Source organism: Amphiura filiformis, chromosome 15, assembly GCF_039555335.1.
Source record: "Amphiura filiformis chromosome 15, Afil_fr2py, whole genome shotgun sequence".
Taxonomy (NCBI): domain Eukaryota; kingdom Metazoa; phylum Echinodermata; class Ophiuroidea; order Amphilepidida; family Amphiuridae; genus Amphiura; species Amphiura filiformis.
This window is the reverse complement of record NC_092642.1, coordinates 20,270,293-20,327,961: the sequence shown is the minus strand read 5'-3', so window position 1 is coordinate 20,327,961 and position 57,669 is coordinate 20,270,293. Positions and strand designations below refer to the sequence as shown.

The following is a 57,669-nucleotide window of genomic DNA, read 5'->3' as shown; positions in this document are numbered from 1 at the left end:
GTATGGCTATTTATAAATGTTAATTCGCACATAAGCATAGAAGGAAACAGTTTAAAAAATAATAATAAGCTTATAATGTCGGCAATAAAATAAGGTTAGACTCTCATTGATCACACACGATGTCAACGTGAAGGTCACAAACTGTTCAAGCATTCAGTGATTTGCAAACTCTGTACCGACTAAGGTCAAGTTAGCTTTGTCTCTGAAAGGCAACAAAGCAACAGAAAGAAATAACCCAAATTATTTTACAGTTCAGTTACTTTATGTCGATCAGTGCTATAATATCGTCATAACACAATAATGGTGGCAATAACGTAGGCAATTACCATTAGTTGGTTAGAAATTAATTTGGAAACATTTTTGACGCAACTTTGAAGACTACACCATGAGTTCGAAGGGTTGTTGGGAATCGCAGGTAATGTATGACTATTATATCATTTGTACAATTTACTTTAAAACACGAAGAACTGCATGTTATATATCATCGTCCATTATTTATTCTTAGTTTAATGCTATCAGGATAATGAGACCAAATCGACCAATTATACCAAACGCAACTTTTTGACGTAAGCAGATGTTAAGCAACTAAGATTTTCAGATATTTTTTTACTATACACTGCCAAATGTATGTCTAGCCTGAAGACATGTCTTTAGTAGGTAGAAGTGTATTAACGCAAGTCATTTGATATAACTTCATGTTTTTGATTAGTCATGACTTCGTGTCTAGTTTAGAGACATGGAATTGCGTTAAGACACTTGCTAAAAGTCACTACGTCAACCATGTGTATTTAATTAAGACATGAAGTAAGCCATGTCCTATTAAGGCTACATATCCTTAAAAAAATGTTGTCTTGTTTGTAGACGCGTCTTTTACGTCCAAGACATTACTTGTATATGGACATTGCTCAAAGACAGCGAAACTGTTTGCAAAGTAGATTTAGATTAGTTTAGATAAAAAATAAGACTTCTATAACATAATAGAGAAATAACATAGAGAAAAAAACATAGAGTGATCAACTTTAAAATATTAAACAATAAGAAGCCAATTCCCACAAAATCAAAAAATACATAAATAAGTTTATCCATTAAAACTATATTTCATACTCATAATTTACTATCAATTATAACTAGTTTTTTACTCGCACTATGCTAGCTACTATAAAAGTCATGAGTTTATTCTCAACCCCTATTATCTACTGTAGATAGTTTTATATTCACACTATGCTATCTACTGAAGATCATGAGTTTATACTTAACTCCTGCTATCTTCTGTACATAGTTTTATACTCACACTATGCTATCTACTGAAGATCATGAGTTTATACTCAACCCCTGCTATCGTTTGTAGCTACTCCATGTAATTTAATACTATACTATGCTTTTCATCACTGACGTTGTTTTATACACACAAGTTGCTATAATATACTGTAAATAGTTTATATATACATACTCTGAGTAGTTTTATACGCACCTCCTGTTATACTGTAGATAGTTTTAATACTCACACGTTGCTATCTACTGTAGATAGACACCTTGATTTTTTGGGGGGGAGTATCTTGACTCTGTCCTGAAACCTAAATTCGAATATATCACGAATATCAACAAACACACCATGAATCCTGGTTGAATTCCCTATTTTCACAAAAAAACAAAAACAAAAAACAAGTAAAAACAGCAGAATAAGATAAGATAAAACGAAATAAATTAAAATTGAATAAAATAAAGTAATATAACATAATATAATATAAAATGACAGGAAATATTAAAAAACATAAAATGAAAGTGAAATGGCATGTATAAATAAAATGTATTTCAAAAGCATTGTATACACTGCTTTTTTTAGATCCAATTATTGTAACAAAATACAATTGTTAACTTGTGTTTCATATGTTTTATTATAGTTATTCTGTTGGTGTGGACGTAGCTCGTTGGCATGTTACTGTATCCCAAAGAGCCGGGAATCCACTATCACTCGGATTCTGTACGTTCTGATGTTTGTATTGGGCGTAGCGTTTGCCAGTGTAATGGTTTCAGAAACAATTGCCCAGACGTTACTCCCACAGGTGAGTAATGCTATGATACCACTGTAATGAGGAAGTTGATTATCTGTTTAAAAGTATTGTTATCGTGGTAGGGTGTTTTCCCTAACATTCTTATCCACACTTTTTGAACTTTGAACTAATTGATAAATTAATTCAATTATTAATCAATCAGTTAATTAATTAATTTATTTTTTTATTTTTTATTTTTTTTTTTTATTTATTTATTTATTTATTTATTTATTTATTTATTTATTTTTTATTTATTTATTTATTTATTTATTTATTTATTTATTTATTTATTTATTTATTTATTTATTCATTTATTTATTTTCAATTAATTAATTAATTTATTTATTTATTTATCTATTCATCATATATTTATTAACTTATTTATTATTAATTAATTAATTAATTAATTTGTTTATTTATTTATTTATTTATTTATTTATTTATTTATTTATATATTTATTTATTTATTTATGTATTTATTTATTTTCAATTAATCAATCAATTAATTAATTAAATAATTTATCTATTTATCATATATTTATTTACTTATTTAATTAATTAATTAATTAATTTGTTTATTTATTTATTTATTTATTTATTAAACTTTGTCAATAATATGAATTGAAGTTGAATTAATTAATCAATTAATTAATTAAATTCGTCATATTCAGTTGGCATCCCTTTAATATAGTAGCCCTTAGCAGTACTGCTGGGGTGCTGTTGTAACTTACTTTATTTATTTATTTATTTATTTATTTATTTATTTATTTATTTATTTATTTATTTATTTATCTGTTTGTGTGTTTATATATTTATTGCACTTTGTCACAGGCACATCTATACTAATAAAATAATGAGCTCTGTGTGTCTGTCTGTCTGTCCGGCAATGCATTTCGCCGCGCTTCAACGCATTGATCCAATATTTCGGATATAGATAGATATCGGGCATTCCACGTTTATGGGGTGGTTTGAAAGGTCATCGGAGGTCAAGGTCAAAGGTCAAAATTTCAACTTTGTCCGATCGGGCCCAAACTTGGTAGGTGGAATCCTTGATACGAGGGGAATATATGCCCGAAATAAAATTGAGGTCAACCGAGGTCAAAGGTCATTACGAAGGGGTCAAATTTCAAACTTTTTCCGATCGGGCTCAAACTTGGTGGGTGGAATCCTTGATGCGAGGGGAATATATGCCCAAAATGAAATTGAGGTCAACCGAGGTCAAAGGTCATTATGGAGGGGTTAAATTTCAAACTTTGTCTGGTCGGGCTCAAACTTGGTGGGTGGAATCCTTGCTACGAGGGGAATATCTGCGCAAAATACCATTGAGGTCAACCGAGGTCAAAGGTCATTATGGAGGGGGTCAAATTTCAAACTTTGTCCGATCGGGCACAGACTTTGGAATCCTTGATACGAGGGCTTAAACATGGTATAACGAATTCTCAATATGATAGGAACAGGAAGATTTCACCACTCCCTGTGAGGACTGCAATGTCTTCCCAGCATTCATAGCTGAAAATGATTTCTAAATTTCAAACGGATGTATCAAATAAAACTGAGGTCATCAAAGGTCAAAGGGGATCAAGCCAAGGTCATCTAGGGTCAGCGGTCATCTGGGGTCATTGGGGGTCAAACAGCATCACTATCTGATGCTGGTGGTGCTCTCACGTACAGCTACAGTCGGGGCTACAGTGCCGTCACAGCTGCAGGTACTCTAGTATTAATATAAAAGTACATACATGATAAATATATCGAGATATCACCAGACCATGGCGGCAAAAGAAACACATACAAAAAGAGATCAAAACAATAAAATAAAACTAAAATGTGTAATGCTTTAGATATTTTTGGTTTCTTTGATTTTTCTTAACTTTATTTCCTTGTTTATTTCTTCCATTGTTTTCCAGGCTAAACAACTTTTAACTTTCTGCGAGTCTTTGGGAACAGGGAGCAACTGTGAAGAGTTCTATGGTTATATTGCCGTCTATCGAATATGCTCTAGTATGGCTGTATTCTTCTTCGTTTTAATGTTGCTAACAATCCGTATCAAACATAGCAAACAATACGTGCTGGAATACATAATGGGTAAGACAAACTGTTCTTGTAAACAGAAATGAGATAACATAAAAAAATATCTCATTATAAAACTGAGGACAGTGTCACGTGACTACTAAGCTTGCCATGCGCAGACAAAATGTCACTCGAGATTCAGCCAATCAGATTCAATGCCGTAAAAAGGCGAGATAAGATTCCACCAATCAGTATACTGGGATTCAGTATTCAATATAGGGCTATATTGTCTCTTCGCATTTCAAGGTTATGTACGTAGATTTGAGCGATACAGTAGCGTAGCCAGATGGAGCCAGTGGGCAAAGGGGTGGGGTTTAGGTAACTTTGAGGGGGGACAATATTTTGACGAGAATTGTCGAAAAAGGCCTAAAATGGAAAAAGGTTCGGCTTTCAACATAACACTGAGCCAAGAAGGGCCAAGATGGTCCAGAGGGCAGCTGCTCCCTTCCTCCCACATCCATGACATCACAAAACTGTTTTAAGACATAGATATACCAACCAAAATCGATGCAAAGGTACCACAAACGGCAGCACATAGTACACCTTCAACCAGGAAGACACCTCCCCCCGTTGTATTAAGGGTGCTAACATGTGAAACATGTTCCACTTCAAACCACCCACAGTTTGTTATGAATATAAAATCAATTTGCAAGTTTCATGAATGTCACCAACATTGGATTTGAATTTCAATCAAGCAATTTCCAAATAATATGTCTCGAGGTACGAACAATCATTATTAGCTATTATTACATATTTGTTTTTCTTCTTCTCCTATAGGTTCTGGGCTTTCAAACTTCTATTCCTAATCGGACTGATTACAGCAGCATTCTTTGTTCCACCAGAGTGGGTCAGATTGGCGCAGTATGTTGGTTTCTTTGGTGCAGTTATATTTATATTGTTGCAGCTCTGGGTGCTTATAGACTTAGCTTCTTCATGGAACCGCTCATGGTAAGAATACCAGGATTCCCACACGCACACACCCAACTGGAGCTATTTTGTGGCATGAAATTGATTTTAATCATAAATCATAGTAACTGTTGTTTTTCTAGTTGTTCTAATATTTTTATTTTTTCTAATATTTAACATTAACAGGTCAAAAAAGATCAATAACGGTTCAAGCCTATGGTATTGTGGTAAGTACAGCCAACTACAAGCATACCATACTTGCTTTCATGTGACAAGTTTCACTCCAATAAGACATAATACATTAACATTACTTTGGTGTTTATTTTTCTCATGCATGCATTTTCAAAAAGGACGGGCATTGAAAAAATCGGTGCTATGATTCGTATCATTAGTAGATTTCAAAGATTACTTTGCAGCTGCGTCGGCTTCATAATTTTTCAGATATTATATGAGTTTATGCTTCGTGTACGGGATTACCTGGTACAGAAGTTATCTTTTGAATGATTAATATACAGTTTTATTCCTCAATGGAGATTTTACACTGGTCTAACTCATGAATATCTTACACCAAGGATACAACCAAATATAGCTAAATATGGCATACACAGAATACAAAACAAACCAAAAACCGCTTAAATATCCAAGTTGTTAAAAATATGTTTGCAGTGTAGCTAATTGTGAAATAACACTATTTAAACCGTGATAGTATTAATAATGAAATACCAATGGCCTTATTTTTGACAGTGCTGACAATCATCATTCTGTTCATGTACATTGTGTCTGGTATTATGGTGCTATTCATGGTTGCTTTGTTCAAACGTAATGGGGATTGTTATGTGAATAGCGTTTACATTGGAGTCAGCAGTGGACTCTGCCTCATCCTTACGTTTGCATCTATGGCGCCATGTTTTCCAAAAGGTAAGAGACAAACAGAAAACAAACAATCAAGAACAAATATTAATAATTTGACGCTTTTTCAATGCAATGCCGGTACAGTAGGTTGATTCAAGTCTGTAATATACAATTTGTAACTCGCAGATAAAAAGAATCAGACCTTTTCGTAACGTTTTATAGTCTCGCAAGTTAAAAAGTAAAGTAACAGTGGCAGATTTGAATCGCGCGCGCTAACCTACTCTCGCGGGGCGTACATACGATAGAAGGGCTATTCATATCAATTTGTAAGGCTCTTTAGCAAAGTCATAGTACATTGAATTTACAACCGTATGACAAAACAGGCGAAAATAGTAACTTTTTGCCCAAGATTTGCAATTTAAAGAGAATTGGCCATTGCTCATTCTAGTGACGCTAGTATATGGACAATATAAGTGTGCTTTTTCATTTAATGACATGAAATTTGACAGATATTGTAAGGAACACTTGAGGTTTTGACTTTTAAAACCTACATTTTGGTCAAAAATGTGCTTGGATAGGTAGTTTTTAACAGATGTTCCACATTCGCCTTGCTATAACATTGAAATGCGTTATCTGTTGACCTAGTGGCGAAAAGTGTTTTTAGGGGGACGTGTTAGCTTTCGTTTGATATAAAACCAATTCTGAAGGGAACACTTGAGGTTTCGACAAAAACCAATCAAAGAGGCATATTTTTCAGTTAGAAGCTCCACAACTCTTACATTGCTATGCACTCAACTGTGTAGTGTAATCAAAGACTGTGCGGAGACAATTCACTGCTTGATTGAGAGCTCTTGGACGAAAATTTGTGCTCAGATGTATCGTTTTTTGTATAGAAACCTTTCCATATGTGTCCGTACTCTAGCTAGCGACGCATCCGCCGCGTAAACGTACTGATTTGAATCTGCCACTGCAAAATCCAACATGGCGTTACTCTCAACTTGAGATGAGACATACTATAATAGTCTGTTGTAATTCGATTCTGATACTAGTCATTTCTAGTAGCACCGGCACAAGATTTTGGAGGTTATGTGAAAAACTCCAGGCTATTGTTTGAAGTGGGTCTCTAACAATTTTGACTGAATTAGTAAATCGACAGCAACAAGGATGAATGTTGACGAAATTTACGGAAGTGTTTTCCAAGACGATCCAAAAGGGTCGATCAGGTCTTACGTAAGCTGCAAAGCACATTCTACGGAATAATAAAAACTAAACGAATACTAAACGAACATTAAACGAAAACTTAATCAAGAACTTGAACTAAACTATTACTAAGTAAAGTAAATGAAAGGCTTGTCAAAATATCTAAGGTCAAAATGTAACTTATATATTTGCATTGTTAAAGAGAATATATTATTGCTACATCAGGATGACCCTTATTCAAAGTATATTACAACATGCATACATAAAACGTTAACACGAAGTCATCTGTATTACAATCGCAAGCTGTCGGCTGTGCGACTGTGATTTTAAAAAATGTTACTTTTACAGACGATTTTTTTTCCATGTTTTGCACTTTTTTTATCGCAGCCTACTCCAAAGGTGGTGTTCTTCAATCGTCAGTAGCTACTGCATATATCATGTTCCTTACCGCTTCAGCTCTGTTAATTCAACCTCCCATAGGAAGTAAGTGAAACGCTCTTATATTGTACACCCCCCCCCCCCCCCCCACACACACACACACCCACCCCTCCACCGCACTTCATCAACACTCATATAACAACACAACATCAGGCGGACAAGCAAGTAAAGCGCAAAAAAACCACAAAATATAAAATAAGCGTGTCACATATAATTCGTCGTGGCCATCGCATACCGATGACTAACAACTACAAACCAGTCTTTTTGGTTTGTAATGACTATAGAGGGCGCCTTTATTGGTCTTGCAAAGCGTACCATTGCCGCTCACCGCACACATGGCGTTTCACGTCTCATAAAGGGATGTAGCCGCTAGTCCTATGGTTCGCTATGGTTTGCTAATCCGAAAATAAGGTTCACTAGTCCCAAAAAGTTCTCTAGTCCGAACATAAAACATGTAAAAAGCTGAGCATACTGCAGTTACTGTCCGTTTTCCTATACACAATACACAGTGCTCTCACCATTGACGCGTGACCTCTACAAATGATGTACGTTGGAAGAATGGGCACTTGCCTAGTTAACATCACTGCGTGAAAAATAACCAGCCAATATTTTAGCTATTCTCCAAACTTCTAGCAAATATATTTCTCTAACATGACCTAAAATTACAGCTAGGTTAGATGTTCAGAAATAGTCGCACTTTTGTAAAATATGAGTGAGGGCAAGGCATAGCTAGCCAACTCCCCGTGTTAATTGAATGGAGATTTGACCGAAAATATTGGTATCGGACCGCTCACTTCTGAAGGATGCCACACAAAAAAACGGTACAAGCTACATTTTAACTATTCTAAATAGGTTCTAGAAAATATAGTTTTGTAACATGTCCTAAATTTTTAGCTACTTTAGATGTTTGGAGAGGGTCGCACTTTTGTGTTTTAGGAAGGATAATGTAAACGACAGATAACACCAAAAATATGAAGAAATTATTTCCAAACCGTGTTAAGTCAACAATCATTATGTTGCTCATTTTGAAGAATGCTGGTTAACAAAAAGCAGGTCTTTGTCTCATTTCGTGAACAAAGGTACACATACCATTGTTTCCTTTCGTTTCCTTTATAATCGGTTACCCAACTGAAGCTATAATACCAGCTTTATTGCGATGTCGCACATTGAAAACAGACACTTGTGCACAACCAGAGAAGATCTGATTTAATCAGTTGAGCTGCTTCAATGAGTGTTATCTTGGTTTAATAGCTTTTAATGGGATTTAAGTCCTGCAAAGGTCGAGATGAATTCTACTGTAGACATGACTGCATCATGGACTAATAGAAAAGGGTTCGCTGGTACAAAATTTAGCGTTAAGGGTTAGGGTTAGAATTATGATAATATTAGGGTTATGGTTGGGTCAGGATATTGGCAAACGTTTTGGATTAGCGAACCTTAGGACTGGCGGAGGTAGGCCCATAGAGGGTCGGTTAATAGTAAATAATGCTCCTGGTATTGTTTTTATAGTTCCAATTGATGAACTCAAAACATCAGACATGGTAAATTACACATCAAATGCGACTATTGTGACGTTGTCAACTGGTGTTGTAGAGATCTTACCACCCAATGCTACTACATATTACCGCGACTGTAAACCAGATGCATTTAGTACGGTGTCAGTGTTTTATGACGTCACGATAGGTGATCTGGTAAATGGAGGAGTGTCTGCCTTGCTTATGTTGGGAACTGTTTTATATGCATGGTAGGTGTGGTCAATTGTTATATTTTTTGTTTCATGGAACTTTGACGGTTTATAACTTTACACCTAAAATGAACAAGATACATACTTAGAACGCCAGTAGGCGATAGCAGCCTACACAGCTCTTTTCAGCGCCACTATACAGAAGGAGAAGTGTACAGAGCAATCATCACCATTATTATTATTATTATTATTATTATTAGTGTTATTATTATTATTATTATTATTATTATTATTATTATTATTATTATTATTATTATTATTATTATTATTCCATCACAGTCTGAAGACATTTGAAGACATCACAAACAAAACAAATCGTACAGAAGACTTCGAAGAACATGTGAGTGAAACTATCAGTTCATCAATTTATTGCACTTATTTTTAGAAGGGCGTTGTCTGAAGCATGTTTGAGGATAACATGTATGCATATTAGCAGGGGAAAGCTATTACCGCGATTTTGTGTTATTTTGGATTATATTTTATGTTGTGCGAGACCAAAGTCCCCCCCCCCCACACACACACACCGACATCGCCTGCTAATAATTACAGCCATGGTACAGCAGAGATACTAAAATCAATACCCGGGATCGATACACGTGAATGTGCTATGCACGATTTGATATTCAGACGATAAATCTTTGGATACCGTCCAAAGACGGGCGTTCAGCCCCAACATACACTGTTGTATCAATGTACCTGTTATACAATTTACAAGAATCAAACCACTAATAACGTATTACTAATATTTGAACTATAATGTGAACAACTGGACTTACTTTTTATGAGTAGCTTATTTTCAAATCCAATCCTGGATGCACCTTAAGGCCTACTGATCTTCGGGCGGCCAAAGTTCATTGATCTGTGAAACGGATGTTATTGTATCACTGGTCACAGTTGACTTCAAGTCTTCAACCTGAGAGGTATCTTCTTGATCGCTGACATGGCCACTTCCCCTATCGTTGAACTCAACTGTGACCTGTGATACAATAACACCCGTTTCACAGGTCAAAGAACATTTGCCGCCAAAATATCAATACGACTGGTGATGCATCCAGGATTGGATGTGAAACTTTGCCACCATAAACAGTAAGTACTGTTTTTGTACCGGCCAGGAACTGGCCGGTACTTATTAATTGGCTCAAGTTTGTTGTTGTTTCTAACTTTCTATAGATAGTGTATGAACAAAACAGAAAATATTGTCAAAAAATGATCGAGTTGTCAAGGCAAATAGAAATACCAAAATTGGTGTGTGAAGACAACAGATGTTTTGTGTTGATTTTGCAATATTAAGGTAAAATCAGTATAATATTTTAGGAACTTTCTTTCTAAATTGAAAATTTGGCAAATTCGCTGGTCCTCTTACCATGCACATTGACCTTATTAGAGTATAAAGCACAGGGACAATATAATACTCAGTACAAGTTCCAATATCTGTGGTGTCAGTGTGTGGTCAATGGTCATAGTGCTTTTCAAGCAGGGTCAAGGTTATCTAGCAGCAATCTTGCTTTAAGTTTATGAAACTGTTTTGATGTCATTACACATCTATTCCAGAAAACTTACACATGAAAATTAATTGGCAATTGGTGGGAGAGAATAATTGGCAGGACAATTGGTTCTACATTTAGGAGTTTCACAGGATAATAATTAGATGTTAGGATAGAAGAGGGTGTAATGTTATGCCCTTAATCAAAAGTCTGCTGCAAAAGTTATTTGCACTCACACATGATAAACAATTATCTTCTTTTGGATAAGTTGATTAACTTCATATATTTTGGTATAATAATGATGACATAAATCAGAAAAATGGAGCTCTAGTGCAGATGTAACGAATTATGTTCCTACGTATATCACTAGTCTTTAACCATGCTAACAAAATTAATACAATAGCTTTGGGTTTCAGTATGTGTAGGCCTATAATATATTTGTTGTTTATATAGTCCCAAAAAATTATTCTTGATATAGTGTTTAATATTCTGTGTGTTTAAATTTTCAAAACCAGATTGTTATGAATTAATCTATACTAAAAGATGCGAATGTTGTTTGCTTTTACAAATTTCATTTGTGCAATCACAATTATACTCATAGACAGTTTTGACGTAAGTATAGTGTGAAAGAAGAATACAAAACAGGGTGTAACATAAACTATTGGGAAAATCGCTAATGAATTAGCTTCTGAAATTCGTAAGGATGTAGAAGGGATCACATCACATTTGGTGCCAAATGATCACATTTCGGGTGCCAAATGTTTGGAATTTTCAAATGTATCTAACAACGTAAAGACTGATTTTGAGAGAATAGCAACAAATGGAATTTGGCTCAAAATACAACCATAATCTTTACACTTAAAAATTATTTTTACTGTATATTTATATTTTAAAACGAAATCTTATGTTACTCATTGTAATTCATCCTTTTGCCGGTACATCCCTTTTTAAAGGGAATTTTATTCAGATTAGAGTTCAAATGTTAATATTACCTACTACCTGGATGAATGCTAAATATTACATGTACATCATTTCTGACCTTCGTTAAAACAACTTTCGTAATATTTTTTCCAGGTCGGGTTTTGTAACTGCTGGGTTGATCAGATTGGTCCAAGTAAGTTGTGCTTTGATCAAACATCTATGAATTGTCATTTCAATGTTGTCAATCATCATTACAATAAAAGGCAGAGACAGAGAAACTAGTCTGACGATCCTGTCAATCAAACACACTACACCATATGATTGGTTAGTTGCGCGTAAAAGGGAGGTTGTTTCACCTGGTGCCTTCATCGGATAAAATGAATCGCAGATAATGGCGGCCGATGTCGATACTCATAATACAAGACAAAAGGTAACTTTCTAGGCATTTTTGACATGGTGCTTTAGAAGAGAAAGTTTCTTATTACTAAAACCTAACTTTTGAAACTGTATGTTTGAAGGTGAAAACTAACCACAGCGCACGCTGTTTTATTGCAGCGTTCAGAAATTTCAATCATACTTGCAAACTTGTTCCCAGGTTTGATTGACAGACGTCAGACGCGAGCTAGCTTCGATATCCCCAACTTTTATAATACCGTAACAATTCAAGGGGTTGGTGCAAGATCTGTAATAACTGTCCTATTCGCCCTTTGCAAGGATCCATCATCTTGCTACCAAAACGAGGTTCTCCCTGCACACGAATGCGCAAAATATACATTTTTGATTCTGTTTATTATTTTCGTGTAAAAGGTAAAAGCAACATGTCCTCGTGGTAGATCTGAGGTGGTTGTAGGATTTCTAATGTGTTTTATAGTTTATGTGTGTTTTGTTGTAAAAGGTTTTTTGACCTTGAATCATTTACGACTCGTAACATACCTTAGTCTAGAGATCCTGTAAATGGCAAATATATGTAGCTTAATATTAGACGGCTGCAGTTTAACTGTTGGACTTTGTTAGGAGTATGGAGGAAAAGAAAAGGGTAAACGGATCCCTCCGTCGGACCTGAGCGTATTTTTGCCTCCATCACTTTTATGACATTTTCTTGGTGTCTTGGTGCCTAGAAATAAGGGCAGTAATTTCAGAAGATCGTGGATACAATTGAATATATGAATACAAAAGCCACCTAAGTCCATACTTTGGCCAAATTCAGTTAAGCATGGGAAAGTGTTGCTATACATAGGCCTGTTATATGTATGAAATAACAACTCAAATTCATCATCTGTGTCTATTGAGCATGTGAAAAATAGCATGTATGAAAGAATCAACCCAAGTCCATGATTTGAGTCTTGTAACACATTGATTGAAATCCAGTATGTATAAAAGTCCAATTGTAACACATTCATTGCTGGAGAGTGACTTTTGGGAAAAAAAATGGGTTTAATCAAGGAAAGTGTGCGGTTTATATTACATGGCAGAATGCTTATCAACATTATTCATAACCACCCAAGTCCAGAATTTAAAATGAACCCCACAAAGTCCCTGAAATGCTAATCGTCATACCTAATACAGTTTAACCCACCCATTTGCACGTACAACTTACCATATTGACCAGGTAAATCTAACTGAAGGAATTAAAATGATACACAGGTTTTTTTTCTCAAAATCACTTCCCATGGACTTGGTGGGTTTTTGATTCATGTATTCAATTATTGCAAAGTAATATTGCTGTAGCAACTAGCAACACTATTTCAATATTACAATATACCGTATTTGATTTTGGTAGTATTTATGCTGGTGTAAATGATACCTTACCACTACTAACTTACCGACTATGTTCATATTTCCTTCAAATTTAAGCTGAGCGTGAAGATCGACATGAACTTCGTCGCCAAAGCTGGGGTCTAGTACGCAATGAAAGAGATGGTACAATATACAGCTATTCGCTCTTCCACCTTACTTTTGTATTAGCATCATTCTTCATCATGATGACTCTAACTAATTGGTTTAAGTAAGTCATTTTCATTATGTAATTTCCACCTAAATTTGTTAAGTGTCTTGACAAACAAAATGCAATAAAATGGGATCGGTCATGGAGATTTGAATTTTTTAAGTAGCTCGTTGGTTTTGATACAGAAGGTACACTCTCATAAATAAGGGGAACAGCGTGGCATACTGATCTTTCGCATCTAAACGTTGTGTTACCATGGTTACATGGTAGAATCTTGATCTTGGATCATTTGGAGCAACCATCAATTTAACTTATGGTTATAAGATGTATTGTTGGTCGAAGCAGCAACAAAAAAAATGTAGTTCACAGCATCTTGCGAAAGGTAGTGAGCTTTTGCAGAAATTGCATTGCTCAATTCATAGCGAGCGTGTAGAAGAATTCAAATATCACAGATATACTTGTCCTGTGGTTCTTGAGTTATGTTGTAAAGGGGACTGAAACAACAACACTTTTGTAAAACGTACATAACTCATTAACAACAATAAATTAAGCAACTTTTTAAAGTATATGATTTGTAGAATGAACTTTTGCAAAACACCAAAGTGTTATTTTTCAATAATATATTAATTCAGATAATGAAAATTATTGTGTACTTCTTTTCAAATTTTCTTATCTTTTAGACCCGAATTAGCCACTTTGGAATTATTGAATAGAACACCTCCGCCATTCTGGGTAAAACTTTCCTCCGCCTGGGCATGCGGTCTGCTGTATTTGCTACAGTTAATCTACTTGGCTTGTCATAATCCTCGTGAAGAAACAGTGGAAGAAACAGACATTGGCCAAGCGGCTGAGGAAGTGTCAGATTCAGAGAGCACACAAAATAGGGCGCCAACAAAGTCAACCAAGTCAGTGAGGCAAAAATCACAGTCCAAAAGATCGAGTGCTTCAGGTGCTGAAGCTAGTTCAAGCAGGTCTGAGTCCGAATCGAGGAATAATAGAGACTCTGTTTCACAAGGTGCAAATAAATCGGATGCTAAAAGGAAACAAAACGAGGTGTCCAAAAAGTCGGCAAAGTCAGAGAGGCGAAAATCCCAGTCCAAAAGACTGAGTACATCAGAAAATGAACCTAGTTCAAGCAGGACTGAGTCTGAATCAAGACATAACAGAAACTCTGTATCACCTTGTGTACAAGGTGCGAAGAAATCTGATGCTAAAAAGAAACGTTCTAGTAAGCAGCTGTCAACGAAAGATGTGAAGAGACTTTCGTCGAGTGGACAGAAGCAAAGGTAAGAGAAACTATACAGATAACAGATAGAATCAAATACAATAAAGGGTCTACCTCCAGCTGTAAACGCACAATAGTGGCAAAGAATCAAAACTCACACAGCAGTTTTGTAATTTGCAGAATCGATTTGAAAGCACGGCACATAAGCTCAGATACTGAAAAGCCAACAGTTGCTGTCTTAACTTATGCAGTAGATCATCTACGCTCAACGCATCAAAGGATTGCAAACTTTGAGAAATTCTTCAAAAATGTCAATCCTAGACCCTCCCTCGGGTCCATGGAGAACGACTGGTAATGTACATGTAGATTATATACCCGATACATCCCTCGGGTCCATGGGAAACGACTGGTAATGTAGATTACGTGGACCCTCCCAATATGTAGGCAATTTCCTTTCCACTTCCCAGCATTTTGTGGGACGTCACTTTTACCGATCCTGGATCTGACGAATTTTCTATATACCGTGTCCGTGGTCTCACTGTCTTGCCGTTTGTGTAAGCGGCGCGGCTACTTAGCCTGACCAATCAGTGTAGTTCTCAGCAAGCAAGGCGATATTTGAAGTGGTTTTCACTGATGTCTATTGACCATAACCATAACCAATGGGGCGGGGCTATCATAATTGACGCCACAGTCACGTTACATAGGTTGATAATTATTTGGAAGGGACTTTTCTATTCAAAATGGAACAGTCTCAGATTAGGAGAGCTATTATAATAAAATGAACAAGTTGGTCTGTATATTAATTGAGTTGACACACAGTGCTTCAGGAGCACTATAACTGTGTTGCTGGCAGTTGGGGCTTAGTGGTGTGTTGGTATTAATCTGTGGAGTGAAGGGGAAGGTGGTTTTAGCTCTAAGTATTTACCCAGAGATGGAACCGAGACTGTGTGACAGTCTAGGTCAAACCATGATTATCTTAAGTAAATATAAGTCATACTTCAAAAATGTTCACCCTATTTTCCTCTTCTTTTCAAAGGCACAAAATGGACAATTTGGGAGGCTCCAGTAGACCACACGTCTTGGAAACCGGCGATAAAGAATCAGATACACTCTCAGAACTAGATATGTATGTCCCACCAGGAGGAAGCGATTCTGAAACTGAATGGCTATGGGAATTGGAGGCACCTCTTGGACAGTCAAAGGATTACTTTGATGCAGATAATTTGGGATATTATCGGAACTGACTATTATTATATTTAATCGGAAGTGGCATAAACCATGAGACAAAGTTAAAAACGCTTAAAATCGATAATATCTACGTCTCCATTGTTTCCCTTATACCTGATCCCCTTCTCGCTCACTCTCTCTTTCTCTTCCTCTGTTTCTACCATGTCAAAGGCCTTCTTTAGCTCCAGAAAAAAACTCACAACTCACTTCCTCCTGTTTGTATTCCCTTCTCCCCCAGTACTTTTCTTCTTCCATATTTCTATTACCTCCGTCCATCTCTCCTTGACTCCTCCTCGATCCCGTTACTTTTCTTTTGACATCCTCATACCCTAACCCTGTTCATTCCTTTTTAAATACAAAACTCGTCAAAATATCTAAACATGTCCGATTAACCATAAGTTTTACCTGTGATTCTTTGTGTATTTTTTAATTGATCAATATTAGATCCCTACAATCCGTGTCAAAATGTATAGACGAATCCAACGAGCCAAGTGATGAGCAAAAAAGCAAACTAAATCAGTACCAAACTAAATCAGAGCCAAGTGATGATCAGAATTTAGTCCGCCATGACTGGGTCCCAAACTGGTGTTATGAGTATGACTGCCCAATTGGGTGGATTAAAGCCGCTTTAAAATCGATGTTATGTTGTATTGTGTTGTAAACTTTCATCATTCTATCATAGTTTATGATTCTATTGTCTACATATAACACGGGTGATGAATGAAATTCAGTTTAAAATCCTCGCCAAGGACGCGTCATTTCATATTTTAGGTGGGATATACCCGATGGGGACCCAGCTATGGCTGGCTGCCATGTTGATGTGTAGGAATGCGTAAAATTGGATTCGTCTACATGGTCTATGCATTCCGAAAGCCTTTGCGAATGAAACCCAGAATACATCACGTAGATGCACATATCGTCACTGCCCACGTTTTGACGATGATGTCAATCGCTATGCTTTTGGGAATTTCCCAAATGGTCCATTGGTACCCATTATGTTGCCAGTTGGTAATGTACTGTCTGCTGTCGTCTCCAATACAACATTTAATCCGCCTGATCTGATAATGAGAAGTTTTGAAACTATAATATGATTTGTAATGTTGCATTCGAATGAGGCGGTGTTTTCAAAATTACTTTAATGCGGTTTGTATTATTAATGTAGTAAGTAGTCAGCGTCATGTTTATGGAAGTCATTATTTATCTTAATTATTGTATTCTTAAACTGGACAGGTTGTACAGTTTTCTACATATATTAGTAATTTATTGAATTATTTTTGTAAGGCTGGCTTATTCAACAATATTACCAAGAGCCGGTCTCGTGGTAATTGTTATTATTTTCGTGATTATTTCATAATGCCGAATAGCAGTTACGATAGAAACCGTTCCATTACGCCAAACGCGTATGCAATCATTTCAATTCTAAATTGGTTTTGCACCTGTTTTCCACCTTTACCATCTGTTGTGGTGTGCTTGCGGACGGTTTATATTTGATTGTTATTCGTCAATATACGATAATCACAATGCTATGTTATGTGTGTTTATATGAGTATTTATTTCGCTGGTCAGTTTATTTATTGAACGCCCTATAGACGAATCCAACGAGCCATGTCATGGTCAGGATTTGGTCGGCCATTACTGGATCCCCGGCCGGCGCACCAAGCTGGTGTTGTGACTGCCCAATTGAGTCCATTAAAGCCGCTTAAAAAATCGATGTTATATTTTATTGTGTTGTAAACTTTCATCATTCATTTGTCTAAGCGTAAAACGGGTGATGGAATGCAGTTTAAAATTCCCGCCAAGGACGCATCATTTCACATTTCAGGTGAGATATACTCAGCGAGGACCCAGCCATGGCTGCCACTGAGGTGTAGGAAGGCGTGAAATTGGATTCGTCTATACTTAATCATGCAGTGGTTCAATGTGCAAGATTGGTGGTCTGTCAGGATTCAAGTTGGCAAATGCTATGGAAGTTGACGGTGTGCATTCGGGCCCTTACCGTTTGATCAGCTCCTAATCGGTGGATCCTAACATCGCGGATTAATATTAATATATTTCATTTTGAAAATTGCCTTGTGACTTTTAGCCAGAAGCATCACAAATTATTAAATAGCCCTATACTTTGTCTTCTTTATAGAGCACGCACAATATAGACCAAACAGGCCAACTATATTACTCTTAACGTGTGGCTACTTTTTGGCGTTTTGGTAAAAGCCAAACAAAGCTGATCAAAGTATAGTTTAGTTACTGGTGTGTACATTTTGAATATCGTATACTATGAAATTAGACTTTTATTGTCATATTCGAGAATATATAAAGTACACCGCCTGTGTAACAATTTGAGCCCGCACCTAGTAACTCACAGACAAAGGGAGTTTGAGTTACAACAGTCATGATTAGGTAATTTAGGCCTTTGAATTGGTGTATATTTTAATGTAATCGTTAGTATATAAAACTATAAATAAAGTTACGAATGGAGGCTTTTGTACGTACCACGTGACCACATGTTCTTAATACAATAACACTATACAACCTGGAGGCTTTTTGGGAAAGAAGGAAAGAAAGAAGATAAAGAGAATGGTTGTTTTATCCGGTTACACCCGTTTTTGAACCACGGATCGGACCATGTGGGATACCTGCACGTGCAGTCGCTATGTACTGTATCCATTTGTAGCCTCTGGGGCGGGGCGGGTTATTGAGACCTCGAGGAAGGGGAATAAGAGATTTCTTAATCAATTTGGAATTCACAGTAAAACACTCTAGAGAGTGTTGGAACTAAATAATGGGTGCTATTTTATTTACAATGGTTAATAAATTAACAAGTTTGTTTGAATAATACAGTGATAATGTTGTATGACAAGCTTGAATTATTTATTTCGTTTATAAAATAAATTAACCTTTCCTATTATATGAATTATTTATTTCGTTTATAAAAGAAATTAACCTTTCCTATTATAGGTTTCGTATTACCAGAAATAGATACACACCACATAATTATATCCACCTATTTCAAAAAGATATCCACTAACCATGCACTTGAGGTACATTTTCCACCAAGAGACTCCAGGGGCTTGCAGCATTATTGGACCCATTCACCTTAGCGGATTTCAGTTATTTCTTGCAGATGAAATGTTAAAGTTAATGAAATTGGAATCGTGTCAATCAACTTTGGAAACTGATAGGTATAGGTGTCAATCATTTCGACCAATACAATAATATGTGACATGATCAAGGGAATGAGTCACATGTCGGCAATTTTCAATTAGAAGTTTTTTAAATCATTTTTCTGGCAGTTTACAAATGCTACATTTTGATGCAACCCCATCAAAATTTATCAATGGCTGAAAACAATGTAAAACAAAAGAATTTGAACACTGTTTTTGCCAATATCTCAAAAACAATATCAGCGACATCCGACTCATTCCCCTTCATCATGTCACATATTTATAAACATTCTTTCTCGTCAAGGCCACTATATACCCTCTAACCCCCATTTGAAACTAAGCACGGACCTTCAACATCAAGAAATCCTAAACTAACTTGGTATTATGCAGCCGATACACGTTCCATTTTATTGGGCAATACCAAAGACCCTAGATACAAAATCTACCATTGTGCACTATGATCATTCGTGTGAAGTGCACAATGGTAGATTTTGCATCTAGGATTTTTGATATTGCCCAATAAAACTGAACGTGTATCGGCCGCATAAGTGCGATTTACGATACAATCCTTTTGTCAGTAACAAAACTAAATAATACATTATTTTCATACAGATACAAAATATATACAGGCTACGGCTATGTACACATTTATACATATAAATATGCATGGTAATTATGTTAAAATCTCACTTTCAATATAATTTGTAGCGTTGTGGCCATCTGTATGACGCGTTTGAATCCATATTATGAATGGCCAAGTGGTCCAAAAAACGTGTAAGACAAACGTGTAAGGTTACACGTGTAAGATTGCATCTTATACGAGTAAGATTGCATCTTACACGTGTAAGGTTGCATCTTATAGTTACGTGTAAGAATGAAGCGGGATATAACAAATCACAAACAACCAATCATCTCACGCGTAACAAAGTTCGACCAATAATATGTAAAGACGTTATGGGATTTGTAACACCCACGACTTCTTATACGCGTAAAATTAGGATTTTAGTGATGGACGATACGCGCGTATTATTGGCGGCGTACCGAGCTAAAGGATAAGGAGAGCTTGTAATATAGTAAACGAAACTTAATTTGTATGAGCGCTACTCGTAGTTTAAGCTTAAATAAATTTTAGTACAAGATACTATGTACGCATGAAAAGAGTAAGGCATGGCTGATAAAAGTGATGTTCCGTACATGTACAGATGTATGTATTATAGTGTTGACAATACAAATTACAATGGCATGCAAATGCAATATAATTTGAGACTCATTTTTATATGCATATTCTGGCGCGCTTTCACATGTCAACATTCATGACATTTCGTGTCAGTCTTAGACGTCGTATGTACCAGTCAAATTGGAATACCGTCCATCCCTAATAGGCAATTCTTACGCGTATAAGAAATGCTATGGCGAGATTTCATTGGTCGAATATGAATACGCGTAAGATGATAGGTTATTTGGGTTTAAATATGGGTTCTATATATGATTCGTCAATTTAAGCATCCCGCTAGATTTTAACACATATAGATGCGATCTTACACGTATAAGATGCAATCTTACGTGTAAGATTGCATCTTATACGTGTAAGATGCAATCTTACACTTATAAGATGCCATCTTACACGTGTAAGGTTACACGTATAATCTTACATATTTTTTTGGTCCACCTGGCCATTATGGACGTGAATTTCAAAGTATCCAAAATTAAAAGTGTATTGAAACATAACTGTCTGCCGAAGGATACAGAAACAAAGAATATTGACTGAGCTTTACCTCTAAATTTCGAATGGGTATCATTTTGGGGACGGGACTACATGATCAGATAAATTGAGCCTGAGTCACATCAATAGCCTGATCGGTGATGACGCAAAAAAAATTCATTAGGCCTACGTGTTGACTTGATGGCGAAAAACCCGATCCGGATATGTTTAGGTCTCAGGACGCGTACACGAATTTTGGCTCACAGGGTTGTGGATTCGTAGCGTCATGAAGATAGCCATGTAATCATGGTAATTATCTATTCATATATATACAACTAATAATGAATACATTAAGTATCATGACAAAATATGTACAACATTAAAGACATAGGTTATTAGTCAAATAGCTTCAAATATAATGTCACTGTTTTGTAAAAGCATAGCCTATACTTTTCGTACATATGGTATAAATTGAATTCAAAAACGTTTTCGTCGAAGTTTAAAAAATTATAATAGCTTTTATGTCAAAACCTCTACAGTGACTTAACTTAAAACAACATAATAGGTCTAATTACATACAAGAATGTTTTGTCATAAATTAAATGAAAGAAATATAATTTCAAAGCTCTGGCTCCACTCCACATGTCGACAAAAGAAAGACATAATTATCATCGCGCATCCAAAGTGCCAATAAATAGTTATACACGCTTCAGTTATACGGACGCTCTAGATATCCGGACGAGTGCCTGGCCGTCAGCGCGTGCGTGTCACAATTCCACTCCATCGATAGCGTTATTTTGTGACGTCATCCGCTTAGTGTATCTACTTTGCCTTTAACTGAAACTCGTGAGTCGTGACTATTTAGTAAAGGTTTGATAAATTTCTAGTACAATATGCCTGGTCATATAATGAACTGCGTGGATCAAATCACCGTTCCCCTCCCCTCCCCCCTTGCATCTGCCACATGTTCGGAAAGACTCAACAACGATGACTTCGGTACGTCTCGTGTGTTTTTTGAAGATACTTCCCCGATATATTCGGGATATATTCTTACGGTGACTACCATAGGTGTGATTGTCACCAATACGCAATTTGCTATAATGTTTCTCTCCATACAAACAAACAACATTGCAACAGGTATACTGAGAGTACAGGTTTTCCAGTCTTTTAAAACCAACTCAGTAAACTCACACGAGTGCAAATACACCGCGGGAAATTCAATCAACTGCTTCTCTCCATGCAGCATATAAAAGATGTAAGCCGTTATTCCGAACTGGTTTTCCTTCTCACACATTGTGTACATTCTTTTTACTCTATTCCGTCCTAGTATCCGAATCACATAATAATAACGCATCTGCCTGAATTTTATCCCATTTATCGTGCAATTTCTCCTTCCACGAATTGACTAAATTATCTCGATCCACCACAAGTTTACTCTCGCCGATTTCCGCATAATAACGTTTAGTTCCCGTCACAAGATATTGTCGCCCAGGTCTTAGTTTTGGGCAATTACATCTATTGGGTACCCAAAGATACTCTCGGTGACCAAGATGCATTGTGTTCTTGTAAGTTGAGATGATTTCAACGTCGAACTTCAATTCATTCTTGCCCTCTCTGGTTTTGCCAAGAATTTTCACTTGAAGAACTGTAAAAAAGGGGAAATTTGCAGCATTGACATATTTTAAAAAAGAAATGCTTTTGCAGATAGAAATAAGAATACAGTTTAGACATACAATTTAGAGTGCGCGTCAAGAATAAACGCTAATATAGGCCTAACTAGAATTACGCGGTTCGTAATTAAGGTGCTTGCCCCCACACAAAAGTGTGTAAGTAACAAAGGTTTGTAAATGCAAATAATACGGTATGCAATATGCAAATAAGTTCATTAATATTCATAAATATGCAAATAAGGGAGCGATCGTTATTTATGGCGGGGGAATGGGTAAATTTAGGGGGAACACGAAATTTTTGTGGTCAAAGTTGAGGGGGAACCTGAAATTTTTAGTTGAACCAGGAGGGGGGATTGTTAAATTTTAAATGGAGAAAATTGGGAAAACAAGGGAGGACGCGATAATTTTGAGCGGACGCGAGGCGGGAACGCGAAATTTGTTGTCGATATTTTTGCCAAAACACCCATCCCCCCCCCCTGCCGTAAATAACGATCAGTCCCTAACATGACACATGGAAAAAAATACTTGGCAAATGTGCATGTAATTATTTTTTTCCTTGTGTTGGCCAAGGAAGAAAACAATTCATCCTTGATCAGATATTGCACCTGGGATCCCAGGATTTGAACCTGTTACAAATTTGGTCGTGACCGCCACCGCCAGTGTCAGGCGCATTTAAATGAGGCCGCCACCAGGGCAATTTGACTGTTTAGTTGAAGAAACTTTCCAACGGTGGCGTAAGTAAATGCACGCAACTGAGAAAGCAGGCGGTATAGGACACGTGACGTACGAGGCTGACGAAACTACAAAGCTGACAGTGACAGCCCATTCAAAATAAGTAATAGACGCGACGGCTAGCGGTTCAAACAAATTGAAAAACAACATACTTGCAGTGGGGTACTTTGTCGAACCCCAACGGTTTTGAAATTACATTATTTTGCTTTATAGCAACACATAAAACATTAATTAGAATTGTTTGTGAAGATTAATCACAATACAGTACTGCGAGAAAGCACGTACACCGGACCACAAACACTAAAATGTTTTGAGAACGTTGTAATCTAGTTATAGACGCGTTTTGGTTTAAGGCAAAACGGGTTTTTTTTAATAACTTTCAAATGTCAGGTTTTTCATGAAAACATTTTAAGGCGTTCTATGAACTACAACATTTGCAAAATGTTGTCAAATTAATGTTATTGCAAACTATCTGTTGGCAAACATTGTTGCAAAATATTTTGTCAACAATTAATAATGTTTTTTGTATGTTCCCCGTTTAACGTTTATTACCCTTATTGCATTTAAACATTTCCTGTAAAACTTTATATGTTTGCTGGGAAATAAATGCTAATATTTTAAATACGTTAATAATCTTACCGAAATCACTTTTGCAGTAATTTTTCACTCTGTTTCGCACTTTCTGGCACTTGCCACATTGTTCTAAAAAATAAAAAAGCAATGGTAAGAAATAATTGCTACTATTTGAAAGACGACAGCTATATAGGGTTATGGGGGTTATGATTCTTTCAGAATCTCTATTAGTTATATTGCATAGGGTAATTACATGTTGTAGTTGGGTTTTTGGGGGCTTTGGGGTTTTTTGGGGGTTTGGGGGTTTTGGGGGTTTTTGGTTGTTTTTTTACTTTTTCATAATGGAATACAGTGCTGTTATCTTAGTGTAAACCTCTTTTAGCTTAATATAATAACATAGCGTTCAATAATATTTCTTACTTCGACGATCCCTATCTTTTTCCTTTTGTTTCTCTTTCTCCCGTTGCTTCTCCTTATCTTTATCCTTCTTATCATCTTTGTCTTTATTCGGCGGTGGTTTTCGCATTTCTGGAGTTGTCGGTGGTAATTTTGTTGTTGTCGGTAGCTCAGTGGTTGTCGTTGGAGGTGTGGTTGGTTTGGATGTCAACGACGGCAACTCATGACGACCTGTGACGACAATAGTCGAAACTTATTGACGTATTCTAACGCTATGACATTATAAAACATCTGGTATGTTTTACTTGCAAAATACACATATCGTTTCAAGATGAAAAAGAAATGTTCACAAAATGAATATTTTAAAATCAAACCAATGTATATTATAATTACTTTCTTCATCAATTGTATTTAATGAATTTCTTTTGAAGCAATAAACGTCAGAAGAATAATTTTATGCGCCGAGGTGCTGGGAAAGCTCAAACATATTATACAGGAATATACAGATGATGAAAATCACCAACTTAATTTCAGTACACATCCTCGACGTGAATAGTCAAAATGATTGATTCCAGTTAGTTTCCAGTAATTGACAAAATTGCCACATCAAAATGCAACATGATGCGATCATCCTTATTTATATATAAATATGTATGATTATTATTATATAAGGTCATAAATGTATACATTGTGTTCATTTAAACAGGGACCGAAGTACTTGGAAGAACTGAGCAGTATTTTCCACAAAAGTTGAAACTGACATAATGCATGTGTGTCCCAATAATTGACATATAAGCTGAACGGATGCCAGCTTAATCCCAAAACGTCTTGTTTCAATCACAGAATTATTTTATTATTGATAACCGATAATACTTAACTAATGATTTCTTTTGATGATATTAAATTTAAATGATATACCAGTATACCATGTTAATTTCATGTTTGCTAAATTCAGCTTAGATGAAATGAAACATTACATTTTTGACAGGAATGCGGACATTAGGCCTACAAAGCTCCACCTTCAAAAAGAATACCTACTTGATTTGCGTAATTGCTGTGCCTATGTGATATCTTACAAACTTCAAAGTAATCATGAAACTCCTGTTTAAGATATTCATTAAACACACTTATATGGTGACAAAAAGTGACAATAAACGTGACCAAGCTCTTTTATGCTAACTATAAACGATGCAATAACCTACATCGGATGAAGACCTAAAGCATTTTTGTACACGCTATATCATACCCGTCATGACCCTTATCACCACCCCTTTTGAATATCAAACACATCCTAACCCATCTCCCCCAAAAAAAACCAACACTAAATACTAATTTTGATCTAATACGTCTTTATTCACTGGAAATAAGGCAGATGATGTTAAACTCAAAATGTCAAAAGATCCAATTGTCTCACATAGAGCAAGAAATGTCTTTAAAAAAGACACCGCAGTGAATAAAGAAAATCCTTCATATTTTTTATAAAAATGTTGGTAAAGTCTTTTTGGTGCTTTGAACGAAATATTGCTTCATTACAAATGCGGCCTAACATTTCAGGGTAATCAATGTGCAACATAGTCTCAGTCAATGCAATGTTGTAATTGTAATTTTATTTTGAAACTTTATATTGTCAAAATATCTTTAAAACCAAACCAATAAAACTGGAGGATATTGCATTTGTAATATCTGCTATTGGTACGGATATGGTTTACAGTTACACGAGCAATATATAGCACTGCTCTCGGAGCTAGGCTGGCAACGGGCACACTAACGGGTAACAAAATGAAGGGAACGATACAGAAATGGAAGATAAAATTGCAAAAAGAAGAGCTCTTACGAATGCATTAATAGTAAAAGCCGTTTTTTATTCAAGACGATATAAATTCTAACAAGTCACCAAAGCCTGACCATACTGACAAGAGATTGTCAGACTTTCATTGTCTTCTGACCCTCATCTTTCAAATTGGATGTCAGTGACTCAATGCCTATTGTATTTTAGTACAATTATATATAATAGTACTTACAATTATCATTATAAATATAATATATTTTGCCTTCAAATGGTACTAAAAATCAATCACTATGTCACAAATGAATGGTAAATATTCTTTTGATTTCAGGCAAATAATTCGTAATTACGCTATCTGGTTTTAACGGTTTTATTCTTTGAAATGGTGACGTTTTGGAATCCCTGACCTCGTTCAACTTTGAAACTGAAACATCATCACAAACTCAACACGTATGCAGTGTTTGACTGTTTGTCACATAATTATATTGTAATGTTGTACTTATTTTGTTGGGAACTGTAGCATCAAATAGGGGTCACCTAAAGGCCTGCAGTTCATGATATAAGAAAAACGTTGAAAACACATCTTTTAAAGTTCCGTTATGCCCGAGAAGATTAATGTCATTTTATTATTCAGCTGCAAATTGTATATTCAAAGGAACAAACAAGTATCGTATTTCATAAATGTTTCAACTTCAAACATTAAGACTGAGTTATCAGGATTGGAGAGAAAGTATATCAACTTTTTATGCGTCATGATCTTTGAAACGTTAGTCTTTTAGTTGTAACGCTATGTAATACAGGGTGTCCCAGAAAAAATTACCGAGCGAATGAATTTGGACGTATAAGTCGAGAAATAGACATCAGAATGTAAAAATTTAAAAATCAGCATGTAGCCCAGCTTATTTTGCACCTCATACGCTAATTGTACTTGAATCGGTTGACTGATTGCAAAGAAATGAGCGATTACATAACGCGTGCCTTAATTCACTTCATTCCAAGTTTGAAAGAAGATCATTCAACACAATGCGCACTAGTGGTTAACTGTCAACTCAATCTGCTTCATATTTTGTTCGGTGAAATCTTTTTCGTTCTTTTTAAATAATCTTTCTTGCAAAACATTGATTTATGTTGTGTTCAAATTTGAAAATCTGCACGATATTGAAAATGAAAGTTTGCATGTCAGATGATGCTCAGTACTTGTAAATATCTTTTTTCGTTAATGTTGATATAAATGTTGCATAAAGAATTATTGCATACAGAATTCCAGCTGACTTAAAATCTTTATCACACAGATTAATGTTTTTTGGAATATTTCCACGAAATTGTATTGCAAAGTTTAAATCTTTTAAAACTTCAACATTAATGTTGCATGGTATCAAAAATCACACGTAAAGCTGTAAGCACTTGATCATTGTCTTTCGTGGCTCAAAATGTTCTTTGAAAAGTTTAAATATAACATATTTGCACAACCTAAAAAGATAAAATTGGAAAGCTTCCAATTGCAGAAATCAAAGTTTTCTCGGATAAATTTTTATTCATCTTCAGTGAAAACATGAATAACATAACATCATCGGATTATAAAATAGATAATTTGGAATGAGATGCAAAAACTTTAGGAAGCGGTGAGCGAGTAGGCCTATGAAAAAATGCATGTTGATCAAACTTGGAATGAACTGCATTGATACGCGCATCATGTAATCGTTAATTTCTTTGCAACCAGTTAAGGGATCTAAAATGAGCGTTTATTGCGTTTCGACAGTATTTTTTGTGGGACATGAGAGCACCTCAGACCTATCGAATTGCATTCTGAATACGAAGCATGTCTTTCTGATATCAAATAATTTTCATTTTTGAAAATCACAATATAATACAAATTTTATGACAAATTATAAAATTTGATATTTTTCAAATTTTTGATATATAACAGTCCTCGAAGTAAATTATATAAATCTAATGATATATTCTTAAAGTGTATGTAGCAGGGAGGAAAAGCCGACGGTCAATTGAAAATGTTGACCTTTCATATTGAAGATATGCATTTTTTTTTCAAAAATACCTAATTTTTTTGGGTGTTTGGGGAAAAAAATCCATATCTTCAATACGAAAGGTCAAAATTTTCAATTGATCGTCGGCTTTTCATCCCACCTACATACACTTTAAGTATAAATCATCAGATTTATAAAGTTTACTTCAAGTACTGTTAAATATCAAAAATATCAATTTTAATGATTTGCCATAAAATGTGTATTAAATTGCGAATTTCAAAAATCAAAATTATTTTATATCAGAATGACATTCTTCGTATTCAGAATGCAATTCGATATGTCTGATGTGCTCTAATGTCCCAAAATAAATACTGTCCAAACGTTCATACCCCAGCCCTTAACCGAATCAAATAAAATGTTCGTATGTGATGCACAATAAAATATGCTATGCGCTACATTTTAATTTTTTTGATTCTGATGTATATTTCTTGACTTACGTTCAATTTTGTTTACTCGGTAATTTTTTCTGGGACACCCTGTATACACTTCTTTCAAAGCAGTGTATTGTCAAGCCAATAAAGTTTGGTTCTTGCCTATATTGGCAAATTTAGGGGTTTTAATCAAGACGTTAGTGCAAGATCAAGAAGGCCAGTGGTTTATTCTGAAGCAACCAACATGGTAAATGCCCGGGAACACAGATAAAAATGCTGTTTTAGTTCTTTAACGGGTGAATCACGCTAATTCAGTCACCCGTTAACCCCCTGAGCACTACCTGCCGATCTAACATTGCCTCTGATTGGCCAATTACATGATATCTTCACTTTAATCACCAATCAAAATGGAGCTTTGCAAATAATTCACCCCAATTTGTTTTGTTTTTGTGGAATTATTCTAAGAATGTTGCTGATTGGTCCAATTGATAATGAAAACTTCTTTTTGCCCAATCGGTATGATCGGCAGATAGTTCTCATGGTTTTTTTTAAACAACCGTTTGAAAAAACCCACTTCTTTCTCTGTATAAAGCAAAAGGTCCGCGTCTTACCCACTATTTCGTTTTCAGACAATTCTCCGGTGTGATAACCCGATGGCCGATGTCTTGCATGATTTTGCGGATAAGACCAATACTCGTATTCTACACCTGGATTTTCCTCCCTAAATATAATCTGCAAAAAATAGACAAAATGTAAATTTTAACGTGTAATTGACCAGAAAGGCAGAAAGGGTGACAACTTTAAACCAGCTATCTAGAGTTACTGTACAGATTGCCCCGCAAATCGCTAAAGTTAGCTAAATGATCTGTGCTCATATCACACATTAGCTGCATTTCTTTGAAATCTTTGTTTGTGGAGATAAAAATGTGTTTGAAATAATCATGAATAATGTACAATTCTGACAATTTTGACAATTCTGTGGCAAAATCATAATGTCATATGTGACTCGACGTCTGCACGCGTCATTAAGCACGAAAAGTGTTTATATGGGCGGAAGTTGACTTTTTACCAATGACAGTTATTAAATAGCGTATAATTGATAGGAGGAACTGATAGCTTTTATAAGAGATTTCGCATCTGTTTGAAGAAGAAAGATCATTAGAATCTAATCTAATTTAAAAGTTCATAGAAAAAGATCACAAGACCTGTTAAAAAGTTGAGATGTGATTGTGAACGTGATAACGACTTCCCAAGCGTGACAGGGACAATTTAACATTGAGAGTAAGTTTGGATTGAAAAGCTGACGAGTGAACTGGTTTTGCGGGGGGACAAATTCTTCTTTAACCAACTTAAGTTAACAGAAAATCTCTTAAAACGATTTTATCTATATTCAGTAAACCCAGAACGTTTTTAAAACGATTTAAACAAGTTATATTTTGGGTTTTTTTTTTTTTAAATGTCTGGTTATATTGTAGTATGAACTTTTTAAAATTGTTTTGTATGAAAACAAACTGTAATGTTATTGCAAAATATTGTTGCAAACATTTTTTTTGCCAACACTTAAATAAGCTTTTGTTAAAATGTTTTCCGGGAATGCTTTGCAGGAAGTTTTCAAAACGTGTATTCAAAAACATTTTTGAAGGCTATGAAAACTTCTATTATACCTTATATAGCTTTTATATAACGAGACATTTAAACGTTTTTTGGCAACCTTTTCTAACATTTTGCGAATAATGTCGAAAACGTTTTGTCTTTGCTGGGTATTTTTAAATTAAAACTCGCATGTGACTTTGGGCTTAGTTTACGGTTAGATTGGATCAAGATAATGAGACCAGCACCATGGTTACGACATCGATTACCGATTGACTGAAATCCTAAGGAAATGTACATTTAGCGTGCACTTTCACAGATGTCACGGTCGACTAGCGGTACGCGCTCACACTCATAATCAGGTGGTTGTGGGATCGAACCCCGGTGATGGTGCTATGTGGTGCCATTTGACAATGCTCTTAACTTATATTGTCTCTCACCACCCAGGTGTATAAATAAATACCAGCATATAGTGCTGGGAAGGGAAAACAAGACGCGTTGCGTTGGAGAAGTGGTGACCCCATGTACATACAACAAGTTAATTCACAGGAGTCTGGCCCATTGCTCTGGAATAACTTCACCTTTCACCTTTGCATGTCGCGTCGATTACCCCGCCAGAGCAGTTCTTCTGGGGGTGAACCAAGCCTGCCTGGTTATCAAATTAATCAGTGACATGGTTATCTCTGAATTTGACAAATGCTAATTGATGTTTTAATGTTATTGCATCAATTAGCACCTGTTAAATTCAGAGATAATCTTCTTAGTGATTAATTTGATAACCAGGCAGGTTTTTGCCCCCCCAGAAGAACTGCTCTAAACTCCTCTATAGTTGGAATTTGGATGATGATCCACAAAATGGTTGTTACTTACCATGATCTGCACATCTTTATCGGTAGGACCTGGTGCCTTGACAACCTCTGTACCATTACGATGCCTCTCGTAATTGATAGATGTCCCTAATCTGTTGTATTCACCGGGCCACTCGATTACCCAGTCTCCGTTTAAAACAAAATGGTCATATTCATCTCTTAGAGCTGAAATAGATTGCAAATTGGTAAGAAGGTACTCACGGTAATATGCGATTAGGCTTAATACTTCATACAACTGTCAGCTGATCCCAGGAGACTACATTCCAATTTAAACAATTATGGGACAATTATTAACTATGCTTTAACAGGAAAAACCATAATTTAAAACTTACAAATGGCTCAAAAACGTATTTGATTTTTAAAGGGTAATAGACGAAGACCATGACCATGATGACGACAAAGCAAGTCCTTGGACATGTTGGATCGACTGCTCAGTGCCAGAAGTGGGTAAGTGCAATAGATGCCTTGTGAACATTGGGCAATTTGGCAGCTACACATTGCACTACACACCATGACTGTGTTCTACAGTCCATGCTTACACTTACCCACTTCTGGCAGTGTCTAAGGAGTTGAACTCGTGATCACATGGGAATGGCAAATGCAATAAATTTTAAGGACTTTTCAACAAAATTCCAGGACTTTCAAGGCCTTGAAAAGACAATTTGATTTTCAAGCACTTTTTTTGGCTTTTCAAGGTTCTGCACGCACCCTGAGTATATTAATAGCAAAAACCTGTTACAAGTACGGACAACCAAAAACTTAGACGGAACCAGAAATTGCAACCTGGTTGTCCGTGGGACAACCATTTATTTTTCCTTAATTCGAACACTGCCAAGCACTATACTCACCCAGATAGTTGAGGCCGCTTACATCAGTAATTCGAATGTCCGTTGCCCCTGATGGTATTGTTGCAATTGAATTATACGTGTAATAACCTGCATGACAAAGAAAGCGTAGCTTTGTTTAAGAAGTTTAAGATCTTGTAATTCTGTTTTGCCATTCTAAAACTAAAATAATTCTTTCAAATAAACATCTAGTTTGGTGAAACGCGAGAGCAATTACATTGGTTGCATATCAACATCTGGGCAGGTATAATCGTACCAATCTGTTTTTTAGATTAGTTGATACACCATCTCGTCTCCATTCATTTTAATTATACTAAACTGCAAACGGAGATTCACCGGAAGCTGGTAGGGCATCTCTGAACATCATCTTGACATGTCCACAGGTGTGATTCCATCCTCCACAGATACCGCATGCGTCTACTTCTGTCTCGGAGTTCAACACACCGTCACATCCAACTCTCTGGAAATAAAAAAAAATAGGCCCCAATATTATCTGCAATCTTAGATAGTGGGGATTCATTTGCATCGCGGACATGAGATGGTAAGAGTATAGACTAATGTACTTCCAGGAAGATTTAGTGGATTACCGAGCTTGATTGAGGTGTATATACCGGCCGTTTTTCAACAAAGTTCAAAGGAATTTTACAACTCATTTCATTTTGATTGGGGCACGTGCATGCCCCACTGATCTCTGTGTGTATAGAGATCAGTGGCATTCCCCCACGTCCCCTACGTCTGTCGATGGGATTTGAAAGAAACCCATGGTCTTCCATCAGACATCGCATGTGACCAGTGACGTCTTGCATCCCTGATGTCAGGCGACCATTCCAATATGAGCTATCAAGAACTCGAAGGCATAGGTCGATATACATGAAGATGTATCAACGGGTAGTTGTGATTGACTCCGAAATGTCTCTAATGACTTGATATGTGTAAAAAAAACGTTTACAGAAACTTCAAACTAGTGCACATATATTCTATAATATGTTCGAAGATGTATCACTATGTTATAATTGACTACAAAATGCCTATGAGTTAAAGAAACAGTAAATATCACGGAAAAAATTGTATCAGTATTCGAAGATGAATTTATGTCGACTACAAAATATCTATAAATGACCTATATATTCGGGTAAAAGTTCACAGAAATTTGGTGCAGAAATATTGTATCTGTTTTCTATGTGGAATAATTAAATTGAGTGGTATTAATAGCATAAGGGTTCTCTTCCTGTAACTTTTCAATCCACAAAATTAATGTCAGAGGCTCAGAGCAATTACTGATCACTGCTGCATGATATAGTTACTACAATCACAGGTAGTACAGGTTGACTGTATCAAAATTATTGGCGCTCATTAATTTTGATATTTATTGAAAAGCCTGCCTCTTCCAAATATAACATTGGATGCTCTCAAAATGTCCAGAATATATAGTTTAATATAGTTTAATAATATGACTGGTTATTACTCTACAAATTATTTGAATTTTGAGACTCATCATTCATTATGAATAAAAACTGATGGCTTATCAATCATTTTGGTAGGGCCTTGGTCAAAAGACAAAATATTGGATTGCTAGTCTCAGATTGTTTATATCACGAAAAAGCAGGAGTTCATGACTTCCATATCTCGTAGTAAAGAATAAAATTAAAAATACCAGAAATTGTCGCCATTTTTATTAGCAATAGTTGAAACAATATTATTTATACGTACATATGGCGTACATAACTCATTAATAAAGAGCAAGCCTACATCATTTAATATTTTCCATAAATTCAGCGTTCACTAGACATCATAATTTACATTGATTTAGCGTCTTTTACTACATTTTATATGATACATTTAAACCAATGTTATGACATCCTTTGGGAGGTCTGCATTATATTCACCCTCCTGGCGCCTATTTTGACTTTTCCCCCCAAACTTTTTTCCCGCTTTAATACGCGTTTCTTCCTTGTAACATTAAACATGTTAAAGAGGCATCAAGTTCCCTGACTTGCGTCGCATATTGTTTTCTCACTTAATCTGAGCTTCCATGATCTGAGTAAACCACACCTCATAAACTGACGCACTGTTCTACTGAAAGACTGGCTGAAACCCCCGGGGCTGGAACTGGCTGCGAGAGCTTTGTCATACATTGCATCTTTTGAAATGGAGTAATGGAGAGCTGCTAATTAAATTGCTAACCGTACCTCTTGCACCACAATAAAGATCGCTAAACCACTGTGCCACTCACTATAATTAATATACTCTCATGTCAGTATTTAGTCTTTGCAGTGAAGCAGACATATTGTAATACAGAATTATAGGAATGGCAAAAGTAGGCCTATGCAACCACCATAGTCATAGACTAAAAGAAACCGGTCAGAGTCTCAACAAATCATGTTAATCAAGTAATTCAAGTTAATGGAAATGATCGATCAAGATTCGCACGCGACTTTGTGAAGCCCGTTTACAGAAATATTGCCTATGTAGCTAAATAAATATATGCATTAAAGTTAGTAAATAACTGTGATATATAATCATATCACAAAACTGCAGTTAACTGTCACACTGTGCCTTTTATAACCTGTCTGTAGCCTTTGCTTTAAACTCTGTTTTTGTCACGATGATTTATTTCGGTATTAATTCACTTCATTGTAAATATTGTTCTGTGCGCACCCATGACTTTGATACATTACATGGATTGCTGTAAATCTACACAACAATAACTACCTGTCATCGAACTTATTTGCCAAGTTTATTCAATTCAAAAAATTGAAACATGGAGGTCTCTTTTTCTACCATGTCATATGTCATGATCTTAGCACGAATCAATACATTTAATATATCATTGTCCTTATAATCAGAAGTTTCCGGAGTGTAAATGTCATTATTTTTGAAACACAAAATATGTGAGATAAAAGGACAAATATTTGGTTGCATGCCTATGTCAAATTCGAAATCATAAAATATTTTTCTAAATTAATAAAGAGTAATGTAAACATTATTGCACAAAGCTGGGCACAAAGCACAAAAAAAGACATCATTATTTCAACAGTGCCGGGGGGGGCACAAGGGGCAAACCCCCCCCCCCCCAATATTTTTCTTTCCCCCTCCCCCAGTTTTCCCCCAAACACAAACACACACTTTTGAGGCAAAAACCCTCAAATTACGTAAATTTCCACTTTCTGCGGCAAATTTGCTCAAAATTTGTCCACCCCCCCCCCTTGAAATTCACTTCCCCATGCCCCCCAGAAAAAAATCCTGGTGCCGCCACTGTATTTCAAAGGTAATTTTAAATAGGTCAGGTTGTCTGAACTTGTCTCGTCAATTCGTCTTCTCTTCGTGGCCTTTCAGGGCGAGTTCCATAGCTAATTAATACAGTCAGCATGGTCAGCCATACCATTAAAGTGTGTACCATGACATATATCTTACAATCTGAAAGTGTTAATACGTTGGTGTCATCCTTCTGATTTTAATTTTTCACCACTTTACTAATTATGGCCTGACAAGGTGATGATCAATCGAACCGTAATTGAAATATTCTCTTGAAAGATTTTATTATGGATTTAAACCGTCGGCTATAAATAGCTTGAGGATTTTATCAAAAAGAATTCTACCGTGATTTCTTTACAGAACCACTGAGTGTACCCTAAATGGCGGAACGAGGGAAATGTCTCCGTTTTTCAAAACCTATCTTTAATCTGCCTGATGTTCCCAAATGAACTAACTTCAGGTATTTTGATCAAGGAAAGCTTCTTCACTGGTTTAAAATGTGCTATGGTATGATATTTCAAAGGTGGAGCTGGAGTTATTATTTTAGGTTTTTTTTTTTTTGTGTAAAAATGTATAGGTCTTTGTTAAAGTTTTAAAGGAAGAAAAACATAGCTTAGCTTGCAAAGGTAAGCTCGTTTGTCAAAAACATGCATGGAGTAATGATACCTATAATACTGAAACTGCTTCGTAGCATTTGGAATGGATACCCGCAAAGATACCGGTTCATGGGAGCAATCCCATCAGTTTCTTTGAAAGATTATTATGGCTAAACTTTGATTTCTTTTCCATGTGTAAATGTTTTTGGGTATCTATTTTTGTCAGCACATTACCAACTTTGCACACGATAATCATGTACAAACGACAGTGATCATGTGATAGCTCCCAAGATACCGAACGAATTATCCAAATGAGAGCAATGTTTTGCGCAATCGATCAAGAACATGATTGCAGATTTAAAGTTCACGAAATGAAAGTACAAAATGCTGTTATTTTTTTCTTGGCAGATCTGATCTTGACTAAACCCATTATTTCCTTTTCCCTGATCACATCAAAAACACATTATTTCAGATATTTTGGTCGAAGTAGTCCTATAAGCCTATATCATGTAGGCCTATATGCGCGACTTGCAGGTCAACCAAAAGACATTGGAATATTCTCGTTTTTCATGGTTTTATGTTTTTGGGTTTTTTTCGGTGTACATTTCACAAGCATAATTATCTCAGATAAAATACAGATATTGAGTTTTATACACCGTTTTTTTTTCTTTTTTTATGCTTCAACAGTCAACACAGTGAAGGGAGAATGTCAGAATGATGATTTTTGCAATCTTTCATGCAATACTTTTAAAATTGCAATTTTCAACAGACAATAGAAGATTAATGATATAGTTATCTTGTCACTTATCTTGAATCAAAGTCAACATGGTAAATAACAACCAAATCTAATGTACAATTGAATTTGGAATCTTAGACATGCAATGCAGTATACAAGTTCAGTACAACCATAGAATCTATGGGTAATTCAAGTGTAAAAGTAAATAATTGGTCTTACCACACAACTTGAAGAAATACACATGCCTTGTTTGTTTTCTTCTGCAGTAAGGCATTCTGTGCCATCTAACGCTCGTCCAAAATTTAACATATAAAGACCATCTAGTGTCTGACAAAGAAGCTCACAACCTGACGACATAAAGAGATAAAATAATATATAAGAATGATATTTAGAAATAAAAAAAAACATTAGAAATGTTGACCGCCGATTCCGTCCGGTTTCTATTGTTCTAAACAATGGAAACCGGACGAAACCGTGCGGAACTGGCGGTCAAAAGCCGATCGAGTTTCGATTTCACCCCTTCAGAAGAAAGCGAAGTAAATAATTTGACCTATTTGGTACTAAACATGCAATTACAAAGATTCTTGTAACTGGTGTAGCGGGGAATGGAAGCTGACGTTAATCATGCAGAGTACACAAACTAAAAGTTTACTTACCGTATGATGGTAATGGTATCCATATAACTAATGGTTCTTTATTGTTAAATACTGAACATTGTGTTGCCCTAAAATCTATTGCACCTGGCGGACATTCCTGAAAAACAAAGATGGTACAAACATGTTACATTATTACAACATTTCATTTCATTTATTTGGATTATAAGTTTTTTTTCTCTGTTTCGCTTTGTTATGTTTGTTTTGCTCATTGTATTATCTAGAAACGAGATGTTATACATTCACATTTTTAAAACAAATTTGATTATTAAGAACGATAATATTCTGAGCTATAAATGTGTCAATGATAACCAAATTGTATGTAACATTATGAATGTTATTATATTGAAATTGAGAAAGATCGTGTGTCGTTTTTATTACAATTGGTTAACTTTTTTTCATATTTCATCAAAACGATATTTTCTCATTAATGTTTCAATGATACCAAAATTGCACGTTGATCAAATCAATTTTATAAAAAAAATATATTACAGGCCTATCACAAAGGGCGTGACATTATGGATATTGTTACATTGAAATTGAAGAAAGATGGTGTACGTGTATCGATTTTATTACATTTAAAAAACATTTTTTTATCAAAAATGGTACCGGTACTTTCTTAATAATAAATGTTTCAATGATATCAAAATTAATAGGCATGTCACAAACGACGTGACATTATGGGTATTACAAAGATATAGTTACATTTAAATAGAGAAAGTTCATGAATCGATTTACGATTTTATTACATTAGTTATGTTTTGATAAAAGTTTATCGAAAACGATACTGTTTTTAGTTGTAAATGTTTCAATGATTCCAAAATTATGTTGATATGAAACAAGATGAAAGGGCGTTAACCGAGCGTTTTATATCACCAACAAACGTGCGTGCATTTTGTTGAAACGCAGATGGTAAATCTGGGATAGCCTACATTTTTTGACGATAACATTACCACAGTTTACTTACCTCTGTATTACATGCTGTATACTCATGTGTTGGCCCTGCACAAATAGGTGGCCTATCAGCCATATATATGTTGATGGAATTCTGAAGAAGATGAACAAAATAATGATGATATAAATTAATACTTGAAGCGTCCAAAAAAGGACAGACGCAATAACCTTAAGTATATGGGCACGAATTCGCTGGCCCGGGCAGCGTGACGGTGGCTAGGTGTCGGCGGCCTACTACTTTGCCTGCGAGGGGTCTCGGGTTCGGATCCCACCACAGCACAGCCAACAACTTCTTTGTTCGTTTTCTCTTTATTTCTCCCTTCTTTCCCTTCAAAAAGCCCTTCGGGAGTTAGGATTAATGGTGCTTAGGGGTGGTGCAATAAGTATGTGTACCCCGGGGTGGTGAATTCTCAAAGTGGTCTGCCACAAATCGCTTGCCTCCTCCCCCCTTTGACGTGCCAAAAACCTTTGCCCCCCCTTTTGACGTGCCAAAAAATCGTTGCCCCCCCCCCCTTCATGCCCTTTACACACTAAGATTTTGGGGAACCCGAACTTAACACCTTAAATTGTCTTATCATATGGCCTAATGCGAGCGCAGCGAGCAGGAAATTTTTCATATTTGAACGTGTTCCTAATATTTTCCTACACCTTTTTAGGGCGTAATATAGAAACGGTGCCCAAAATATTTGTGCCAAAAATCGCTTGCCCCCCCCCTTCGACCTGCCAAAATTGCTTGACCCCCCCCCCCGGGTCCCTTTCGATCTGTCAAAAATGCTTGCCCGGTAGGCCTACACTGGAACATAAACATTCAAACATTACAAAAATATTTTTGATGCAATCGGGAGCAGGACATGTACAACTGTACATAGATGTTCAACCCCGTATATCAGTTGCAATAGTGCACAGCGCTAATAATATTTACAATAGTAAAAATATTTTCTTAGTAAAGTTAATAAAACCCGCAAAAAATGCTTATTAGCCATTTTCGTTTAATCGAAACAGAAATGACAATGCTGATTACACTAAACAGATTGACGCGAGATACTTTTCCCTTGATATTACGCATGTTGAGTGAATATCTTAATTAATTGGGCTTCATTAGATGAAATGTTGATATTGATAACAACATTTTAGATGGTCCTAATCCACCACTTTAATTATTTCTTAGCAATAACATACTTGTACTTTATAAAGTTGACAGGTCACTTAAACATTTACGTTGTATTAAAGCTTGAGCTGAATTTTCTATCTGCGTACCAAGTTCCTTCGCCAACATTACATTCTAAATGGCTATTTCAAGGGGTTAAATGCAAGTCCCTTCTTATATAGCTGCCCTATACACATTTGACAAGTTCTGCATTCTATATACTAGGCGGTTACCCGTATTAGGCGGTTCTCGGCTGTCGCGATTATCTGGCTGATGGTGACTGTATTCACTAAGTTTTATGCCCATAGGACAGTTTTACTAATTTGACCTCAGATGACCCCTTGTGACCTCGAAATGACTTTCCAAAAATTCGGCTCTAAATGTTGACTGTACCCACTAAGTTTCATGCCCATACGACAATATTTAGTAATTTGACCTCAGATGACCCTGGGTGACCCCCAAAATGACCTTCCAAAATTTGGCTTTAAATGTTGACTGTACCCACCAAGTTTCATGCCCATACGACAGTGTTTGCTAATTTGACCTCAGATGACCCCTAGGTGACCCTGGATGACCCTAACAGGACCTTCTGAAAAATTGGCTCTAAATGTTGACTGTATTCACCAAGTTTCATGCCCATACAACAGTCTTTTCTATTATATTGTACACATCTAAAATACGACACCTGGCAGCTGTTGCTGATAAGGCCTTCCCAGCAAACACAAAAACGTTTTTAAAACGTTTTAAGTAAGTTATATTTTGGCTTTTGGTTTAGGTAAAAACGTTTTAATAACCTTAAAATGTCGGGTTATATAAAGGTCATGATAACGTTTTAAAACGTTTTGTATGAAAACACACTACAACAATATTTTGTTTTCAAAAAATGTTATTGTTAACTATTTTTGCAAACATTTTTGCCAAATATTGTGTCAATACTTAAATAACTAATATGTTAAAATATTTGAACCTACCAAACACAGAAATGTTCTTAAAATGTTTTTTCAAAACATTTTATTAACATTAAATGTCGGGTTATATAAAGGTCATGAAAACGTTTTTAAAACGTTATTGAAAATATTTTGGGCAAACATTTTTTGCAAAATATTTTTTCAACCCCAAAATAACGTTCTGTTTAGAATGTTTTGTATCAAGTTTTCAAGAATGTTTTTGGAATGTTATTAAAACGTTTTTATACCCTTTATATAACCCAACATTTAAACGTTTTCTGTAAAACATTTTTTGTTTGCTGAGCAGTAGATTATCAAAAAATGTTTTTTAAGGTTATGAAAATGTTTTATACTCTTAATATACCCTTTATATAACCCGACATTTAAACGTTTTCTGGCAACCTTTTATAACCTTTTGCGAATGATGTCGAAAACGTTTTGTGTTTGCTGGGTTTCTACACTAACTCCTCGATTTAAACATGGAAATGATTTAAAGTTAAACCATCCATGAAAACCTAATCCGACTCTCAACATTTTGTGTGTTTCAGTAAGATTGGGCACGCTTGTAAGTTAAAACTATAAGCATGCAAATGCAAAACAAAATTGAGAGTAATGTGCCGGTATTTGTGGGATTTTAGGATCAGTTAAGGGATTTCCATGCAATGTTTGCAAACTTTTATCACTGAATTCAGGATATGAGATGAGCAAGGGTCAGGTCAGGGTATGGGGTGAGACCTATATATGGGGGTACGTGTGAGACACCCCTCCTCCATAACCTATATTTGTTGGCAAAGAGTAAGCTGGGGGGCACATCCAAAAATTTTGGTGGGTATGTTCCCCCTGAATTTTGAGGTGGTGGGTCTTTGGGAGCTGACGGTGTACTGGTAAAAGGGGGTCTTTTGGAGCTGTGAACAAGTAAAATGGGGACTTTTGGAGCTACAAACTGTCAAAATCAAGGGTCTTTCTTGGCTTTATGGTTGAAAATCGCCTGAAAAAATCAAAACATTTGGGGGTCTTTTAGAGCTGAAATGATCAAAATCAAGGGTCTTTCAGAGCTCTATTTTGGTCAAGTATAGGGGTCTTTCAGAGCTGCGAAATCCAAAAGGGGTCTTTCCGGGAACATACCCGTATGGTCATTTATGTTAAGTGCCCCCCCTCCCTCAAAGTAATTGCAATGCATCGTATAAACATGATAATAGCCTGCGTTGCTGGAGGCATTGGAAGTTGCATTACTGGTAGTTATAAAGTAGTTGAAAACAAAAACTGTAGAAATTTGTTTCGGTCACCCCTACCCATTTTGAGCACCCTGCCAAAATAAAGGGGGTCATCTGAGATTCACGTAAGTATACAATATAGTCCAGATGACCCCAAAATGACCGTCCAAAAATTTTGCTCTAAATGTTGTATACCCACCAAGTTTCATGCCCATACGACAGTGTTTGCTAATTTGACCTCAAATGACCCCTAGGTGACCCTGGATGACTCTAACATGACCTTCTGAAAAATTGGCTCTAAATGTTGACTGTATTCACCAAGTTTCATGCCCATACAACAGTCTTTTCTATTATATTGTACACATCTAAAATACGACACCTGGCAGCTGTTGCTGATAAGGCCTTTCTACACTAACTCCTCGATTTAAACATGGAAATGATTTAAAGTTAAACCATCCATGATAACCTAATCCAGAGGATGTTTAAAGACATTCCCACAACCCAATGGGGTTTCTGACCTTGTATGTCTGGCTTTTGTACACATGTAAGTACAGTTGATCCATAGACTGTAAAAAGAAAGTCTATGGTTGATCATACCTTGCATTGGAATTGTGTGCAAATATCTGGTGTTTTCATCCTATTATTTAACATTCAAAACATCGAGACTTAGAAATAAAATTAATGCAGTGGGACAATATGAATGTTTCCTGTTAGAAAATCAAATATCATTCCTAAGTCTCAACTATTAGCTCGTTGGCTGCAGTTTTAAAATTACCATTTTGTGTGTGTGGCAATGGGGACTTTGCCTTTAAAATTAGGTTATATTGATCAAATTTCCCAATCATAGTGCATTGTAGGAATGCCTTTAAGCCTCCTCTGAACCTAATCCGACTCTCAACATTTTGTGTGTTTCAGTAAGATTGGGCACGCTTGTAAGTTAAAACTATAAGCATGGTTCCAAATCCAAATGCAAAACAAAATTGAGATTTGTGCCGGTATTTGTGGGATTTTAGGATCAGTTAAGGGATTTCCATGCAATGTTTGCAAACTTTTATCACTGAATTCAGGATATGAGATGAGCAAGGGTCAGGTCAGGGTATGGGGTGAGACCTATATATGGGGGTACGTGTGAGACACCCCTCCTCCATAACCTATATTTGTCGGCAAAGAGTAAGCTGGGGGCACATCCAAAAAATTTGGTGGGTACTCCCCTGAATTTTGAGGTGGGTTTATGGGAGCTGACGGTGTACCGGTAAAAGGGGGTCTTTTGGAGCTGTGAACAAGTAAAATGGGGACTTTTGGAGCTACAAACAGTCAAAATCAAGGGTCTTTCTTGGCTTTATGGTTGAAAATCGCCTGAAAAAAATCAAAACATATGAGGGTCTTTTAGAGCTGAAATGATCAAAATCAAGGGTCTTTCAGAGCTCTATTTTGGTCATATATAAGGGGTCTTTCGGAGCTGCGAAATCCAAAAAGGGGTTCTTTCCGGGGAATATTCCCGTATGGTCATTTATGTTAAGTGCCCCCCCGAGAGTAAGTACATTAATTACAATGCATCGTATAAACATGATAAAACTAAATCTGCGTTGCTGCAGGCATTGTAAGTTGCATTGCAATATAAATTTTGGTTACTGGTAGTTATAAAATAGGCCTAGTTGAAAACAAAAACTGTAGAAGTTTGTTTCGATCACCCCCACCCATTTTGAGCACCCTGCCAAAATAAAGGGGGTCAACTGTGATTCACATAAGTATACAATATAGTCGAGAAATATTTCCGTTTGCAAAAAAAAAGCCTCCATCAGCCCGACTGGTCGGGCGTCTAGTCTAGAGACGGACCTGGTTCTTGCCATCCGTAATCTCATTCACCAGTTTAAGTTTGTAGAGTTTAAAAATAACTAAAACCATTATTGGAAAACCGTACATTAATTTGGATTTAAATTTGATCCGGATTGTTATTCACCAAAGTGTGTGTTCAATTTCCTCTGAATAAAAAAGACTTTAATATTTACACATGACTCCACTCATGTTAAGCTACGTTAATTCAACATAGCAGGTTAAATTAAGGAATATGCGTAACGCCGGTAGCACTGACCTGGGTAAGGGCATAGTCAGGTGCTTTAAACATAGGCTATATTGGTGACAAAAAACATCTCAAAATGGTATCAAAGGGGCGAACGCCGAATGGATTTGCAAAAAGATTGAGATTAGAATGAAGATTTGCTGTTGTAGAAATCTATTACAATTTGGGTGAATTTTTGTAGAACATATTTTTTTAATCAGAGCTTAAGGCATTCAATAAACCTATATAAAAAGCTGAAAAATACAGAAATGTATATACCTTTAATAAAGGATTACCGTGTTTATACTGAAAATGAATTGAAGTCATATTTTAACGTTTTACTGATTTTATTGATATGGGTATTAAATTGGCCAAGTTAGCTTGTGTGTGTTGCTGATGTCACTGATTCTTGGGGATGCTTTTTCGTGGTTGCTGGTGTTGTATCCTGGTTTCATGGGTACGGGTTGTTGTACTCGTTGCTGATGCCCTTATAATCATATTCATAGTGTTTAAGGGGGTACTACACCCCTGCCCAGTTTTGTGCATATTTTTGCATTTTCTCAAAAATTATAGCGCATTGGTGACAAGTAAGATATGTATATTATAGGGACAAGGACTACAACTACTGCACTGGAAATTTTATTTGAGCATAGACAACCGTGGAGTTACAGTCAAAAATGAGGGAAAACCAATATTTTATCAATAAATCAATAACTACTTGCCTTGAGTTGCTGAATTTTCAGTGCAGTAGTTGTAGTCCTTGCCCCTATAATATACATATCTTACTTGTCACCAATGTGCTATAATTTGTGAGAAAAATGCAAAAATGGGCACAAAATTGGCCAGGGGTGTAGTACCCCCTTAAGATTGGTGTGACTAAAAATTGCTCATATCTTGTTGAAAACCAATTAAACCTCACCAAAAACTACTCCTATATTCATAAGGATTCATAAAAAGTATAGTTTGACCTATCTGTGACTATCTTCCACCATCTTGGAAAGAAATACCTTTTTACTCTAATTATTCATTGGTTAAGCATATCAAGATCTACATCTGTACCAATTTTAGTGCTTTTCCGGTACATTCCACAATGGTTTCACCATTCTGCAGCATTAATGATAAATAGTATTCCTCAGGCTAAATATTGCAAATTATCTAACACTGACATATATATGCAAATCTATTCTGAGTGCTTGCTTTCTTTGTGATACTGAATTTGTTCATCATATCTGATTTACTATTTCAGGCCCAATGTCACAGGGGGAAAATGGGAAATCCCCCAAAATTGATCAGATTTGCTGGTAGTCTAGTCGCAGTACTTTGAGTGAAAATGGCTGTAAATTGCATACAATCACGCTAAGTGACCGAATGACATTGAAAAATCACAGGAAATTGCGGCAAATTTGACAAAATTGTTTCAAATACTGCTCAATTTAAAATCGTCTTATAAATCGCACTAACATATGCTAAGAAACAGCAAATTTGTACTGGATTCTACAAAATGATCCGAAATGAGCTGGAATGCTGCAAAATGTGCGCGATTTCCCATCTCCGCCCCTGTGTCATTGGGTCTTATTTCATTTAAATTAGCCGTTTCCTTGGTAATAACATACTTGCTTGTGCAATGTCTGGTTCTGAATGCAGCACCTCCTCCACACGATCTTGAACATTCCGACCATAGAGTCCATTCTGACCATACACTCAAGTCCTGATAACTTCTGCTATTTTGTACTGTTCGTCTCAATCTGCCACCTGTACCTTCCTTGATGTTATCAATTAGGGCATCCTATAGGGTGAAATAAAATGTCAAATATATTGCGATCAGTTATCCTGTGTCTTCATATTAAAATCATTTTCAACTCTACTTGTGACTTATTTGACCTAAATAAACTCGAATTAAGTTTATGCGAATTGGACAAGATTCCTTTATAATAAATGTGGCCATACACTACGAATGAGCCGTAAAGTCGGCAAATTGTATTCTGAGTTATACAGTGTAAAATGTGCGTGAAGGTCGTATTCATAGGTATCTCAATTTGTTGCGATATGTATCTCATTTTTACACTAGCTGTTTAAACCAATCAATAATCATATTGCTGAAGAGGATAATAAGCTTCTACTTATTTCTATAGAATCCTTAAATAGCTCTAGTCTTTGTTTGCTTTGGCTAAATCCTGTTCAAGTGGTGGGTTACAAGCATTGTATTTTGTCTAGGTTTGCTCCCAGGTTTGCTCCCAAAAACGATTGAAATTCCAGTTGCCAATGTATCTGGAAAGAGCTTAGAAAAGCAAAGAATAAAACAAAATCACGGAATTGCCGAAATGAGCCCCTCAAATTTAGGGTTTTCGATTGCTAACTATTCTTTGCTGTTTTATGAAGAATAAAGTTAGCTACCTCACCATGCTGACAGCCGGAAAATGTTTAAAAAACAAAATATTCTTCACTGAAAACTTTCGTATTGCAAGTCTGGATTTGTAGCAATCATAACCATGATAACTGGTCAAAAAGTCCGGAAATCCGAACTCTTCTATCATAATGTCTGTAGGGAGAGTACATCTATTTTCAGGAATAGCCCCAAACTAACTTTAGAAACTCATTTTGTGAGAAAAGGTCATTGTGAGTTAAGGCTTTCTGGTTCTCAACCCTCGTTTTAATGTATTCATTCTGAGTATTTTTTAAACATGAAACCTTTTGAAGAATATTATAGAGGAAACATTTCCAACACAAGCAGTCATTTATATCTATAAAACTCACTTCAAAGTAAACATGAATGACGTACTACTTTGATTTGCCACCATCAATAATCGTGTCATTATAAAATGAAGCAACCAATATTCCATCACAATGCCTACATAGTACGAGGGTCGGTCAGTATGTATTAAGAGTTGACTCGTGACGCCATATATAAGGATTGTTTTCATGGCATTTCTCAATGATCACATAAACATTGTACCTTTGTCTTTCAAACAACAGATGTAAAAATCATATCACACACATGATTACGTAACATTATTAGCATAAAATCAATAGACTACCCCGGTATTAATATCATGATTATAGGGACACTGTCAAATCACGCAAAAAGGCGGGCCGATTCCCGAGAAAATATAAAATATACAACAATACCTCATTTCAGCCTCTTATTTCCCTTAACTTAAGGGCTCATATTGAAATTCCCTTACACAGGAAGGTGTGCGCCATCCTGCAGCTTTCCTGTGCTAGCCTGGGCAGGGTATATCACTGAATCACTGATGCATATAATCCATCCGTTTTATGACCGAGCTTTCCTGAGGCGCGCGCTTAGCGAGGGGAATCCTGCCTTCTTTCTGTGTGAAAACGTGGTAGGGTATTTCAATATGAGCCCTAACAAAAACGACTCATTTTCAGCAGGTGACTCTAGACCATTGATTTTATGCTAATGCTGTTACGTAATCATGTGCGTGATATAATTTTTACAAGTGTTGTTTGAAAGATAAAGGTACAGTGTTTATGTAATCATTATTTGAGAAATGCCATGAAAACAATCCATATATGGCGTCACAAGTCAACTCTTAATACATACTGACCGACCCTCGTACATATAAACAAATAACGTCAAACTTAAATTTTGAACACGTCGAGGATTAGTGCAAGATTCAGAAGACTCCATCTGCAATAGCTGCCAGGTGTCATATTTTAGATGTGTATACAACATAGAATGCAGAAGTTGTCAAATCTCTATAAGGCAGCTATGCCTATTGCAGATAGGGCCTTCTTGGACTAACCCCTTGAAGTGTAAGAGGAGATTCGGTAATATAACAAGACGCCGTGTACAGCTTTCCTGTTTCTCTTTGATCGCTACTCATGCCAAAATTACATCTTAGAATGAACATCCCTGTCAAGTCACGTCTTACAAATAGTATTCACTGAAACGCTAGGAAGGAAGAGGAGTCCCAACAAATAATGTGTTAATGCAAATCTGTTGAAGTATTCCTGAATATTGCCATTTGTCATGGTTTATCATTCTGCAGTAATGAAAACGAATGTCAAGTTATCCTAATGTTGTCTGTCCCGATCATCATCATCTGTCGAAAATGATCAAATTTTCTAACATTATTAAGCTGCACTTAAGCCATTTCTTAAAAATCTATATTCATTGGATCTTCCAATAAGGATGTTCTATATGTAATTAACATTAAATGTCAAAGTAGTCCTAAGCTATGTCAAAGTAGTCATAGCTATATATCTACATAGCTATAATGTTTTGTAACTTCTGTCTTTTTAATATTATGAATATAGACTATACGACACATCCTTCTGGACCCGTTTCTCATGATACGATCGCTTTTAACTATCTTAACATGCTTAATTAAGTTGAATTGACCTGTTGACTAACGCTGTTGTCAACCTATTGATGTTAAGTACATATAGACAGGTTACCTGTAGTACCTCCATTACTACTTTGGTCACTCACTACGAAGTGGGCTTCATTACGGTGTTGGCTTGGGGTTGGCTTCCACTTTGCCGCAATGAAAGTTGTGAAAATTGTAAAACAAAAGTTTACCAGATTAATTCATGTTCATGCAGGAATAGTAAGGTCTTCTATATAGGAGCTTATAGGATCGAAATTGGTCCTCTATACTTGCACCTTTGAGCAAGGCAAGCAAGTGGACGAACAAGGAAATTGGTCGCCCCCTTCAGTTAAATCGGTAATTGACCAAATGGCATACACTCTATATCTAAATTTCAAAGATTTAAAATAAATTTTAAGGGATTGTGATTAGGGATTAATCATGTATTAAATTTAAAATTAAATCTTACAAATTTAAAATCAACTCTTTAAGATTAAAAATTCAAATCTATAAGATTAATTTTAAATCTAAAATTGATTTGTCCCTAGCATATATGGAAAGGTTTCTATACAAAAACGATTCTCGTATAAACCATCATGCGCACAGTTCCCACCTCGATACACCTGAGCACACATTTTCGTCCCAAGAGCTTCCAAGCAGAGAACAACAAGCAGTGAATGTCTCCACCACAGTCTTTGATTACACTACACGGTTGAGTGCATAGCAATGTAGGAGCTGTGAAGCTTCTAGCTAAAAAAATGGGCCTCTTTGATTGGTTTTTGTCAAAACCTCAAGTATTCCCTTCATCCAATCCAATTGTTTTTTATATCAAACGAAAGCTAACACTTCCCCCTAAAAACACTTTTCGTCACTAGGTCAACAGATAACACAATTCAATATTATAGCAAGGTGAATGTGGAAAATCTGTTGAAAACTACCTATCCACGCACATTTTTCGACCAAAATGTACTATAAATATGTAGGTTTTAAAAGTCAAAACTTCAAGTGTTCCTTACAATATTTTTCAAATCTCATGACATTAAATGAAAAAGCACACTTATATTGTCCATATACTAGAGTCACTAGAATGAGCAATGGTCAATTCTCTATTGCAAATCTTGTACAAAAAGTAACTATTTTTGCCTGTTTTGTCATACGGTTGTATGAACCATTACTTTTAAAAAAGAGCGCTTACAAATTGATATGTTACAATCCTAAGGATCTATTTTTCAATCCTTGTAATTTAGAATGTAATTGGATCGTGAGAGAACAAGCTTCAATTTATTCCAGCGGTCTTATCATGCTTATTTTAACATAAGCCTACAATATAATTATGTCTTCAATAATGTTGTGTTTAATACCTGTCATCTCTTTTAGTTTCATTCATGCAACAGACAGTTCTTTCGGCCTACATTATCCATACCATGATATACTTGATGACATTATCGGATAATGATGACACGGATGTTTTGATATAGGTTTCAACATGGTTTCAACGTCTAAGTTGCAAGTATTTTTTTCATGTGCTACAAGTTTATAGAGTAAAAGTAAAATCAAAGTAATATGTTGCTTTCAATATCAATAAAACAAGCACAACGCTGATGGGGGGGGGGGGTGGATATACAAAATCTTCCTACCCTCCGTATCCATCCGAAATAGCGCTTCATTTTGTCTTCATCTATAAAGTTCAACATATTAATCAGGTATGATTCAATTGTGTTATTTATTTTAATTGTTTAACTACCGCACCATAGCTGAACCATGTATATAGCTTTGGCAGTACTTTTGTGGTATAGCACTGTCACCCAGGGGTCATAATCATGTAGTGATACCTTGTTGGGATTTCAAAATATGAAAAGGTCCCAAAATAGGAATATTGACCATGATCTATGACGGTGTCACCCCAGGTAGGACAATATTTTTATTATATTCTTCACTTTTTTCTCTTTCTTATGACAACGCTCCGAGAGTCATACCTTCATGGCATTTCGAGATATGTCCATTTCAGACCAAAAGGTGAGCCAGTTAGTAAGCAAATATATAAAGCAAGTAACATACAATTTACAGTCATTTTTTCCACATTAAAGCTTTGTTATGTTAATAATCTTATTAAGTTATAGACGTCATTTTACCTTTAGAGAATGGAAATGGTTAAATCTATATGCCATGCCATTAAAAGATATACCTCGCATTAAAAGATATACCGTGCATTAAGGTTAGCCGAGAGTTTTTCATGCGCTTGATTTCAGAGGGGCGTATGTTCATAACAGAAACAGCCATGCAGAAAATGAACAAGCATACTGGGACGTAGGCCTACTTACAATAGAATATTGATCCACGGTCAAGACATGAAACTTGGCTTAGCTCGTGCCCGGAGCTCGTGAGTCGGGCGGGCGGGGGGTTACATGAGGGGCGACATGCCGGGTCGGATGCCGGGGGGAGGGGTACAAGCCATTTTCGGCAATTTTCATAAGGATTTTATAAATTTTAAAATTGATTGGGGCACTTCGTCAAGCTATGCCCTGGAAAATGTGTTGATTTTGAATTTATAGCCTTGATATCTTTGATGAAATAATCAATGCTGCTATTCCCCTGATTACAATGTAATAGGGTACAACAATAACATCAACAACAATATCAAAAACCAACTATTTGCAAATCGAATTTGGGAAGAATATTCAAAAGACAGACTTAGCAGGCCTACAAATTTCTGAATTATATAAAGTGAAAACAATCAATCACGATTCACTGCAGTCAGCGAATCAATCAAATAAAACTAAAAAGAAAGGAGCAAGAAAGAATAAAGAAATAGTGAAAAGAGAAAGAAAGAGAGAGAGAGAGAGAAAGAAAAAGAACGAAAAAGGAAGTAAGAAAGAAAAAGAAAGGAAGAAAGAAAGAAAGAAAGAAATGAAAAAAAAAAAGAAAAAAGAGAAAGAAAAGAGGAAAGAAAGGAAGTAAAAATGAGAAAAGAGAGAAAAAAGGAAAGAAAATTCAGCCACATGGGGACTCGAACCCACAAAAATTGTTCATAACAGATTCCCAGTCCAACGCTCTATCCACTGGACCATACATCAGCTTACGCAATTTCTTATTCTCGAAGCGGATATGTAACTATAATTTGATGTAATTACTTGATTACAATCGCGTCCGCACAATGGCTCTTAGAATAAACACGCATGTCGGCGCTGAAATTTTGAACGAACTGATGGAGGAAAAACCTCGTTTTTGCAATACTAGCTTCAATTTGGAGTGAAAATCAAATGGGATAGCAATTGGCAGAATGTTGAGAAATAATGTAGGTATTCAGATGTCTAAATTAACGCCCCGTTATCAAGATATCGATAATTTCACAAAACAGTTTTTCTCAGACAAGATTCTCGAAAATGTTCCCCAAAACGGGCTTTTTAAATTTGATCGGTACTGTATTTGGTTCTTCCCCATGGCAACATTATTTCTTTAATCGATTTGTAGTACAATACAAAAAAGGAGAAAACAATCACTCGGCGTGGTTTTATACGGAGCGAACATTTGAAAAAAACTGCATGGAACGTGTTTTTGATCTTGTGAACATGGTGCATAAAAATGATTTAAACGAAGGATTTTCAAACGGATTCTAAATTTTTTATAAACACACAAAAATAATGTAAAGATACATCCATGCACCAACATTTGACTCACTGCGATATTTGATTGCTGAGAAAACGCGGTTTAGAGAACAACTTTATACGTCTTTTATACGTTTTTTATACGTTTCTTCGTGTAACCTTAACGGCTATATCCGATGAACAAATGGGGGATACAGTCAGTTTGTGTTAGGATGGTTGCATCCATCTTGAATAATTAAACCTGATCAAGAAATGTAAATAGTCGCCAACGATATTGACTAATTATTATTATTCTGTTGTAATTCAAGTCTCGTTTGTGTCAATTTTAATAGAAGTCATCACAGCACGTGTTTTATCACTCAAATTATGAAGACGTACCTTCCCTGGGATTTAAGAATGATGACTGGAATTTTGACAATGTACTGATGCAATTTAAAGTGCTTTTTATCATGTGTTATCTAGAGACAAGATAACAGGGATGTGCGCCAAGTTTATGCCATGGTTACAGAATGGTTGCCAACATATGACATACTTAATCCGATTCAAATACATCAAACATTAACTTGCCAATGAAAATATTATGAATTATGATAACATTACTGTAAGATTCTTAATGATACTTCAGCGCGAAGCATCTGGTTCCCCCTTTCTAACATTTTGTTGTTAAACCATTTTTCTTTTACATGTATTTTCAAAGAGACTGCACGTGAATGATTGCTCTAGATATCAGAATGAAGAATGAAATGAAAGGGATATTTTCTAAATGCAAAAATGAATCTTACTGACACGAATTCTTAATGTGAGCAATTAAGAGACTGAACATGCTAAACATTGAGTGAATTCACTTTTTCAGTTTTCTATTATAATCTGAAAATTGAATAAGGGGCTGTGGAGCCCGTGCAATAATTATGCGGGGTAAAATTCTCAAAATGATCTACCAAAAATCGCTTGCCTCCCCCTTATGGGGCCATAAAAATTGCGGAGCAGGACATTTGGCATATTTGAACGTTTTCCTATCGTTTTCTATGCTTTTTACGGCGAGAAAAAGGTGCCGAATAAATTCACCAAGGGTTACCGGGATACAAAAAAATTATTGCAAAAGTGAAAAGGACATGGTATGCATGCACTCTCAGAAAACTGCAAAGGATGACAGTCACTCTCATGCCATAAATACTCCATGTATATAGAACTTTTTCACTCGCTTGCCATCCGTACATTCACTGTCATTAATTTAGATTTTTCCAAGCGCATTTCTTTGATATCGTTAACTTTTGACATGGCTAAAATGAGTTAAAATGTTAAATGACTAGCCTGCATGGGAAAATGTGAACAGTATTTTATCATCATGTGGATATTTAATTTTTAAATACATTTTTCGGCTTTTACAATCGATTTCAAAAGAAATTGCAATTGAAAGCTCCGGATGTTATCACTATACTACTCATAAAATGCATGAATTAGAAAACCCTATATCCAATTCAAAGTAGCCGGAACGATCTCAGCACACGTTTTAAATGAAAAATATCCACTTCCAAGTTCAACAAAAAATACAAAACAGATTTAAGGTCACGCAGGTTTTATGTGTATTGCATGTATTGTGTCACGGTTTTGTACATAAAACACATAAAAAATTGTGGATGTTTTTAACTGGTTAACCGACTTAATACAATGAGTGGCCCGAGGGTTGCTTTACCATGTTAAACATTTCGAACTTTGCCATTGTGTTATGATTGCTTTAATGCATGTTTAAATGTTATCAACTTTTCTTGAACTACAAATTTCAACGCCCTGTCTTCAACACTGCACTGATCTTCACCTTAAAACTGTCGCAAAAATGGCAAAATGGTATTTTTTTTTTCATTTTATCAGCCTAGCCTGCGACTGTGGGTCAGAGGAGTCACATTTGTTTAAACATCCGTGATAACCCTTGGTTAGGGACCGTTCACTTGTTAGGGGGGCCTGATGCAAAAGGGGCCCTGAAAATTTTGACCCTCCTAAGAGGGGCCCTGAAAAAATGACCACAAATTTTCCTGGGAAAATTGAGTTTATATGCTTTTCTATGGGGTTGACCCATAATTTTCATGTCAAAAAAAAGGGGGGGGGCTGTAAAGGGGGCCCGAAAAATTTTCGCGATGAAATTTTTTTGCATCAGGCCCCTAACAAGTGTTTGTGAACGGTCCCTTAAGCCTTAACAGTGCAGTGGTCACTTTCAAATATTAAATATTCTCCGTTTTAGCCGTCATAATAAAGTATTATGTTTATGAGTAATTACTTTAAAAGGTTTTATATTTTTTTGAAATTCTAAATCTCCTCGATATCACCTTACACACTACTTCCAATATTACTTATTCATATTCATGCCCTTGCTTCACCTTCAGACTACCTTTGTAGTGATTACTTTACTTTAATTTAATTTAATCAATTGCTGATATTTTGGAGCGATATTGGAATGAAATAAGCGACGCCAGTCTGAAAGTATCACATTATCAGCAACATCAATTCTTTCAATTCTTATTTTATTCCTCCGCTAATATACCATATACTCACCTTATTCAATTTAAGCTAAGATGAATCCGCTAAAACTGAAGTAAGAACCTTATCCACACATCTTTTTGGCGTATTGGTTAACGAATCTTATTCTACGGTTTTTCCAAATAATCTAGGTCTATATGTATACCATTCCCAATTTGGCGGAAGTATTTGTGACATGATATGATCCATTCAGGCCAAAGTCGGAAATTTGGAAAATTAAGTTACTACCATCATTAAACTTCGGCTTGAACTTGCTCAGTAACCCAAATTTACTGACCTTGAATCCCCAAGTCCCTATACTCATACTTGGCAGTGGTGTAGTGTGGGTCATCCGAATGATCCGATTGGGGGGCACCGATCATGATTGATTGGGGGCACTGGGTCTGATTGGGGCACAAGCGGTTTTTGGCAATTTTCCTATGGGATTTTCTAAATTTTGCAACCGATTGGGGACGCCCCCCCATGCCCCTATGACGCTACGCAACCAAGTATTACTTGGTTGTATACTTTGTGTAGATGTCCATTTTCTTATTATGTTTTTATTGTTTTATGGTCCTTATTTTGCCTATATCTCAATTTCATTATTGCCCATGCACCTTGATCTGATTGGACTAGATAATGTCACATTACCAATCTCATAAATATATATATACGTTTTGATATGTTTAGGCTAAAACTAAAAATGCTCTTTATCTTTCCGAATAGGCCTATTCTAAACGTCAGGGCCGGATTTACCATTCTCATTACTAATTTTGGAATGCTTCGTTATAAACAAATCATATTTACCAAAATTATGTTGTATTTTTATTGTAATTACTATTACACTACGGGTTAAATTTGGCAGCATTTCTTGCATCAGCCAACAGTTTCTGGGGGCTTAGCCCCCTGGACCCCCCACCAGGGCCATCATAAGCGGCCCTGGACCCGATGTCTAAAGGCTCCGGGAAAGGCTCGTGCTTCACATCTCGCATAATTGCGCACTTTGACATCACCTCACGGTGAGTTGGGGCCTCCAGATTTTGTCCCGGCCCAGGGCCCCCAAAAGGGGTAAATTTGGCTTTGCCAAACATTCCCATCGTGTCTTTTGTTTGTAAATACTACTTTCACTCAATGATTATTTAGCTAAGTACATATGTGACCCCTCGGCACAACTGAGCCCAGATGTCGCCAGTGCCACTATTGAGATATGCTCCATCGAACTTAACAATAAACAATAGGAAACAAAGGATTTTTTGACTGTTTTATTGATTTTTCACTACTTAAATGTCAAGTACTATAGACATGATATACATCATTTTAAAGCTAATTTCAAGCAGAATATTTGGGTTGAATATCTCAAAAATGATGATAGGCGACTTCAGGGCTCAGTTGTGCCGAGGGGTCACATATATACTTTATATCCAAACGTTGAGAGTATTTTTGTCTTTTTCGTAACTGTTGTTGACCTGCACGCATTTGTCCCTCATATCACCTTCCGTGTATCCAATAATTCTTTCGTCACGGTTATTGTCACAACAAATTTCTCTTTTTACTAAATTACAAGTTTTCGATGTAAGCAATTACTCACTGAGTATTACTCAGCCTGCTACATTTAGTAGGTCACCTTTAAAGTACTTTTGTTACGGCCCAAGAAAGCGCTACAAATTGGTGAAATGATCCGTGTATCACCAATTAGTTTCAGGTTGACAAGGTGCAAGATATGTTTAGTTTGCTAAGCTCTCCTGCGTGTGAGGTTCAAACCGTTGATGGAAGGTTTGCATGCGCCTCCCTAAATTCACAACTTTGGTTTGCATACGTCTCCCGGAATTCACAACTTTTTTTAAAGGTACGGAAAATCTAACGCCGTACGCATGGTACTGGTGTTCGGACCACAAGTCCTAACATATACCCTTTCCATAATCCGTGTTCGAACCAGTGATCTCTACACATCGTGTGTAGAGATCAGTGGTTCGAACTAGTAAGATAATCACCGGAGATAATCCAATGTTCAAACCGTTACCTCTATGCCCTCCCATGGCAAAAGGGCCTAACTAACATTTTTTGAGAAATGCAGTTTTCACCACAGGAAGGTCGATGGATACTATATCTACCTATTAAAATCATAAAACATTTCTATTCTAACCTGCAAACACTAATAAATAGCCAAATTAGGATGGACTATCAATTATCTCACGATCTTCACGATTTTGGAAATTAGAGTAGCCTAATGTAGGCCTACAATTTACCAATCACTCATGTGGAATGTCTTGAACTATATTTGAACAAATTCTATTGAAATATTTTTATTATTTGGGGGGGGGGGCCAAAATGTAACAAATCATATTAAAAAAAATATTGTCAACACCCAAAACAGAACGCGTCCGATGTGTTCAAAATCTGTTACATTATTCCATCATCGGACGCTTTCTGCAGGTATTTAAATTAATTAAGTTTTGATTTATTTTTTAAATTGTTTTTGGAAACATCTATCTTTATAAATCCAAAATTTAATTTAATTTAAAATTTAATCAATTAGACATAACATTTCTCAAGTTGAACAGACAGAATACTCAACACACAAAGACTTGGACACAGTCAAATATTAACTTGCTATAATCGTCACCATAAGATGTTCCTAGCTGAACACTAAGACGAATCCAGAACGCTTCCGATGCAATGTGTTCTGAGAAATTTGCATTAACGCTATGAACAAATGGTACTAGCAGCTTGCTCAATATATGCCGTGCCATACTGTTCCATTAATGTTTTATCTCGTGATTGGTTTGCAAACCGATGATGGAAAGTTTGGTGTGCTTGTGCTAAAAACAGGTATAAACACCTCTGGTCACGCAATCCGACAACATGTGTTCTACAAAATTAATATTTGTTTATAGACTGCTTCATAATAATTTGGGTATCAAGTCACCGCTTGACACTTAGAAGTTTACCACTTTTGTTACGCATGCATATCTTCAATTTTGCCTTCCGGAAAGGAGCATTCATATTGAGCCAGAAATATCTCATCTCCGATGGCAAAGTTTAAAAGTTATAATTACCCCAGTCAACAAGCATTATAGCTCAAACGTTGACCTCAACCTGTGGAGTATCATGATATCTGCACCCAATCTACAAAGGTACGTAATTCTATGCCAATCTGGTCTCTATTCAGTCATGGTCAATATCGCACTGAACCGCTAAATTTGGATGTATCCAACAGCTCATCCCAATATATGGGGCATGGGCCCCGCAGGGCAAGAAAGCAAACGAGTTGTGAATAAATATTTAACACCATAGAATATAAAAACTAGTATTTTTATAAGTTAAATCACATTTCAAAGTCGTTACGTTGTCCGGCAAGGCCCGCAGACCTGGCATATAGTATTTGTTCACGGGCAACTCAACTCAAGGACGGGTAACTCTAACTTGGGCAATGGGGAACAGCCTTGGATGCGAGGAAGCCAGCTAGCGGAGGATAATGTAAAGTTTTGGCCACGTTCTGTTCTAGCCCTTCCTCGGCTGACTCAGCCTGATGTGGCTCTGAAAAGACACCGTTTGGTTTTAAACACGCCTGCAGGGAAATGAAATCGCCGTATGAGTTTTACAGAAAGAGACATATTATGATATACAATGCAACGTAGCATCAAGCTGATGGAAAATAACTAAGATGCAGAAGCATATAACGTTTTGTGACTGAATGAAGATATACAGGTGCAATTTCACAAAGGAGTGGCGCATATAACCTTATGAGTTGAAAGCGCCATTCAAATCTACAAAAACGAAAACGAAACGGTCGTTCCGTCAAAGTTACTCAAGGTTTTAGTATTAAGGTTCTTTAGAGACAGCCAGTCACCCTTAAGGTTA

At 36.1% G+C, this 57,669-nt stretch overlaps 2 protein-coding genes across 2 annotated transcripts; one reads left to right on the top strand and one right to left on the bottom strand.

Annotated features, from left to right (window-relative positions):
• Positions 1 to 250: 250 nt before the first annotated feature.
• Positions 251 to 16,698, top strand: LOC140171372 (uncharacterized). Its single transcript, XM_072194615.1, has 13 exons — positions 251 to 415; positions 1,902 to 2,063; positions 3,956 to 4,133; positions 4,896 to 5,066; positions 5,211 to 5,251; positions 5,769 to 5,942; positions 7,464 to 7,559; positions 9,024 to 9,258; positions 9,538 to 9,598; positions 11,817 to 11,856; positions 13,518 to 13,668; positions 14,289 to 14,894; positions 15,870 to 16,698. The coding sequence occupies exons 6-13, from the start codon at positions 5,792 to 5,794 to the stop codon at positions 16,075 to 16,077; spliced, it is 1,548 nt and encodes a 515-aa protein (XP_072050716.1). The 5' UTR covers positions 251 to 415; positions 1,902 to 2,063; positions 3,956 to 4,133; positions 4,896 to 5,066; positions 5,211 to 5,251; positions 5,769 to 5,791; the 3' UTR covers positions 16,078 to 16,698.
• Positions 16,699 to 18,825: 2,127 nt separating this feature from the next.
• Positions 18,826 to 45,049, bottom strand: LOC140170775 (ADAMTS-like protein 5). Its single transcript, XM_072194000.1, has 12 exons — positions 44,975 to 45,049; positions 38,008 to 38,088; positions 37,044 to 37,140; positions 36,607 to 36,734; positions 32,137 to 32,260; positions 31,804 to 31,890; positions 30,957 to 31,120; positions 29,108 to 29,228; positions 24,319 to 24,525; positions 23,965 to 24,027; positions 19,002 to 22,568; positions 18,826 to 18,954 (listed from the first exon to the last, which is right to left on the bottom strand). The coding sequence occupies exons 1-11, from the start codon at positions 45,047 to 45,049 to the stop codon at positions 22,237 to 22,239; spliced, it is 1,479 nt and encodes a 492-aa protein (XP_072050101.1). The 3' UTR covers positions 18,826 to 18,954; positions 19,002 to 22,236.
• Positions 45,050 to 57,669: the final 12,620 nt, after the last annotated feature.

Coding starts and splice junctions, on each gene's coding strand:
- LOC140171372 (XM_072194615.1), top strand. CDS start 5,792: ATGTACATTGTGTCTGGTATTATGGTGCTATTCATGGTTGCTTTGTTC. Junction 5,943..7,463: donor GGCGCCATGTTTTCCAAAAG/GTAAGAGACAAA, acceptor TTTTTATCGCAG/CCTACTCCAAAGGTGGTGTT. Junction 11,857..13,517: donor GGTTGATCAGATTGGTCCAA/GTAAGTTGTGCT, acceptor TTCAAATTTAAG/CTGAGCGTGAAGATCGACAT.
- LOC140170775 (XM_072194000.1), bottom strand. CDS start 45,049: ATGGACTCTATGGTCGGAATGTTCAAGATCGTGTGGAGGAGGTGCTGC. Junction 37,141..38,007: donor ATACAGCATGTAATACAGAG/GTAAGTAAACTG, acceptor TTTGTTTTTCAG/GAATGTCCGCCAGGTGCAAT. Junction 31,121..31,803: donor AAGCGGCCTCAACTATCTGG/GTGAGTATAGTG, acceptor AATCTATTTCAG/CTCTAAGAGATGAATATGAC.